The sequence below is a fragment of the Nicotiana tabacum genome, chromosome 5 (genome assembly GCF_000715075.1).
Source record: "Nicotiana tabacum cultivar K326 chromosome 5, ASM71507v2, whole genome shotgun sequence".
NCBI classification, from domain to species: Eukaryota; Viridiplantae; Streptophyta; class Magnoliopsida; order Solanales; family Solanaceae; genus Nicotiana; species Nicotiana tabacum.
The window spans coordinates 74,066,789-74,138,877 of NC_134084.1; the positions used below are offsets into that span (position 1 = coordinate 74,066,789).

At 35.5% G+C, this 72,089-nt stretch overlaps 3 protein-coding genes across 3 annotated transcripts; all 3 read left to right on the top strand.

Annotated features, from left to right (window-relative positions):
• The first annotated feature begins 9,426 nt into the window (after nt 1-9,426).
• On the top strand, nt 9,427-18,916 carry LOC107810488 (regulator of G-protein signaling 1). The gene is made up of 11 exons (XM_075253682.1): nt 9,427-9,715; nt 11,343-11,463; nt 11,581-11,644; nt 11,766-11,850; nt 12,306-12,379; nt 14,081-14,272; nt 16,942-17,030; nt 17,124-17,362; nt 17,670-17,794; nt 17,967-18,088; nt 18,241-18,916. The coding sequence occupies exons 1-11, from the start codon at nt 9,639-9,641 to the stop codon at nt 18,448-18,450; spliced, it is 1,398 nt and encodes a 465-aa protein (XP_075109783.1). The 5' UTR covers nt 9,427-9,638; the 3' UTR covers nt 18,451-18,916.
• A 15,634-nt stretch (nt 18,917-34,550) lies between these two features.
• On the top strand, nt 34,551-49,169 carry LOC107810489 (very-long-chain 3-oxoacyl-CoA reductase-like protein At1g24470). The gene is made up of 4 exons (XM_075253683.1): nt 34,551-35,174; nt 35,574-35,709; nt 47,604-47,673; nt 48,820-49,169. The coding sequence occupies exons 1-4, from the start codon at nt 34,673-34,675 to the stop codon at nt 49,069-49,071; spliced, it is 960 nt and encodes a 319-aa protein (XP_075109784.1). The 5' UTR covers nt 34,551-34,672; the 3' UTR covers nt 49,072-49,169.
• An 8,542-nt stretch (nt 49,170-57,711) lies between these two features.
• On the top strand, nt 57,712-59,001 carry LOC107810487 (uncharacterized). The gene is made up of 3 exons (XM_016635277.1): nt 57,712-58,278; nt 58,378-58,835; nt 58,932-59,001. The coding sequence occupies exons 1-3, from the start codon at nt 57,712-57,714 to the stop codon at nt 58,999-59,001; spliced, it is 1,095 nt and encodes a 364-aa protein (XP_016490763.1).
• Nucleotides 59,002-72,089: the final 13,088 nt, after the last annotated feature.

Below are 72,089 nucleotides of genomic sequence, written 5' to 3' on the forward strand. Positions count from 1 at the left end.
TCGTGTGTGACTGGTCCATTATTTTGGCCACTTGGTAGAGTCCTATGGGGGCAGGTTCTGTCTGAATGCCCCAATCTTCCACAAACTTTGCACAAAAAGCCTTCTCCTTCATAGTGTATGGGTTGTTTGTGGTGGTCAATCATAATGAAAGTTTGAATCTACTGGTCCAATGGCATTTCACCACAAAGTCTCGCATACCTCCCTCTCAATGTGGCTGATGTGCATGCATCCACTTTCAGTAATTTACCAATGCAGTTCCCAATTTTTGTTAGAATAATCCCATCATAAAATTTCGTGAGAAGTTGTGGTAATCTAATCCAAACGGCAGTGCAATTTTGAGATGCCTTTGTTGCTACAAAATTAGGGACCCATTTTTTCCCTGATAGGAAGTAACCATTGATGAACCATTGGCCATCATGTAGGATTCTAGTCATGCTTTCTACTTTCATCAGTTTAACCGTATGGTAATCTTCCCCTAAGTCTATTAGAGGGTAATTTTCATCTAACTTCCATATCTCTTGAGTTTTCCTGTTAAGGTAGAGATGAACTAACCTTTTGCCCGTGAGTTTGACGATGAATGAGTACTTCCAAGGATTGTACATTCTTTGTTTGTCATCCTCACTAAGTATGATTTGCTTTATGTTTTGGCACATATCTTCCATTGAAATATTTTCCAAGTCATAAGATTGAATGTCCATGGTAGTAGACGAGGGCCCTGGATTTGATTGGGAGTTAATGGAGAACATTTCCCTTAGAATTAATTTATCCTTATAAGAAGAAGTAGGATTGATTGTTGATGAATTTGTGTGGAATTTGATGTGGATTCCCTGTTTGGTTTGGTTAGTGAGAAGCTGCTCATTCTTTCTCTTTTCAAACTGCCGTTTTAAGATTCTTACTTAGCCGCTAATTCCATGTGCTTCTCATATTGCTGGCTACAAATCTTTCTGCAGGGTTTTCAATGTGATAGTGATAGTGTTAGGTCCCATTAATGAAAACTCTATTTCTTCAAAAGAAAAGTAAACAGATTTTTATATAAAAACAAGTGGCGCTTCTAGAAGGAATATAATAAGCCAGTGTGAAGCGCAATGAGTATAGAAAATGCAGTTCTTATTAAATTTTTAGGCCGTAGAGTAGTCATCCTTGATACGTACTCCCTCCATTCACTTTTACTTTTCACGCCCTTTGAGAAATAATAAATAAAGTGTATAATTTACTATGATACTCATATTAATTGATGCATATTTTTAATGATTTTGAAAAAAATAATTTGAAATGAGTAATTAATATTGTGGGTATAACAGAAAAAAAAAATTATCTTTTTTAAATATGCTAAAAGTGACAAGTAAAAGTGAACGGATGGAGTATATAACACTCTATGTTGGTTTTACATTTAGTCAAGAAATCAGTTCCAATGTTGTTTTCATTTTTTGAATTATCTTAACAAAGTAAAAATACAAACAAAGAGATTGCTGGTTTTTGCATAGCGCTTCGTATAGCGCAACTTATTGAAATGCCACAAATATCCTCCAATCAGCTCCTACAAGCTTAATTTTCATCTAGATAATGGATCTAAGTTATATAAGCTTACAATATACAAAGTTTTTATATCATTATTTTACTTTAACCGGATAGATTAGGTTGTTATCTATATCTATATTATATTAAAAGGAGAGTAGTGAAGCATGATATTAAGCCAAGTGGCAAGCTAAAAAAAGTCACTTGGCAATTTTAAGACAACATTAAAAATTGAATTATAAATGGAAACATAATTAACGGAAGTAGTAGTTCAATAAGAATTATTTTTTAATTATGATACAAATCTCTATTAGTAGTATAATCTATATTATATTAAAAGGAGAGTAGTGAAGCATGACATTAAGCCAAGTGGCAAGCTAAAAAAAAGTCACTTGCCAATTTTAAGACAACATTAAAAATTTGAATTATAAAAGTAGTAGTTCAATAAGAATTATTTTTTAATTATGATACAAATTTCTATTAGTAGTATAATTTAGTTAATATTTTTTTGTATAATTATGGTAGGGACGAATTTTAATTAATTGATCAAGCTTTGTAACTGACCTTATTTTGGTACAATATACATTACTGTAGGTATCTTTAATTAAAATTTTATACAATAAATATTTTATACATAAATAAATATTTCTTAAAATAATAGTGAAAATATTGTTGCAACAATTAGAGTTTTTACGATTAATATTTGAATTGAGTACTGCTAGGTTAATTTGAAAGTATAAGATGATTTTTGGAAATGTGGTCCAATGGAGAAAATAGAAGAATAAGATATATTTGAATTTGAGATGGGACTTTTTTTTTAATATGATAAGAAAAATCATATTTAAGAATATGAACAATAGAGTCAAAGTTACTATTGAAATAATTTTTATTTATTATTTGTATTATATTAAAATGAATGTGATAAAAGTGAATATTAAATTCAAGTAAACTAATAAAAAGCATATGACAACGTTAATAATATTAAGTATTGAATATACAATAGCAAAATAGAAACAAACAGAGAAAATCAAAATTTCTATCATAAAGAACAAAAAAGGATAAAACTTATTTAAATTTGATATAAAAAGTTTTTTTTAAGTATGATAAAAAATGGTCATGATGTGGATAAGGCCACATAACTGAAGTTTAATAGATTAAAAATTTTAAAAAATCAAAATATTAATACTAAGAAATAGAAGGGAAATAAAATAGTTTTAAAAAAATAAAGTAAATATATAATGCTTAAAAATAATATTAATAAATTTAAACAATTTGATAATTTTGGGTATTAATTTTAAATAAAATAAATATTTATTTCAAGATTAAAAAGTCATACATCGATTTATATAATAACATTAAAGATTATGATATTAAATAAAGAGGCATGTTAATGAAAGCCGCATAAGAAAATAAAATACTATATATTAGGTAACTTAATAGCAATAATCAAAAATTTAAAAATATTTAATATTAGAAATAGAAGGGAAAGACGATTGAACTTGAGATTTAGATTAAAATTATGATGAAATGCTCAAACTATGGATAGGACTACAAAATTAAAGTTTTACTAGATAAAAAACTAAAAATTGGATAACAAATTAAAACTAAGGAAATACAAAATAAATATCTCGTGTGAGTAATTTTATGAACGAAAATTAAATCTATTTATATCCTAACGTTAAAAGAGAAAGAAAATTTAATTACACATGATACAAAAAATAATTAAGAAAATTCAATAGATTTAAAATATAATAATAAAAAAATTATCTATTAATATTTTAAACTAATTCAAAGTTATAACTTAAAATAAAATGTGATATTATATATTTTGTTTATTGGTAAAATATTAATGTAAAAAACTAATTAAAAATTCATAGTAGGGAAGAGGATGTATAAAGAGGAAAATAGAGATAGTGTGAGAATATTTATACTTTGAACTAATTAAGTATAAGTATATTAAATAATACTCAAAAATATTATTGAAAGATTTAAATGAAAATAGAGTTCCAAGTAAGAGGATAAAAGTACAAAAATAAATTAAATTTTAGGAATAAAAAAATTTATATTTATATATGTTTATCAAAAGGGTAATAAGCAAGATATCAAGTCAATTTGTAAGCTAATAAAAGATCACATGAATATAACATTATTAAGTAATAGATAATGCAATAACTATAAGCAAAGATTAGAGAGAGTTGTTTTGGTGAAAATGTAGAAGGATAAGGCTTATTCGAATTTGCAGTGAAACATAAAGTGGTAGTAAGAATTTTATTAAACAATATGCTCAAACAAGACATATCACAAACGTGATATGTTTAGTATTATTTAATATTGACCACAAAATAAAATACAAGCACTAAATCAAGGAGTTAGATTGTTATAGATATAAAATAAAAATATAAATAAAAAGAAACATGTTATCTTGAAGTTTTAAATTTTAAGGTAATTCCAATAACTCAAATTATAATTTGATATTTGTGTCCGCACATCGCGCGGGTACTAATACTAGTTATATTAAAAGGAGAGTAGTATGCATTGTGGTTATGCCAAGTGGAAAGCTAAAATGAAGCCACTTGGCAATTTTAGGACAACATTAATAATTAAAAATTATATATAGAAACATAATTAATGGAGATAGTTTAATGAATCTTATACATAATCTAAATATATATATATTTAAATTTATATGTATATTTGAATCAGTATCTATATCTATATCTATATTTATATCTATATATTGATCCACTCATAGATTTTCTTCTATGTTAGCTAAAAATATGGAGGTGAAAAATTAATTAAAAACTATAATAGAAAAAAAAATATAAAGACGTAAAGTGAGATAACCTATGACTATTTATACTTTGGAGTAAGTTAAAATATAAAATAAAACTAAAAATTACTTAAGATATTAAGGATTTATTGAGTTTAAAAACTAAATAAATTCAAGCAGCAAAATAAGATCTTACAAAAAGTATACAAATTAATTATAAGGTAAGAGAAGAATTAAATAATCAGCAAAAGATATTTTATAACAAGAAAAATAAATTCATACTAATATTGATAAATCGTGCAAAATAATATTTTATCGTAAATATTACTACAACATTTAGATATAATGTGTTCAAACAATTAAGAAAATATTTTTATATGATTAATATTTGAATTGAGTTTAGTTAGTTTAAGTTTGAAAGCATACCATAATTTTTTGAAAATATGGTCCAATTAAGAAAATATAATGATAAAAATTATTTGAATTTGAGATGAGAAAGTATTTTAATTTTTATCTATATTATATTAGAATGAGTGTGGTAAAAACAGATATTAAATTCAAACAGGCTAATAAAAATTCACATGACAATGTAATAATATTAGGTATTGAATAATATAAAATCAATAATAAAGAATAAATAGAAAAAAAACTAAGATTTTTTTTCATAGGTAAAGGTGTAAAACTTATTTAAATTTGAGATGAGCAAGTTTTTTATATTATGATAAGAAAAGTTATAATATAAGTCCACATAACTCAAGTCTAATAGTAAAATAAAAAACTAAAAATATTGAACAATAAAAATAAATTAGAGATAATGTAAGGACATTTATAAATCATAAGTTTAGAAAATAATATAAAGTAAATATACAATACTTAAAAATATAATTAAATTTTTAAATAATTTAAACTTTTCGTGTAATATTTTTGAAACAAAATAAATATTTATTTTATAAATAATTTATAATTTAAAAATTATATATTTATCTTATATTATTAAAGAAAAGTAGTTGAGAATGATATTAAATAAAGTTACGAGTTAATGAAAAGCCACATAAAACATAATAAGACTATATATTAGATTAAAAAAAATAGGAAAATTATGTTAACTTATTAGAAATGAAAAGAAAAGACTATTTGAATTTAAGATTAGAAAGTTCTTAAAACTACGATGCGAATGCTCAAATTATGAATAATACCACGAAATTGAAATCTTATTTATGACAAATAAAATAATAATAAAAATAAAATTATAAATTATAAAATAAATTTCTAATATAGGTAATTTTAAAAAAATTAAATTTGTATCTTCAAACTAAAAAAGAAAAAAAATTATGTAAAGAAGTAAAATGACAGTGAAAATATTACTTCAATATTTAGATATAATATGTTTAAACAATTAAAAAAATATTTTTCTGTGATTAATATCTGAATCGAGTGAAGTTAGTTTAAGTTTGAATGCATAGCATAATTATTTGAAAATGCGGTCCAGTTTAGAAAATAAAATGATAAGAATTATTTGAGTTTGAGATGAGATTTTTTTTTGAAAATATTACGTAAAGAATTAAAATGATAGTAAAAATATTATTACAATATTTAGAAATAATATGATCAAAAAATAAAGAATTTTTTTTCTATGATTAAATAAATTTTTAAAAATACAAAATAAATTTTTAATATTGGTAATCTTAATAATGAAAATTAAAAATTAATTTTATCTTATAACTAAAAAAGAACAAAAATTTAACTGCATCTAATACAAAATTAATTATAAGAGAACTCAATACATTTGGAACATGATAATCAAATCACTTATGTATTAGTATTTTAGACTTATGATTAATATCTGAATCGAGTGCAGTTAGTTTAGGTTTGAATGCATAGCATAATTTTTTGAAAATGTGGTCCAGTTTAGAAAATAAAATTATATATATTTAGAAATAATGTGTTCATAAAATTAAGATTTTTTTTCTATGATTAAATAAATTTTTAAAAATACAAAATAAATTTTTAATATTTGTAATCTTAATAATGAAAATTAAAATTAAATTTTATCTTATAGTTAAAAAAGAAAAACAATTTAACTGCATCTAATACAAAATTAATTATAAGAGAACTCATGCATTTGGAACATGATAATCAAATAACTTATGTATTAATATTTTATACTAATTAAAAGTTACAATTTAAAACAAAACATGACATTATTTTGGTTATAGGTAAAATATTAATATAAAACTATTTAACATTTATAGTAGGAAAGAGAATGTATATTAAAAAGAAAATAGAGGTAGTGTGAGGATACTTATACTTTAAATTAATTTTAATATAGATATTATAAAATAATTAATTATATTTAAAAATATTACTGGCAAATTTATTAAAATGTTATGAATAAGAGGATAAAAGCATAAAAATATATCAAATTTCGAGAATAAAATATTTATTTTTATCACATACTATTAAAAGGATAATAAGCAAGACATTAATTTAATTATAAGCTAACAAAAAATTATATGATGGTATAATAATATGAAATATTAAATAATACAATAACTATAAAAAAAGAACAAAAAAAAAAGAATTTACGTAAAAATGATGTGATGAATAAGACATATTTGACATCCTGATAAAAATAAAGTGATTGTAAGAATTTTATTAAAATACTATGATCTAATGTGCTCGAACAAGACAAATCACAATATGACATGTTTAGTATTCTTTAATATCGACAACGGAACGAAATGTAAGTACTAAAATCAAGGGGTTAGGTTGCTACAAATACATGTTAAAAAGATTGGTTGTCTACTACGAGATTTGATAAATAATTTCATACCCTGCTTCGTAATTAAATTCTCATGTTATATAATTTTTATCCGAGATATATATATATTCTAAGGTTATTTGTACATGATTCAAACAACATACATTGCAATTTGAAATGATTTGTCTGCGCATCAAGCGAGTACTAATACTAGTTCTATTTTATAGGTTATTATTCTGATTTGTTATAACAGATTAATTGTTTTAGATCGAATTAATCTAACATTTCCTCTATCCTATTTTATCTGATGTATTTTAACTGAGCACGAAATGAAAGAAGTATTTTAGAAATTTGTGTCTAAAACAAGTACTAATACATACTTTGTATAGCTATAAATCAAACTCATTATGAGTAACTTGAAAGTTTAAAATTAAACTATTTCTAAATATAAACTACATAAATACTCCCTCCGTCTCATATTAACAGTCGTGGTTACCAAAAATAGTTGTCTCAAATTATTTGTCATTTTAGACTTTCAAGACAAAACTAATTACTTTTTTTCCTTTTTACCCATAATAATAAATTGTTCTTGAAAATGGAGATAACACATAAATAGAATAAATATTCAATAAAGAGAGATTATATCTTAAGATATAAATAAAGGCAGAATAGTCCAATCCCTTTCTTAATTATTATTTTTTAAGGATCGCGTAAAAGAGAAACACGATACATGAGACGGAGTAAATATATACTAATTCTTATTAGCAAAGATAAAAATGAAAAATACATTGCATAAATTTGCACAAAGAAAATAATACAGTGCGAACAACTTGGACTCTCGTCTAAATACTCGCAAAACAAGAAAGTCGAAGCAAATGCGCACATTATTTGTGATTTACGATTTCATTGCGTGTAAACGTCAAAGAGTTGGCTTTAGGACAAATAAACAAAGAGCAAATATCATTTATAGTCATTCTAGTGGCTAACCCAAAAGTACTGCTTTCTGCTCTTCCAATTGAAGCTCCAGCTCCCTTTCCTCTCTCTTTCCGCCATTTTTCGGAATTAGACCTACCTTGCCAGGTGGTTCAATTATATAAATTTGTCTGACAAAGAATGAATTAGACCTTTCTGTAATTTTCTATAACAAAATTAAATAAGATAATGTCTAAAACATCTTTGCTCAACTTTGTCTTAATGCTTCAAAGTCACAAAATTATTTTTCATGACAAAAATTTGTTTAGTTATTTTTTTATTGCAAAAAAATTATTTAATGCATTTCAATGTGATTCTTAGGTAAATTTATTATTTTTACATTATAAAAAATAATTTAATAATATATTTTAAAATTTTAATACGGTACTAAAAGACTTATTTTTGGGGTAATTTGATTAAAGGACCTTGCAAATTTACAAAGAAAGGATATGTTGACTGTAAATGGATGTTTAGGTGGTTGCATAAAAATGTATGTCTTAAGCTCACTTATTTTTTTTGGGTTAAAACTATAAAGTATTATCATAGACAACTAAAGAGCACTGTAGAGAATTTAACCACCTTCTAAGAAGGGTGTTAACATCTCCAAAGCCTCAAACGGGAAGAAACACATATTTCCAGGAATTCAAGGCTGTTGATTTCGTTTTAAAAGTGGAAAAGGAAAATCATTGGCTAAAGAAAGAGGGGCAACCACCCTTTGAATAAAAATCCCAAGTTCTCTGTTATTGCCTCATTTTTTTTCTGGATTAACTTTCTTTGCTAGGGAATCCTTTGGTTTTCACCAAATAAATTTACATTTTCACATATATGTCATTAGTTGATTTTGATGGGAATCATAATTTCAGGCCCACCGTTAGTATATATTTACATGGATATTTATGTATTTCTTTTGGTGAAAATAGATTTGAATATTGATATATTACAAAATATATACAAAATAGACTGTCACTATATAAAAATTATACAAAATAGACAGTCACTATACAAAAATAAGCTGTCATTATACAAAAAATATACTAAATAGAATCTCACTATACAAAATATATACAAAATAGACTATCACTATACAAAAATATACTATATAGACTGCCACTATACAATTTATATACAATAGACTGTCATTATACAAAATATATATAAAATAGACTGTCACTATACAAAATATATACTAAATAGACTGTTACTATATAAAAAATATACAAAATAGATTGTGGATATACAAAAAATATACAAAACTGACTGTCATTATACAAAAAACATACAAAATAAATATTTCGGGGCTATTAGATGCAATAAGTTTGGGTCGAAGGGCCATTTCGTGTCAGTAGTTTTCTCGTAAACAAATTCTTTGAAAATGCCATTGACAGAATTCTCGTTTTATTTCTATTTCATTCACTTTACCATAAACACAAATATCTCGCGTTTCTCAACAAGTTAAATGAAAAAAATATAAAGATTTATTGCAACTCCCCTAATCTCATCTTAATAGTCAGGAATTTAAAACACAATACTGAACACATATTGAGTTTTTTCTTCTGGTAGACATTTCTACAAACAATTGATGGGCATAACAGAGGCAGCAACCAAATAGGAGAATAAATTATGGCAGCTTGTGCTAGCAAAGGAGGGTGTCCAAGCGACTATGTGGCGCTTTCAATTGCCGTAGTGTCCATGATCTTGTAAGTTTTTAGCAAAAACATCAGGCTCTAAGTTTATGTGAGCACATATATACTAAAATATCTGCTTTTTTTCGTTAAATAGCTTAGTTAGTATATCGTAGTCCAGTTTGTCTCTTTTTTTGCTCATTTCAAATGGGTATTAGCTGGTTTTGGAAATTGTGAAGTTAAATACTTGTGGTTTGTTGTTTCCTTGGTGTATCTGACTGATAGGAATGCACGATTGGACAAATTGAAAGGTGGAGTAGTATTTTTTTTTTCCTTTAACGTTATGAAGATTCTGCTGAATTCAAGGAAAAATTGGGATTTTGTGGTGAACGTTTTTTTGGTTTACTCAATATGGGTTACAATGAGCCAGACAGAGAGATGGAAGAGATCAAACTCGGGAATAAGAAGCAAACTTGCTTTTTTCTTTTTGATCATTTTGATCGAGCAGGATGAAGAAAGGAGAATATGAATCTTGGGTGTTTACATAATCTATTGCTTCTGAATAGGTAGAAGAAATGGAAATGAAAGATAAATACAGCTTGCTATGGTCTTATTCTGCTTGCTTTCACCTGTCCTCTTTCGGATTTTAGTATGCCAATGGGGTGATGGACAAGAAGTCTTAGCAGGACAGGGATGGGGAAACTCTTACTAGTGGCGGGGCAAGACGGTGCTTAAAAAATATCAACTTTAAGGTTTTTGACTTTGGTTTTCCCAATTTGATTCCTTGTAACGTCCTCGATTCTTTTTGTTTATATATATTTGTGGATGTAATGCTAGTATCTGTTAATAGATTGAGATTTTGCTCTTCCCCCTTAAATGGTAGTGAATGTGTAATGGAAATGATGGTATTATTTAATGGTCATATACCAAAAGATATTTAACATAGTAAAATATTAATAATGATAAAAAAGTAAACAACAAAAGTAATGAAAGAAGAAAGTTTATTATGGGAAAAAGTGGAATATAGCATAATGAGAAGGGGTGAGGTGAGCTGTGGCCTGTGGCTGGTGAATTAATCCCCTGTCCCTCCTCATCGACATCCTGAACATTTTCTTTTCTTAACTTTCTCCCCTTTATAAGGACGGTTCTGCCTAAACTTTTCTAGTCTTCTCCCCTTCTTTACTTCATTATGGGGTGGTATGTGTTCAAAGATTGTTTGCATATCCAGAGGCGTGGTGACAATAGAGAGTAGGATGTAAGCTCAAGGGGTTGAGAAAAATAATAGGAAACCACTCCATCTTTTTGTACACTGTAAAGGGTGCGAGAAAAGGAGGCTTGGTAGATTTAGAGTGTCTAAACCAGGCTTAAAGTTCATTCCTTCTATTATTTAGCCGTATGTTTTAATGCTTTTTTGCATGAGAAGGTGTGTGATTGTGTTCTAGTATTAAGATTTAAGGTAACGTTTACTAGAAAACATGTGTGCCATCACCATATAAGATGCTCATGGAATGCTAGTCACCTTGTCGTATTTATTCTTGAAGTAAAGCCACTTTAGTTTTCCTTTTGCCGGAGCTTTTTATGATTAATGTTCTCAATCATTGTTTAAAGTTTCATTAGTATGTATATCCATCCAATGCTTTAGCTTTTATTTCCATTAGATTACTTAGGATGTTGGTATTAGCCACTTGAGTTTCCTCTGTAGACTTCTCCTGAAAGCGACATTACCATACCTGATTCACAAGATTCCGAGGCCCAAAGGCAGTAGCTTTTGGCTTGTGGCAATTCAAGTTCTAGCAAGCTTCAATCTGTTGTTGTCAATTGTGGTATCAACTTTTCATTTCTTCTTATGCGGTGTTATGCTTCAGACTCTGATTTAATATTCCAAAACACTAATGGGACTATATTTTAATTACCGTGTATTATTCATATGGCTTCTGCAGATAGCTCTCAATTTTCTAAAGTTCAGAAAGAGACATTGGTGGAGGTCTTGCTATCTTTGGGCAGGTTATTTACTCTTCAAACGGTGGCCGAATATGATTTAGTCTTCAAATATCTTGCTTTTGCCTTAATCTGGTGCTTACTTGATTGATTATTCTGCAAGACATTTGATCCTCCTTTCTTTCAGTCTGGATTGAAGGTCCACTCGGATTTGGTTTGCTGTTGAGCTGCCGTATTACACAGATATTCCAACTATATTATATATTTGTGAAGTAAGTTTGACCTCTTTAAGAAATAACCGGCAACCGCTATTCTTTGTGATTGATGTGATGATTATGTAACAAGTAGCCTCATCAATATCAATTGAAAACTGTAAATTGGTGCAGCCTCCTCAGTCCAAGTCTCCAACCCCACTTTACCTGAAAGAAAATTCAAATATTAACCACCTGCAGCTCTCCAGAGGAAAACAGAATAATGGATTATCTTGAACGTAACTCCTACTCTATAGAAATGAAAAGCTGTAGAAATGAATTGTTGCTCTAAATTAGTATACCAACTCTCTCTCTCTCTCTCTCTCTCTCTCTCCCTCCCTCCCTCCCTCCCTCTCTCTCTCTCTCTCTCTATATATATATATATATATATATATATATATATATATTGTTAATGCATGCCATGTGGAAAAACTCTTTCAATATTGTCTTAACTTTTTGTTTATATGATCTTTCAGGAGACGTCTGCCACCAATTAGATCCTATATTTTTCTTTCGCTGATTCTCTTGCCGTGGATAGCTAGTGCTGCCTGTAAGACTCGCCAAGTTGAACTTTATAAAGAAGTCTCCTTTAAAGTTTCTTTTCTTGAAATATTGATATATTTTTCTAGACTCTAGTTTTAAGGTATGCCCTTTGCGCGTATACCCTATATCAATGAATAAACAATTTTAAAAAATCACATAAATATTATTGAATAATATGTAGTTATACAACAAAAATTAAAGAAAAAAATGTAGATCCTGAAAATCATGTATGTTAATCTTTTTTAGCTTACTCAATAATGGAAGAAATCATGTCCACATAAGTCCTCATGGTACCTTATTGTGATTGCTTGGGACTTTATTCGGAATATCTTAAGAAGGTTGTTGTATGTGTGACCTAATATTGGAAACAAATAAATTTAACACAAAAATTTGTTTACCTCGATTCTTCAAAGATACAAACAATCAACTTATCTAAACTCGGATAATTTTATTTTTTGGCTCAGTTTAGCATGTTTTTCCAATCTAATTTTAAGGTTCTAAAGGTCAGTTTTATTTAATGATTCAGCTCTCATCTCGTAGTGAGCCTATTTGATTCCTATTAATATTCGTTCATATTTTTATTTCAAATTGCAGTTCTTTTCCAAGTACAATCAAGTTTCATTAATGACCTCCCTCTCATCGTCGCTATCTCTATTTTCTTTCTGATTTCCTATTAATAATATTGTATTATTATTATTATTATTATTATTATTATTATTATTATTATTATTATTATTTATTAAATACATGTTTACAACAATAGTGTCCCATAAAAAGTTAGTAACTAACTAAACATTAACACATCTAAGATTGAAAGATAGGAAAAAGAAAAGGGCAAAGTAAATCTTAAGGGTATCATTCACATGTTTAAATTCTTGTATCATGTGATAACATGCATATCCCATTCAATGAGAACAAAAACACAAGAAATATAAATCAGTAATTTGCTAACTATATACCAATATAAATTAAACACAAGATTCAATTTCTTACCTCTTCATGGCAGCATAAGCTTGCTTTTTAAAGGTTCTGACATACTTATATTGCATCTGCACGAGAAGCAAGGAAAGTGGCATCTATAATATCTTTGGTGCATGGAACATGTGCAATTATTGCAATTCTAAATATTCAAATATTTTGTAATTATGTTATTGTAATATAACATGCCGATCGTGCACATTACCAAACTCACACCTGAAACCTATACACATACAAAGCATGCAATAAATTTATAAAGTTAAATCAAAATCCATTCAATCATCAAGAGAAACAAACAACCAATTCGTGCAGCTCTTTCAATGAATTCAAACAGAAGACTTTATTTAGTCTGCTTCTAATAATGAGACCCGCGATGGTCATAGCTCTCTTTGAATTTGAAAAGGATATAATATAGATTATGATATCACATGGGAAGTATGCCTTGTCTTTTGCCTACACTTTCGCAGCTGTATTACTTTATGCATTTAATTTTGTGTTTTACTATTTGGTTATCTATCTTACAATTGAGTCATGCCAAAACTTTGCGCAAGTGTATGAACAAATTTTTTGACTTTTATTACCAAGTGAGAACTTGCTGATTTTAGCTCATTCAAACTGAATGTTGACAATCCGCTTAACATCCCTGCTATTGATATTATAAGCTTCATTTGCTACAGTTATTTATGTAAGAAAGCCTTTTTGAGATTAATACAGAGTTTCTTTAATGTAGTTATTCATATAAGAAAGCCTCTAAATTACCGATGTCACATGGGGACTGTGTGGATCATCCCTGTTATGGGCCTTCATGCATTATATGTTGTAGCTTTGATTGCTTTTACTGGGGCTGTGCGTCATGTGGAATTCAGATTTCATGAACTCAAAGACCTTTGGAGAGGAATTCTTGTATCTGCAGCTTCCATTGGTTTGTTTCTATCCATTTTTTTTTTGGCTTTCTTCCTGGCATGCTTCTTTTGTCTTACTTCATGTGCTCAGGTAGGTGAAAGTTGAAACAACATATTGAGGAATGAAGTTAAATTGAGTTATGTTGTCTCGAATAACCACTTTCCCAATATGGTCCAAGCATCTAAAGAGTAAAGATATTCTTACACCAATTGGAAGCACCAGCATAATGCTATATGAAGTATTTGTAATATCAGTCAAGGAAAAACCACAGGAGGAAAGTATCTAATTCTGGTGTACTGTTAGTTAAAGTGGCTGACTTTCTGTCGTCTACATGAATTTGACCGTCTTGACTGAAACAACAATCTACATTACTTCTCATGCATTTCCCTCAAGTTGGTGATAAGCCAAAACATGGATATCCAGTTGGTTACAGATAAAATCTTATCTAAAATCTCAGAAAAGATTTGTTAATAATTGTAGCTTGATATACAAGGTTCAGATAAGAGGTAGGAATCAGAGACCACAAAAGCTTCAACTGTAGGATCTGTCTGTTAACTGTTAGCCGCTTTATACCTCTTTTAATACAAAGGGGAGGTTATGAACCATTTGGTTAAAACCCACTTTACAGTTAGTATTATCTAAATAGAGAAATGATTTTAAATATTTTTTACGAAAGACTTTTATTTAAGTTTTTTATTTAGTCAAAATTAAAAACATAAAATAAGAATATATATTAAACCTTTTGTTCAATATAAATAGAGTTAAACCAAAAAAAGGGAAGAGGAAAAGAGAGTTCTGGTTATATTTGAGAGCTATATGGGCTATATGAGAGATAGTTTGATGAATATAATTTTTTGGTAAGGATATTTTGTCTTGTAAAAAATAAATTTTTGCTTATATGAGAGACAGTTTAATGAATATAATATTTTGGTAAGGATATTTTGTCTTGTAAAAAACAAATTTTTGCTTCTGCTTCTCGAAAGAAGCAGAAACTTGTAGCTTCTTTGCGACATCAGAAAAACTACTTATGTTGTTGCGCACATGCACTTTTTATTTTTGGCCAAACATGTTAAATTTTTTAAAAAGTTCTTTTGACTTCCCAGAAGCTTGGCTTGGCTAAACAGGCTATAAGTAGATGTGAACCAAAGTTCTGGATGCAAATGTCTCGGTCATGTAAATTCACACGAATTTTGTGTTATAGCTTTGAATACAAGACTTTGGGGCTTGGGCTTGGTTCTAAGGAAGCAGGTTATCTCTTGCTTATAGACAAGACTTTGTTTACTCCAAGAGCAAACAATGCCCCCTACACTGTTCTTTTAATATATTTTCTTCATTATGATGAAAATTGCAACTTATACGTTTATTGTAATTTTGGAATATCTAAATTTTAGTTTCAAAAAAATTAGAGCAACGAAAGTTGGTCAAATTGACCCTCATTAGGAAAAAATTGCGACCAAACTGGGACAGGGAACAGGGGCGTATAAAGAGATATTTTTTTGTTGGACTTGGATATCTTGCTCACAAACATGTATGTACTGTCCGTTCTATGTGACCAGATGCACACCTACAAAGGGCAGCCCGGTGCATTAAGCTCCCTCTATGCGCGGGGTCCGGGGAAGGGCCGGACCACAAGGGTGTATCGTATGCAGCCTTACCGTGCATTTTTGCAAGAGGCTGTTTCCACGGCTCGAACCCGTGACCTCCTGGTTACATGGCAACAACTTTACCAGTTATGCCAAGGCTCCCCTTCAGATGCACACCTACAATTTCTCAATATTTTCAATCACTGCATCTCTGACATTTATGACAGTCATCCAGTAACAATATATTATGGCAATGTTTTACTTGCTTTTTCAAACTACAGATTAGAATAGCGCATAGCATCCGACGCAAGGATGCTTAGATACTGCTTTCAACATTCAGCGAATGTTCAACTTCCTGGACTTGTTTTTAGGTAGTTGAAATGCAATCATACAGTTGCTTCATAGTTTCCTCTTTGTTAATAGTACCACGCAAAATGTATTTTCCATACTTTGAAAAAAGATGCAAAGAAAGACGATGATGCTACAGATGATGTCAACTTGGCTGCAAAGAACTACTCACTTTTCTAGCCTTATGCACGCCTGATCCTGACTAATCGCCTTCGAACTGAACACCCAACAAGTGCCAAGATAGCACTACTAGAGCATGGGACTTCTGAAGCATTTGTATAAAGGTTGGAGATAATTTTTCACAATATTCTAACGTCGTGAAGCATGGTATTGTCTCTAGCTACATATATCCCAGTAGATGTCCAGAGGTGCTTGCCCACTCTGCCCTTCTGTCATGTGATGGTGCTCAGTTACTAAATCTTATGGAAAGGAATCTGATTGGCCTCAAGTTCGTGATTATCGTTAAATAGTTCAGAGATTATTGCTATAAGGTTCTGTAGTTCTTTCTTTTTAAGTAATATATGAAGCCATAAAAAGTAAGCTCTGTAATATCATAACTTGTTTTTTAGTTTAAATATTCATGTGTTTGTTACATCATGCTTTATTCAAATACATATTTTATGGCTTTCATCTATGTCTGCTTCCACATTCACTTGTAGTTCAAAGCATAATAGATCAATAATGATTTTTCGTCTTAGACATTTCCCAAGATTTTTTTTTTTTTTTGCTGATATCACTGTCTGTTTTCTGTCTCAAGGAATTTGGGTGGCTGCTTATGTTATGAATGAAGTTCGCGAGGATATATCATGGCTAGAAATTGCCTCTAGATTTTTGCTATTGGTTATGGTACAATTTTCCTGATCTTGTGCTACTTTAATAATATGTGGGTGCCAGAATTATTTGTGGATTGCCCACAGCTTTCTCTTGTTATTTCAACAGACAAGTGTCCTTGTGCTGGCATTCTTCTCTTTCTCAATTTCTCAACCTCTTATCTCACTTATGAGCTTGAGGAAGAAGGATCATAAGGAGTACAAGACAATGAGCCAGGCATTAGGCATACATGATAGTGGGATTCATCTACAGAGGGAACCGATAAGCATTATAGATCCAGATGAACCTTTGGATAAGCTCCTGCTGAACCGAAGGTTCCGGCAGTCCTTCATGGAATTTGCAGACAGGTTTTATTCTTTCTCCTTTTGCGAAAATAGCATCATATCTTTGTGCTGTGTACATGGATCAGCTTATCATATTAAAGAGAGAAGATGCATGGTCCTGTCTTTTGTCCTTGATTTAACATAATTGATTATTAAAAAAAAGTAAAATGTTTGTGACATTCTTGGAAACAAGTAAAAGAAAATCACAGACGAAATCAGATCATCTTTTCTAATGATAAGCTCTGTCAGACAGGTAATCAACCCTGTGAGCGCTGAAACTTCTCCTCCACACAGTAACGGACCCATTTTTTAAACATTGTTCACATTGTAGTTGTTTGGCTGGGGAGAGTGTCCATTTCTATGATGAAGTGCAACAGTTTGATAAAATTCCTATTCAAGATCCAGTTAGGAGAATTTACATGGCACGCCACATAATAGAGAAGTATATAGCTGCAGGTATGGTCGATTCTTGTATGATTCAACTTTGATGGTCATTTCATCTTCTCTTCAGGGTTTTCGTGGTAAACTATACACTTTGATTCTCGTACTTAGTTCTGTTTCTGGAAATTATGCTTCTGCTTAAATTTGATGCTTTTTTGACTTGCATTTGCTCATTAAACACCTATAGGAGCACCAAGGGAGGTGAACATTTCTCATAGAATTCGGCAGGAAATTTTGAGTTCTAATGATCTCTCCCACGCTGATCTCTTCAAAAATACTCTAGGTGAACTGATGCAGCTGATGAAACTGGTTGGTCTTTTACCTTCTAAATTATTACTACTTGCTTGATTGCTATGGTACTGAGCATTACGTTAATTCTGCTCCTTCGATCCCTCCTTCCCTGTCTTACTCTTTTATTTCATCTACTCTTATTCAATCGTCTTTCTTGTGGACATAAAAAGAATTTAGCAAAGGATTACTGGTCATCGATGTACTTCATGAAGCTGAAAGAGGAGGTCAATATGAGAACAGTTGATCATGAGCTGGAACATGCTAGCGGTTGGAACTTTTCTCCAAGATTGAGTTCTGTCCACTGTAGTGATGACCCTTTTCAGCATGAACATAGCCCCAGGAATTCTGCTTGCCATAGCCATAATTCAAAACTGCAATGACAAAACATGTGAGGGGGTCATAGCGTTCCAACTTGATGGAGTCGCATATATTAGGCACTGAACAGGAAGGGGAGCGAGCCCAAGAAATCCTGCATATCCCAATCGATTGAGCAAAAGATACATGATATTCAAGCTCAAATGATGTGCCCCAGCAGCCTGATTCTCCTGTTCTTAGATAGCACGAGCCTTCAAAACCAAAATTTTCTCTGCACAGTGCAGTGGTGTGGCCCAGTCGTGCTGTATTGGCAAGTTCCTTGCATGTGAAAACACAGGGCGGCTGTTGGAAGATTGATAGTGGCTCCTAGTATCAAATAGCGGTGGCAATTTATGTTGGCTGGTAGATCAACAATGAATAGGACATATAGTTGTGGTTATGTAGCATATTTTTGTATCCGTTAAGAACTTGCAAGGTGTATCTTACCAGACTTGTTGTATAAATCAACGAGTGAAATACCTTTGATATCCATTGCTGTCTTAGTTGTGAAAACTAATGTGGCGTCCCGGAAGACAGCCGTAACAGGAACATGTAACTTACGGAAATGAACCAAGTAAATTGCAGATTAATCATGCTACTTGGATGAAACAGTGTTCTGTGCTAGAAACAAAAAATATTAGGTGATTTTTTCCTGTCTGTCTAAGATTTTGTGGAAAGAGTTCTCCGGTAGATAGAGAAATTGCCATAGAATTTCTCCGATATGTAATAAAATTGATAGGACACCACCGTTAGAGCTTCAATTTTAAGCATTAGTGTGCATTGTGCAGGGTCCTGAAATCCATCTGAGGAATCAAAAGCTCGTATTATCTAGAATTAATGCGCACAAAAAAGAAAACGAAAAAGAGAAAAACAAATAATGTTGTACTGAACGATTATGTTAAGGTATAAACTTTGAAGAATTTAGCGACTTATTTCGACCTATTAACATGCTATTTTTGCAATTACAAAAGAACATATTAGTGTTATATTGCCTATATGTTGTGGCTATTATTCTCGTGTCACTTTGATTACCTTGAACATGTTTCTATGTAAAAAAAAACGCTCAACATATATGCACTGATATTACACACCTAGTGCTAGAAGAAACTTTTGAACCTCTTTGCCGCTATACTCAATACTAGAATCTTAATTCCTTATTTATCAAACTATGAACCTCTGATTTTCTTTTCTAAAATTAGATTCAAGGGTCTTTGAATTTGATCTTGAATTTTATATTATTTTAATCCAAGTGTTTGAAGTTTGATTTGATTGTGACGTGTTTTAATCCAAGGAATTGCAGCTTGATCTCATATTTATGTATTTTGATCCAAGAGCTTGAAACTTGTTCTTGAACCTTCGTCTTGATCTTCTAATCCTTAGAACGCTTGAATACTTGTAGCTTCTAGAAAAATCTGCAGCGTTTGATCCATGAGTTCCCTCTTGTTTCTTGTTATGAATTGTGATCCCTTTTCTGAGTTATGAAAACTCCTATTTATAGTTATGGGAGACAAGAATGGCGATAAGAACAAACTCTTTCCGACCAATCAGGTTGAAGCATGACAAAATCATATTTGATTGGTATAAAATGTCACTTGTAGACGTGACACAATTTTGTAGGCTTTTTTATTTGACTTGGCATGCCATGTTATTTTGACGTATGACCTGATCCAATTGTCTCTTTCATTTGACTTGGTGTGTCATATCATTTAACAGGTGGCACGAGTTTGCAGAGGCGGATCCAAGATTTGAATATAGCGGATGCCACATTTCTTTTAATGTATACCTCACATTGACCATAAAGTTTGAGTGTGAGTATATATAGGTTGGATTCAATTCGGTTCGATCTATTTTGAGTTCATTCAGGCCGATTTAATAAATTTATCGATATTTTCAATAGAAAAATCAACTCAAACTTATAAAAAATAAATCAGCACTAGTAAAAATTAGCAATCTTCGTTTAATAAAGAATGAAGCCCTTTTTATTAAATTTTTTTGCTTCGCACTAATTTTATAGGAGCACAAGCAAAACAATGTTTTTCAGAAAGAAATTATACCTTGCAAGCAATAGGACACTTGCACGTTTTATATAAAATATACCAGCTAACAAAATTTTAAAAAGAATAATCCTGTAAACTTTTTATTTATATAAGTGCAGAATTTTGAATTAAGAGCCATGGTTTTTGATTATGGTACTTTGATAATTTTATGTTTTTTTTATATGTTCCCTTTTTAAAGTCATTGTCAAACAAACAAAAGAAGAAAAAGGTTGGAAAAGGAAAATTAAAGAGGGGGAAAAGATAGAAAGATGATAGGTTACAAGTACTTTGGTTATAAGTACTTTACTTTATGTTTTGATGATCTAACAAATTTACAATCCAGACACCAGATAAGGAATCTGTTACACATTTACAAGACCTCAAGATCACAAGGTCCTAGGTTGGGATTCAACGTGGAATATGATTCAACTCTTCAGAAATGGAAGGAACAGCTGAGGGACCAGGTGCCTACCAGTTCCCGATGAGACTGTACGAAGTCAACTTTCCAGTTGGAAAGTTGCTGTCTGCACACGCTACAGTGCAGGAACAGTACTGGAGTTAACTTTTCCGGGAAGACTTTTTACCTACCTTGCTTGCATTATTGCACATGTATATATGCATTCAAGGGAGGTAAAATAAAGCAACTTGAACACTTAGAGATCTCTCTCAAGCTCACCCACGTGACTATTCAGCTAGCGAGTTTCAAGTGCCTCAAAAACAAAGAACAAAGCAACTACGGACTAGTTCCCATATCGAGTTATTGTGTATCCTTAGTTGAGTTGTGACTTTGTAATAATTCTTCAAAATGGTAATTCCTATCTAGCTTGTTTAGAAGCATTCTGTAGGAAACCCTTGTAAACCTTTCTCCTAGTCTCATGCAGCAACAACAACACTCACAACAACCTGCCAACCATTCAAGTCCAAAGCAAGAAATTTCTAGGGACTCAGACCTAGTCACTTTGCCTTCTTCATCTATATGCTTTTAGCAACAAAAGCATACTCATGGCAACAATTTTTCCAGCAATCAGAAATTAGTTCCGGGCCAAAAGCTCTACTGGACAAATGAAGCAAGACAATGCTCATTCCCTTTTGTCAACAGTAACAAGCAACAACTACTCAACCCAGTTCTCTGGGTCTTTTTGATAACTATCATCAACCTAGCTTTCTTCAATGTCAAAGTAGAGTTGAAGATAGACCCCTCCATTTTCACTTGTTTTTTGCCTCAATCAATAGGGAATTTCTACACTATTATTAGATGTAGAATTATTTGTACATGGAAGATGATAATCCATTTTAATACTTTGGTAGATTTAGGATCACTTGTGCAATTTTGTATAATTGACCTAGGCTTACTTCAGCTTGTTTTTGGATATCCAATTATCTATCATTTACGGGTAATCATTATAGGTCTAACCTATCATAGCATTCAGGATCCATTTGGTTGTCAAGTGTGGACAACCAAGTGTTCTTTCATCATATGTTTGGAGGTCAAGTTTATTCCCCCCTCCCTTGTTGTACCTTATGTTATATATATGGAAAAGTGATTACAATTAAAAAAAAAGTCTTGGCTAGAGTTAGTTAAGTTTCAAAATCTTTGTAATAGAGTTATTGCAAAGTGGCTTGTAATAGGCATGTTACAAGTTAGTGAGGGATTAAGAGTTTAATTCCTAGGTTGCATAGGTTGTAATCTGAAAGTTGATCAATAGTAAAGTTGAAATCCTACAAGGGTAGGTCGTGATTTTTAATCCCGTTGAGTTGGAAATTTTCCACATAAAATTCCTCATGTCATTTAATTTCTGCTTTGTGTGTGTGTATTGTCGAACCTGATGGAGAACTTGATTCTCTATAGAAGTTGGCGGACCCATATGTTCTATCATTTGATATCAGAGCAGGTTCTTTCTATCAGGTTAACACCTAGAAAGTATCCCCATGGCTGCTCCTCCAAACTTTAAAAAAGGCCAGTCTACGTACAGACCTCCTAGGTTCAACGGTCAATATTATGGATGGTGGAAAACTAGGATGCATGAATTCATCATGGTTGAAGACTCTGAGTTATGGGATGTAATATGTGACGGGCCTTTTGTCCCTACAAAGAACCTTGGCGATCCAGCTATAGCCATTCCCAAGACGAAGAAAGAATTCAATGACACTGATAGAAAGGTCATAAAAAAGAATTTTCGAGCAAAGAAAATTCTTGTGTGTGGTATTGGCCTTGATGAATATAATAGATATCGGCTTGTCAATCAGCAAAAGAGATATGGGAGGCTCTTCAGACAGCTCACGAGGGAACAACTCAGATGAAGCAATCCAAGATTGATATGCTCACAACAGAATATGAGCTCTTCAGAATGAAAGATGATGAATTCATCCAAGATATGCATACTCTATTTACCTCCATCATCAATGACCTTGACTCTCTTGGTGAAAGTATTTCAAGAAACAAGCTTGTCAGAAAAATCCTTAGTGTACTGCCCAGTTCATGGGAAAGCAAAGTTAATGCCATTACAGAGGCTAAGGACTTGCAGACACTGACCATGGATGAACTTGTTGGGAACTTGAAAACCTATTGAAGAAGAAGAAGAAGAAGAAGAAGAAGAAGAAGAAGAAGAAGAAGAAGAAGAAGAAGAAGAAGAAGAAGAAGAAGAAGAAGAAGAAGGACAATGAAAGAAGAGAGACCAAGAAGGAGAAAAACCTAGTCCTCAAGACGGATAGCAATGACTCAAGTGGTGAAGACAGGGACATGGCTTACTTGATAAAAAGGTTCCAGAAGATAGTTCACAAGAATGGAGGCATTCCAAAAAGGGGAAGCTCTAGCAAGCCCAGAAATTATGACCTTTGTCATAAATGTGGAAAGCCAGGACACTTCATCAAGGATTGCCCCCTCCTAAATCAAGATCAATATAATAACAACTTTGACAAAGCAGCCAAGAGGAACTAGGTTCCTGACAAACTCCTCAAGAGGAAGAATGATACTGACAACGTTGTAAAGCAAGCTCTTGCTGCATGAGGAGACTCTTCCAGCTAATCTGAAAAAGAAGACGACCATGGTGGTAGTTCAATGATGGCAGCGGAAAATGAAACAACTGAGTATGATTCAATCTTTGCTCTAATGGCTCAATCTGATGACAATGAAGATGGCGACGACGATGAGGTCAACTTTTTGGATGTTCAAAAAAATCTGAAATCTTACTCTTCTAAAAAGCTCATGTCATTAGCAAATGTGCTAATTGATGCTTACCATAGTCTTATCAATGATAAAGATGCTTTAACTATGGAACTAGGGGAAGCTGAACAAACCAGAGATGACTTAGTAGTTGTTGTAGTTGATTTGAAAGAAATAATAGAGAACCTGAAAAGAGAAAAGAATGCCTTAGAAGAGAAAATTGTTAGTATAGTACATGAATGAGATGATGTAATGGTGGTTGTGGTGGACTTAAAAGAAACCATTGAGTGTGCAAGTAAAGAAAATGAAACCTTGACTGAGAGAGTTGTTATCATTGAGCAAGAAAGAGATGACCTAGTAGTGGTGGTAGTAGACTTGAAAGAACCAATTGAGGAATTTAAAACAGTAAATACGCCTAGAAACTCTAAAAAGGGAAAGGAAGTTGCAAGTGAAGCACGCATTAAGCTTGAAAATGAGTTAAACTTGGCGAAGACTGGTCTGTGTGTTGAACTTGAGAAAAACAAACAGCTTCAAGAAGAACTAGGGAAAATGAAGAGTGATCTTGAGAAATCACTTAAGTGGACCTGGTTCTCGGATGTTATCACTGCCATGTACACCAACTCTGGGGAAAACATGCAGGGGATTAGGTTTTAAAGGGAAAAGATTTTCTACAACCCTCAAAGCAAGTATGTTACTGTACCTAACAATTGGCTATGTACCCACTGTGGCAACAATAGGCACCTCAAGGAAAATTGCATGGCCAGGGTTCAATCTTATCAGAGAAATAAAGTCTTTGCTGAGAGAGAAACTACTACAAGAGGACCTGGTCCGTCAAATAGGAAACGCATTTTACCTGTTTGGACTAAGAGAGCACTCATTCATCCTTTTTCTCATAACAAGGGACTCAAACTTGTTTGGATTCCTAAAAACTTGTTTGGGTTCCTAAATCTAACCCTTGATTTCCATGTGCAGGGAGCAGTGAAGGGAAGCAACCAACAATGACACATGAACAACGGCTGCTTAAAGGACAAGACTGGAAATACAATCAATTCTTCACTAAAAACATTGCAAGGAAAGAGTGTACCCTTTTTAAAATGGCAAGAAAGGGTACACTCTAGGAGTTGGAAGATTTGTGTCAAAGGAAATAAGGTGGAATGTTTGTCCAGGATATGCACAATCTCAAATCCTGTGACTGGTGAGGTGATGTTGTAGCCAAAAGACACAAGAGTACTTATGTTGCTGCGATTGAGCTTCTGCAGAGTGGAGATATAAGTTGGTTGGAAGCTGTTGAAGACAATGCTAAACCATGGAACAAAAGACTGGAGAATTGCACGCTGTCTATCTCTAAACAAACTGGATATGAAGAACCTGGTTCCTGGTCTGATCAAGTTGAGTAACAAGTAACATGAAGTGTGCAATGCATGTGTAAAAGGAAAGCGTGTCAGATCGTCATTCAAGCCCAAAAGGGGCAGACAACACTTCAGAACCAAGGATGAGATCTTTCAAGAAACTATGGCTTTTGTCAAGAAAATCCAGGTACCGATAAAAATAAACGTGGCTTGCATCAGATTAATTCATGAAACAAGTTTGGATAATGCCATAAGTGGATGAATGTTATATTCAAAGAAGAACTACTTAACCACTTAGCTCAAAGAACACCACCTCACATGGAGTTGTTGAAAAAAAGAAAAGGACTCTTGACAATTGGGCACAGTCAATATTAATTGATGAAGGGTTTGCAAACATCTTGACCAAAGCTGCTGACTCAATTAAGGATATCTGGGTATAACTGTTATGTTCTCAACAATGGGAAGGTTCAGCCTTGAAAATCTAATGGTAGAAGAGATGGAGGAATCTTCCCGACATACTCGTCTCAAAAGAGAACAGAAATACTGATCGAGGTAGAGAACGCCCATTGATTCCAGCAAGGAACCGGGCCCCACGTCTACAACAACAGAAACTGAAAAACAAGCTGTTGGAAAGAGGGTTTTTGCATAGAGACATCATTGAATCACTCATGTATATCATTTTAAGTAAACTAGACATCATGGTCAGAGTTGGGTTCTGTGCAAAGTCTTAGTCAAATCTAAAGGATTCTCATCTGAAGGGTGGTGTAAAAATTTTGAGATATCTTAGAAGAACACAGAACCTGGTTCTTTACTATCCTCCAAGTAATGGATAGGAAAATATTGCCTGAATTGGGACAGTCTCTGAGTTCATGTCTTGTCTCAAGAGGCTCAAGGAAGCAAAATTCAAGGGCACTCTCAACAACTGAAGCAGAATACGCTTAATCAGCATCTTGCTGTGGTCAAGTGTTGTGGACCAAGCAACAAAGTGTTGTGGACCAAGCAACAAATTGGAAGAACTTGAGTCCAACTCAAGAGGGCCAAATACAGTGACTGCTGAAGATCAAGTTGCAAACATCTTCACCAAAATCCCTGGGAAGAAAGCATTCTGAGAATGATCGCCTTGCACTAGGGGATGATAAACCCCAACTGAGAACCTGGTTCCTCATGATTGGTTATGAAAGTCATAGTCACGTAAAAGCTAGCTAAAGTATTTTTTGGCTAAGTCTAACTTACCTATATACCGTTACAGGTAGACACGCATGATAACTACAAAAGCAGATGCTGCAGTGCATGATGAATAAGGGGATGAAAACTCACTTGCCAAACCTATTAGGGAACCTAGTTCTCTAACGCAGGTTAGTAGCTTTTTTGTTATTTCATACATAATTTAAAATGGACAAAAAACAATGTCACGTCATCATCAGCATGACAGTATCTTTAAAGTCATGGCTCTTCAGCCAAAACGTCACAGCCCAAAAGGGTGCTGCCATTTCAGAATGGGTCCCTCATCATAATTAAATCAACATCACAAGCCTTTCTCTTCCAAACTCAAAATTCCTATTTGTCTTCTCTCTTCTTAAATCCACAGTCCTTTGAGAATAATCTCATCATGTCTGAAAATCAAGCAACCTTTAGTGTGGCAAACAACACTATGATTGAGTCCTCACTGGTCAGTAGTTTAGTGGTGAACCTCTCTCCCAACACAGTCACTAATCCAAACCTTAAAGAAGAGTCTCTTCCACACTTCACTCCCTCTCCTACCCACTCCGAGTCCACTTTTCATCTAAGCAAGTTTGAGAATGTCTGTCCTCCTCCAGTCTCACCAGTCAAACAGAGTCAACAGGGTAAACAAGGGAACCTCATTCAGGAACTTTCAACTCTATCCATGGCTGAGCACTTGAGTGAAGATCTGGTGATTAGTCATGAAGAAACTGAGACTATCATGACAAGTTGTGACTCTGTAGGTATCACTCATTCGTCTGTTGAAATCACCATGGAACCACAAGAAAATAAGGGAATAGAGAATACGTTTTCCATTGCATCATAAGGGGTCATCATAGAGGAATGTGCAAGAGGGTCTGAGCCTCAAAGGGAAGAGACAGAAGAAGAGGGAGCAATTTTGCAATTTGAACAACCGGCACAAGATAATGCTACTAGGGTCCCAAATAATGAACCTAATCCCTTTATGGAGGATCCAGGTCAAGAGTCATCTCCCCAGACCAGTATTGATCCTGCTCCCTCTCCCCGCTTCGATGCTGAGCCTTTAAATATGGTGGTGCTTGAGACGAATCTTGAGAAAGAAGATGACGCATATAATTTGGTTTATGCTAGTTTTATCAAGGCTAGGACTAAAGTTGTAGCAAAAGGAGGCTCTAGAGTTTGCCCTAAAAAAAGAGTAAAAGGAGTCGGAGAAGGAGAAAGTTGGTCAAAGATGGAAAAGTTGTACAAACAGAAGATGTTCCTGTAGTGGATGTGGATGAGGAAACCAAAGAGAAACCTAGTTCCCTGAACCACAAGTCTTCGAGGAAGAAGCACTCTCACTCTCAATTTGAAAGGCACACCTCTAAGGGTGCTGAGAGTTCTTCCAAGAGTGTTGTTGCTGGTTCCAGTAAAAAGTTGGTAAAGAATTCTGGTGACAAGACAGTGAAGGAGCATGGTGACAAGTCTGGTGAGAAAGAAGTGGAGAAATCTAGTGAACATAGACAGAACAAGTTAGTGGAGAAGGAAAAGTATGTTGGCAAGTCAATGAAAAGAAAGAGGGATGATGATGATGAGGAACCTAGTTCCGTCAAGAAAGGAAAAGTGAGTGGACTTTAAGGTCTGAGAAAAGGAAGTTGGGGAATCAGAAAGTGATGTGGGGCCACACATTTGTCTATGACATTCTAGAGAGTGTTGGGATGAGACAATTAGTGGATATTTGTGATTCTCAATATTGGACCAATTTGCTTACAATTGAGGATCTTATAGTGTATGAGGACGAGGTGCGGAGTTTCTACACCAGCCTCTTTACATTAGATGATGATCAAATCTGTGTGTTGGTAAATTGGGTGTACATAGTGATGGACTCTACCTTATTGGGGTAAATTTTGGGTGTTCCTACCGAAGGAGTGTCATCTTTTCAAGGTGCCTGCATACCAAACTTTAGAAATGCCATTGTTAAGGACAAGGCAGTACATCATAGGGAACAGGTGCATAAGAAGGCACTCCTTCCAGTTTATCAACTGCTCTTTGAGATGCTTAACAAAGTATTGCTTCCCGCGCTGAAAGAAGATCTGTTGCATCCAAAGCTGACTTATTCCTTATAGAAACCTTGGATAGTTTCTCCCCCATCAATTTGCCTGACATAATGATTGAGCATATGCAGAAGGTAGAGAACCTTAAAAATGGGAATCCTAGGCTACCTTTTGGGTTCCTTCTCACAAAGGTCTTTGAGTTTTTCAAAGTACCTCTGGGACAAGCTAAAGTGGGCAGCAAAAAGTAATCATTTTCAAAAACTACTCAAGAGGAGTGTGAGTGTATTGACAAAGTCGGAGGAGTTGGAAGCACTTTCACAATCTCTCTACTGATAAATGCTCAGAATAGTGCCACAGAGGAGATCCAAAAGTTGAAGTCTAGGAACACGATTCTTGAGAGTCAGCTCAGTCAGTTGTAAGAGGTACCTGGTTCTAGTGGTTGTCACAGCGTAGAGGTTGCACGCCTAACAAAGGAGAATGTTGAACTAAGGAAACTGGTGGAAGACTTGAAAGAAAGACTGCTCAATGAGCAAATGTCCGCAAATGCTCGCATGGATCTTGTCCTCCAGATTCTTGCTTCCTCTTCCAAGCCCCATTCATCTAGTGTTCCTTAAAGAATGTCCCATTAGTGTCCAATTTCCAGTGTCTATCTTCTTAAGTTGTTTTTGGTGATGTTTTGTTATTTCTGGCACTTGTTATTTGTTTGTTCTAGACTTTGGATGAAAATAATGATTATGCTCCTGCCTGTAAAAGTCCAATTTTGGTTATTGAAAGTGATTTCCTTTTTGCTATCTATACTGCTGCTCTTTTGCTTCTGTCTTTTATCATGTTGTGAGCATATAAGTGGCATGACTTAGCTATGCTAGACTTCTTTATGCTGCTAACCTGTTCTGTGTTTTTTATGATGCCAAAAGGGGAAAGATTTAATTGAATAATACACAGTATGAATGCATGAATGAATAAGAGCATGAATGAATAATAATCTGAAAACAAAATACAGATTCAAGGGGAACTCACAAAAGTTTAGATTCAGGGGGAACTCACAAAAGTTAGGGTACTGAGTAAGGAAGAATACAGAGCTTTAGGGGGAACTTAAGGTCTTTTTAGTTCACAATCTGGTTACTTTGTGGCTCCTTCTAGGATTTTCAATTATAAATTTATCATCATCAAAAAGGGAGAAATTTATAGGTTACAAGTACTTTGGTTATAAGTACTTTACTTTATGTTTTGATGATCTAACAAACTTACTATCCAGAACCAAATAAGGAGCGTATACATTTACGAGACCTCAAGATCACAAGGTCTCGGGTTGGGATTCAGCGTCGAATATGATTCAACTTTTTAGAAGTGGAAAGAACAACTGAGGGACCAGGTCCCTACCAGTTCCCGAGGAGATTGTACGTAGTCAACTTTCCAGTTGGAAAGTTGCTGCCCGTACACGTTACAGTGCAGGAACAGTACTGGAGTCAACTTTTCAGGGAAATGTTTTTACCTACCTTGCTTGCATCATTATAGGTGATGTCACACATGTATATATGCATTCAAGGGAGGTAAAACAAAACAACTTGAATACTTAGAGATCTCTTTCAAGCTCACTCGCGTGACTATTCAGCTAGCGAGTTTCAAGTGCCTCAAGAACAAAGAACAAAGCAACTACGGACCAGTTCCCACATCAAGTTATTATGTGTCCTTAGTTGAGTTGTGAATTTGTAATAGTTCTTCAAATTGTAATTCCTATCTAGCTTGTTTAGAAGTATTCTGTAGGAAACCTTTGTAAACCTTAAACCTGCATGTTTAAGTTTTGGCTAGAGTTAGTCAAGTTTCAAAGTCTTTGTAATAGAGTTATTGCAAAGTAGCTTGTAATAGGTGTGTTACAAGTTAGTGCGGAATTAAGAGTTTAATTCCTAGGTTGCATAGGTTGTAATCTGAAAGTTGCTCAGTAGTGAAGTTGAAATCCTACAAGGGTAGGTCGTGGTTTTTAATCCCGTTGAGCTGGAAATTTACCACGTAAAATTCCTCCTGTCATTTAATTTCTGCTTTGTATGTGTACTATCGTCGAACCTGATTCTCTATAGAAGTTGGTGGACCCATATATTCTATCTAAAGATAAAGGAAGTAGAAAAAACAAAGAGAAAAGAAAAAAAATAAAAGAAAAGGGAAACTGAGCAAACGAAAAATTAATTTCCTCATTAGAATCAGTCTCAAACCTAAGCCTAAACATAAGAATAACTTTAATAAATTAATTTCCAACAAGAGCACGCGTATACATTTAGTCAATATTGTAAAAAATTTCAACATGGATTGTAAAAATTCTTGCCTAACTTGTGGTTGGCGTGGCACCCCCACCTCTCAAGGTGAATCTAGAATAAGATCCACCTATCATCGGGTCCTATAGAATAAGATGACATCTTGGTCTTAACACGGTGAACTCATTATTTGTAATCCAATTTAAAAAGCTAGCCCGTTGCGTTTGAACCTATTTATTAAATTCATATCTATAGGAGTTAAATAATTAATTCAACTATTATTAGCCCCCGATATTACTAGGATTGATATATCTTGAAATTAATATAGTCCAAATTATTTTTAAAATTTAAATCCAATAAAATTCGAATAGCTACCATTATTACATCCCTATTTTCTACCTAACATAATAATTTGCCCATGGCTATTTCTTAACTTTTTACACTTCACGATCCTACGATATTCCACAATCCACATATGTCTTCTGTAAACTAAAACTACCGGTCTTTACTAAAGGTATTAAACAGGTGGGCCGGGACGGGTCACTATTTTTTGGACCCGTACGAGTTACAGTCCGGGCCAGTTCCGAATTGGTTCCGGGTTGGTTCTTAATGGGTTCGGGTTCATCCGGGTAAAAATTGAACCGTAAGGGTTATGGGTTGAGGGGGCCGGGCCGGACCAGGTTTAGTGTATTTTTAACTTTTTTTTGGAATTTTGTATAACTATTGTAGGTTATATTAGTACAAAGTATTAACATAAAGAATACAAGGAAGATGGGAAAAAATGCACTTGTTGCAAGTGCTACATTTATTTCATAATTCAAACTTACAAATTAAAAGATTTACATTTTTAACAACAAGTAAATTCAAAGGTTTTGCATTGCCTTAGTAAGTTCTTCATAATCAATATGAACTGATTGACCTTCTTCTGGAGTGTTAAATTCGGATGGGTTACCATGTGTTAATATATCTCCAAGTTCCTCGTCTTCTAGGCTATCAGCATCTTCACATCCTTGATTTCTTCATTCCGATCTAATCCAATCTCTGAAACATACTAAAACTTCCAAAACATTGCTTCTCAATAAGTGACGGGTGTCTCCAAGTTGTTGTCTTGCTTGGCTAAATGCACTCTCCGATGCAACAGTAGAAATTGGCACATTCAGCACGTCCCGAACCATAGCGAAAAGAACAGGAAATTGCTTTCCATTCTCATGCCACCATCCCAACGGTGAAAATTCCTTTGTGCGGAGCTCTTTTTGCTTCTGCAAGTAGAATTGAAGTTCATCAATGTTTCTGCTACTGGTTTGAGTGTTAGAAAATGTAGAAAAAATATTAAAACTATCAAGGCCTTCTTCATCATCCACAATATCAGAAGTGGTACAGTGCATAGTGGGATTAACATTGCCTATAACACGAGCATCATCATCAATTACATTTGCATAATAATTATATAATTGTTGTAAATAATCATTTAGCTTGTTCATAAAGACATATAAATCTGGAGTTTCAGTTGGTCCAATCTCCATATAAGTATATAAAGCATTCATTATTGGTGACAATCAGACATCTTAATAGAAGGATTTAAAACTGCACCAATTAAGTAAATCGGAGGAATTGGAAAGAAATATTTTTCGAATTTTGCTTGCATTTTTTCAACAACATCCTTATATTTTTCTTTCTTCTTAAATTCAGAGAGTAGAAAAGAAATTTCAGCTATATGTACTAAAGTCATAGTAACAGTAGGGTAATATGCTCCAGAAAACTCAACAGTAGCTGTATAAAATTTATGTAAAAATTTAACAACATCACTAATGACCTCCCAAGTACTAGTTGTTAACATACAGTTTGGATCAGTACAATGCGCATTAGCAACTTCAGTTATTGGGAATCTATATTTGTAGCAACATTTTAAAAATATATATTTATAATTCATCTAGTAACAATTTCGTCTGGCATGAATCTGGGTTTAAGGTTATACTGGACACACTTATTCTTAAATTCCTTTATTCTAGATTGTCTATTATTTCTTTGAATAACACCAACTGCTCTTCTAACATGAGTAATCTCAGTTGAAAATAAATCAAGGCCACTTTTAACAATTAAATTATAAACATGACATGCATACCTAACATGAAAAATTTCATCAAGAGGTGGTTGCAAATGCAGTTTTAATATTGAAATTGCGGCATTATTGGTAGAAGCATTATCAAAAGACATACACAATACTTTTTACTTTAGATTATAAAATTCAACAACTTCACAAATAGTACTACTTATAAACGCAGCAATATGACTCTGATCTTCATCATATCTAAAAGCGATAATACGTTTTTGCATACAAGTAGTATCATCTATCCAATGACATGTAATTGTCAAATAATCATTTCCATTAACAGCATGGCCAATATCAGAAGTTAGAGAAACTCTACAAGGAAGGTGGCTAAACAAATAACGTATGTATATTTGATATTGTCCATGAAATCTAAAGATATCAGCTCTACAAGTACTTCTAGGGATATCTTTAAATAAAGGATTGTAAATTCTTTGAATATACATAATAAGATATGATGAAGAAGCAAAAGAAAAAGGTAGACAACCCAAAGCAATCATTTTTGCTAACTCCTCACGATCCTTCATTTTATCATATTTCACTAGACCTCCAGTAGTAGGGTTAATAGTTGTTTGATTTCCATCACCATCAGCGCCCCATTCTATGGGATGCTCAGTTCTCATATGTCTACTAAGCGTCCCAGTCCCCCCTAAATTTCCTCCAGTCAAATGTTTAAAATCACCTTTACAAAGTTTGCATTTAACTCTATCAGTACCTTCTATTATTTCAAAAAAATTCCAAACCTTACTTCTTTTTCTACGATTAGTAGTCGGAGCCAAAGGTGGTCTACTACTAGTGTCACGACCACCACCCCTTGTAGCAACTCCAACACTACCAGCTCCAGCACTAGTAGGTGTAGCTGGTGTCTCATCTTCCATTCCTATTTCATTATCTTCTATTCCAAAATCTTCTTGTAATTGTTCATAATCTATATCTATATTATCATTAGGCGATGTTTCGGAAACATGTGAAAATGATAATGGGTTATTACTATTACTACCAGATGCTGAAGGACTACCTCTTTTTTTATTTTCCCTACCAGTAACTCTTTTACACGCTCTTTTAGCAGCGTTAAACATATTGCAAAAATTAAAGTATAAGCTAAAATTAAATATGCAATTAAAATAGTAAATAAGAGAAAGAGTTGGAGGGAGTGCACCGAATTCGACAATAAATTGAGCACTTGATTACGCAATTCCGATGTTACCACGAACAAACGTCAAGCAAGTATTTCAATTTTGAACTTCAATTGTTCAAACTTCAAATTTCGAATGATAAAACACGATAAATTAAATTCAAGAAAAGAGAGCCAAATAAAATTAGAAGATGAATTGAAGACTTGAAGTCTTGCAAATTGGAGAATGAGAGAATGAGAGAAATTGAGATTGAGAAATGAAGAAGAGGGAGGGGTGTATTTATGGTTTTAGAGAAGGTTAGTTTTGTAAATTTAAAAAGGGTTAAAAATTAAAAAAAAAGGCTATTTGTGCAATTTTTCCATTGGCCAACGGACCAATTCAAGGTCTGACCGTTGCCAACGGTCAGTGGGGCCCACTTATTTCGAAAATTAAAAAAAAACAAAAAAAAAATTCTAGCCGTTGTACCGGGCCGGTTTGGTTAACCCGATAAGGGTAACTGTTCATTGGACTGGGTTCAACCGGTCCGAATACCCGTTTTAAAATTCTAAACGGACCTACCCAGTCCATCAGCCCATGACCCTTTCTTAACTGTTTACACTTGACGATCACATCTCTGTCCTCTGTTTCTCCACGTAAACTAAACCTACCAGTCTTTACTCATAACTCATAGCAATAGGGATCGGACAAAGTCAATGCACTTCCATTAATTCAATCACTCATTCATTTATTTTCTTGTTTTCTGTTGTAAAAATAAATCAAAGTGTAAATAAAAAGCAATAAATGTTTGATAGGACATAGCAATCCCTGCCCGAAGGAATAGACAAGCTATTTCCGAATATTTACTTGTTTTCAATTGTAAAAATAAATTAAAGTCTAAATAAAAGCAATAAATGTTTGATATGGTAACACACTCAAAAAACATATAGGAGATAGCAATTTGAGAAACATTCCGATCTTCTTCTCCAACTACTCAAGAAGATGCTTTCAACTGCCATGGATCACCTCAAATCTCAACCTTTCTTAGTTCTTCTTCTCTCCTTTATTGGATTCATCTCCTTCTTCAAAAACTCCTTTATTTTTCTCAAATGGATCTTCAACACATTTTTCAGAAATTCAAAGAATCTTAAATCTTATGGCTCATGGGCACTCATCACTGGCTCAACTGACGGAATTGGAAAAGCTTTTGCTTTTCAACTGGCCCAAAAAGATCTTAACCTAATATTAGTAGCTAGAAATTTAAGCAAACTACAACAAGTCTCTGCCGAAATCAAAGCTCAAAATCCAAATACCCAAATCAAGATTGTTGTTCTAGACTTCTCTGGTGATCTTTCTACAGGAATTCAAGAAATGAAAAAGGCCGTTGAACGGTTAGATATTGGTGTTTTAATTAACAACGTTGGTGTCACATATCCAGGAGCCATGTTTTTTCATGAGGTGGATGAGAACATATGGAAAAATATAGTGAAAGTGAACTTGGAAGGTATCGTTGAGTTGTATTTTATTTAAAAACTTAAAATGTTAGTGTCTTCGACACGTTCCTCCTCTGCAAGTTTATTTCTTTTCTATTAACCTAACACGTGTAATTTTTTTTATTAATGATTGGCCTTTGAAAGTCTCTGCTTTTATATTGAAATTGTGTGATGATTTAAAAAAATTTATTAGAAAAATATTTTTTTAAAATTAATTAATTATGTCTTTAACATGGTACGACTTAGATTCTTTTTCATGAGCCTAGCATGCGTAAATTAATTTTGATAATGGATGGAAGCCTAGTGGTGCCTACTTCGATACTATACAGTATTAAATTGTGTGATTATTTTATTTAAAAATATACTTTAAGTTAAATATATTTTTATTTATTTAATTATATTTTAAACAGGTACTACCTTGGTGACAATGGCTGTGTTACCAGGAATGATACATAGAAGAAAGGGTGCTATCGTGAATATCGGTTCTGGTGCTTCAATAGTTGTACCTTCTCACCCTTTCTTTGCCATCTATGCTGCAACTAAAGCGTGAGTCTTTCTTCTTCTAGCCATTTATTTTCTTTTCATCATTTTATGTGAACTAAAGTTTTTTTGGTTCCTGTTAATTTTCATGTGAAAATTGAAACAGGAATTCCTTTATAGTAAAATTATTACAGAAATTTGCTTATTGTGCAAAGAGTTAATCAATATGTTGAGTCCTCTTTTCTCAGAGAATACATAATACCTACATACTGTTACAATTTCAAGTCTTAAAATACTTACCTTTTCTCTTTGACCTTTACGAAATTAGAATTTATGTGACCAGTTAGTACAATTGACCTTAGCTGCGGATTTATGTTACTCCATTAGTTATGAGTCCAGCAGGACTCAGAAGTTTTAGCTCAGGTAAAAATTTATTTGAAGTAACTCATTAAATTGTCTATTCCTAAAATCTAATAAACTAACACCCATAATTAAATTCTGAATACGCCTTTGGTTGAAGTCCTTTAGTTCTATGTGGTGTATGTATCAACATATATAGTTCTTCCCTTCTACCAGTGAAGGAGTTACATTTAACCAACTAACATCTCTTCGCCGAAAAATTATACTGTATTGTTAGATAATTTTTTTATTTTATGTATATTTACTATATATTGACTCCCCTTAATTTTACGGTATATTTAAATTCTTATATTTTGATACTCCTTAATGAAATTCTGGTTCCGTCGCTGCCTTCTACTAGTTTTGTTCCGTTATTAATTTCACAAATTTTTATTAAAAAGAACATGCTATTATTTAATACATGTTTGGCTAGAGATTTTATCCACATTTTGGTAAATTCCCAAAATCCAAATCCCGTTTGTAACAATGTTACTTCGTCTTCTTGGCTATCTGATAGTGTGTTATGTAGTTCATTATAAAAATGATAATTTTGTACCAAATTTATTTATGTTCAGGACTATGATTTGCAACAATATAATAAATGTTATTTATAAAGGCACTATTGCGTATTTATGATAGTTTTTAGAACATGTGAGTATAAGTCATGTTTCATGTTTTTTCAAAAAAAAAAAAAGTTAAGTATATTTTGAAAACTTATGTTCAAATACATTTTCATCTTCAAACCAAACTTTACCCAAATCAGATTTTTCAAAACAAATTTGAGAATTTATGGTCAAACGCTAGCTTAGTGAGCGGTCTTAGGGTACTGTACGTTTTTGCTGGGGTCTACTTTTTGGTTAATAAGGAATGCCTCTGCTTGGTGTTATATGGATAAAAATTGTGATATTTACCAAAATCCAGTTAAAACTTGATGAAGTATTAGTACTCCTCTTCTTCTCTTTTCTTTCTGTGCCAGTCTTCGAGGACCACAGCTCAAATTTCAAAGTAGTGGTCTGGAGCCACTCTGTCACATTTAAACCAGAAAACGATAGTCTTGTGTACTTGTGTCTTTGATTTCATATTGAACCATCTTCTAATGACTGTGAATAAAGTGTTACCTCCACGAGGTTTATTGATTAGTGTTACCATGTACATGAATAAAAAAGAGAATCACTTGACTACCTACTAATCTCTATTTTAATCCAAAAAACAAAATGAATCAAACACCTGATGAAAGATGTCTAATTGTACCAAAAATGAAGATGGGAACGGTCCAGGGGTTGGGGAACAGGGAGGGGACGGCCTGGGTTTGGTGAAAGTCTAATTGTTTATTTTCCTTCCCTTTTTACTTAATTACTGTATTTTTATATTTTTAAACTTTTAGTTACACTTAATCACACATGTGATTCAATAGTTGGATCACTTGTGTAAGTATATTTCATGCATTTGGATTTTGGTCTTATGAACACGAGTATTCGTAAGACACATTTCTGTCAAATAGAAGGGTCTAACTTGTCACTAGGTAAGTTAGAATATCTAACTTACAAGATATGCCAAGTTTAAGGGGCTGTCTAGAATTTAATCAAATTAACTCTTGATTAGTACTAGTAGTAGTATATTAAATGCAAGTACACTCAAGAGAGGTGGGAGGGGTGGTCGTGGCCAAATAAGGACCAACTAAAAGCTATGGCATCTGTTGCTGATGCATTCTTTTCCATCGCTGTCGTCCTGCCAGACATGACTTTATGAGCTTAATTCTAGCTTTACCTTCATCAAGAAATTTTTTATTCCGTGCCTCACACCGAGCGAGACTTTTTTCTTATCTTACTCTTTCCGTTTCATATTAGACGATGTAGTTTGACTTGACACGAAGTTCCAGTATCATCATCTTTCACAGAGGTGAAAGCAAAAGTACTTATCTACCCATCATAGGAAGCGAAACTACTCCTGATGATGCTTGCCTCATGGCAACATATGGAAAGGAGAGTACGAGACAACAAGAGGGTCTGTCAGAAAAAAAAAAGACTTTTAAAACTTACGGTCTTAAAAGTTTAAAGGGTAAAAGATTTGTGGGACCATGATATTTGTGTGGCTATAAAAGCATCTCATTAAGGGTAAATGAGTAAAATGAAAGAGTTTAAAATTGAATTATTTCCAAATTTAGAAATGTATCATTTGTTTTGGAACAAACTAAAAAGGAAAGTACTTCATCTAATATGAAACGGAGGGAGTACAATTTTTGTGAATTCAAAATTTTGTAAACCCAAAAGTGTAACATATGGATCCAAAAATTTGTGAGATAAATTAAGGCCCCACACAAGTTGTGCAAGGCAATCCATAAAACATCTCATCCTTTACTTTATTGCATGCATGGGAGGGCTGTGGTTAGACTTCTAAGAGGTCGTTTGGTAGAGTGTTAGAGAAAATAATGCATGCATTAGCTTTGTGTATTAGTAATGCTTTGTTTGATATACTTTTTCAACATATGTATAACTAATACAAATATTAGTTATACACTCTATTTGGTATTATCCTATGTATAGCTAATGCATAGAAAACCATGACATTAGCTATACAAAGGCTATTAATGCATGCATTATCATGGTTAAAGACAAAATTATCCTTAAAGTCCCTTAAGTTAAAGAATATGGAGGACATTTTTGTAAACAATTAAATTTTTAAAAATTATGCAATGCATTTTAATTTTTAATACACCACACCAAACAATGCATAAGAAATAATCTCTGTATTACTAACTCATGCATTACTAATACACCTTATTTAGTATTATTCTTATACTCCCTACCAAAAGACTCCTAAGTATTCCCTTTCTAGGGCTGTACCTTTTTCTTGATCAGTCTCTTCTGGTGTTAGCAATTCTTAAATTCTTTCCAAGATATAACAATTGGAGGTCCGCTGCACTTTTGCATTTAACTAATAGTAGGACACTTATTAATACAAACTCGTTAGTCACTAGGAATTAGTATGAAGACGAGCTATTAACATTAAACTGTGGGAAACTAATTCCCTAGCAAAAGAACAAATAAACAAAATAGAAGAAAGAAACGCAAAAAAATAAATAAAAAATGATTGGCTAAAGTTGGGCTGTGGACAAGTTGCAACACCAATTTGCAAGATTGCAAAACGGCAAATTGGGAGTCAGAAACAACTTTGAATGGTTATGGTGAGCAACCATTCATCTATAAATAGAGACGTTATTTTCCTCATTTTAAGTACACCAAATCAAGAGAAGCAACTGAGAGGTAGGGAGAGTAATCCATAGATTGTAGTCTGTGTGATAAATAATGAGTGAGAGTAATATTGTAGTGAAGTATTTAAAATAAAGAGTGTTATTTCTTTCGAAGTTGTAGTAGTCTCTTGACATTACCAAATTATAATATTATAGTGGTATAATATTGCTCCGCTCGAGAATCGTATTTTACCCCGTTAAAAATTTAATTTCGTTGTTACTCTCTTGTATTATTGTTATTTATTGTAGATATTATTTCTGGCGGGATATTATTTTTTCCAACAATATGGTATCAGAGCCACGGTGAATAATGGTCCGTTGTCTTTTCAGTATCCCTGTCTCACAAAAGATAATTATAAGAAATGATGTCTATGTATAAAAGTCATTCATGGCTCCCAGGATGTGTGGGAAATCGTAGATAGAGGGTATGCAAAATCCGGTAATAAGGAAGTTTTGCCTCAGTAAAGATGTCTTAACAAAGACAAGGAAGAAGGATCAACAAATCCTCACGCTCATCCGCCAATGTTTGGATGATGCCATGTTTGAGAAAGTGGCAGATGCTACCACCTCAAAGGAAGCTTGAGAGATTTTACAAAATTCTCTCCAAGGAGTTGACAAGGCGAGGAAGGTAAAACTTCAAACTCTAAGAGCTGATTTTAAAGTTTAAAAAATGAAGGAATCCGAAGACATAGAAGATGTCTGTGTTATAGAAAAGGTCCTTCGCGCATTAACAACTAAATTTGATTTTGTGGTATGTGCTGTGAGAAAGCACAGGAGAAAAATATTATTGATTATTATTCTATATTACTATAAGCCATATTTATATGTATACATAACACGTAACTTACTCCTATTACATAAAGGGCTAATACTAATTACATATATTCACATAACTATTCTAACATTCCCCCTCAAGGTGGTACATATAAATCATATGTACCGAACTTGTTATATATATAGCTGATACGGTGACCAGTAAGGGACTTGATGACAATATCTACTAGTTGATCATTCAACTTTACAAACTTTGTAGCAATATCTCCCGAGAGTATCTTTTATCTGACAAAGTGACAGCCAATCTCTATGTGTTTAGTTCTCTCATGGAATATTAGATTTGATGCAATATGAAGAGTAACTTGATTATCACACACAAGTCTTATCTGGCTGATATTACCAAAATTTCAACTCCTTGAGCAACTTTTTGATCCAAATTAGCTCACATGTCGCCATAGCCATTGCTCGATATTCTGCTTCTGCACTAGACCGAGCAACCACATTCTGTTTCTTGCTCTTCTAAGACACCAAATTACCTCATACTAAGATACAATATTCAGATGTAGAATGTCTATCAGAGGAGACCCTACCCAATCATCATCTGAGTATCCAACGATCTACTTATGGCCTCGATTCTCAAACAATAAACCTTTGCCTGGAGCTGATTTTATATACCGAAGAATGCTGACAACTGCATCACAATGACTATCACAGAGAGAATTCATAAACTGGCTCACAATACTCACAAAAAAGGAAATGTCAGGTCTAGTCACTGTGAGGTAATTTAATTTACCAACCAGCCTCCTATATCTTGTAGGATCATTAAGTGGCTCTCCCTGTCTTGGCAGAAGTTTAGAATTCAGATCTTCGGAGTGTCAACAGGTTTACAACCTGTCATTCCCGTCTCCTCAAGAATGTCTAAGGCATACTTCCGTTGTGAGATCACAATATCTGAGCTAGACTATGTGACCTTAATACCCAGAAAATACTTTATTCTGCCCATATCCTTGGTCTGAAACTGCTGAAAGAGATATTGCTTAAACTTAGTAATACCATCCCGATCATTGCCAGTAATAACAATATTGTCAACATAAACGACAAGATAAATACACAAATTTGAAGCATAATGCCGATAAAACACACAGTGATCAGCTTCATTACGAGTCATGCCAAACTCCTGGATAAATGTGATGAACTTACCAAATCACGCTCGAGGAGACTACTTTAGACTATAGAGGGACTGGCACAACCGACATACAAGGCCACTATGCTCTTCCTGATCAACAAAATCAGGTGATTGCTCCTTATAAACCTCATCCTCAAGATCAATGTGAAGAAAAATATTCTTAATGTCCAACTGATAGAGAGGCCAATGACGAACAATAGCCATAGATAGAAAAGGCGGACTGATGTTATTTTATCCACAGGAGAAAAAGTATCACTGTAATCGAGCCCAAACATCTTATTATACCCTTTGGCAACAAGACGGGCCTTAAGTCGATCATCTTAGACATCTGGACCAACTTTGACTGCATACACCTAACAACAACCAACAATCCATTTACTAGAGGGAAAAGGATCAAGCTCCCAAGTACCACTCTTATGTAATGCAGACATCTCGTCAATCATAGTTTGTCGCCATCCTGGATGAGATAATGCTTCACCTTTAGACTTAGGTATAGAAACAAAGGACAAAGATGATACAAATGCACAATAGGGTGATTGCAGATGATGGTAACTTAAACCGATATAATAGGATTAGGATTAAGTGTGGATCGTATACCTTTCTGTAGTGCAATCAGTTGACTAAGAAGAGACAAGTTCGAAGTATAAGCAAGGCCAAGTGCAGGATGTGAATCAGGTGGGCCTGATGCTGGACGCGGACGATGATAATAAATTGGGAGTGGTGGAGCTGCAGAAGGTTAAACTGGATTAGGTGGTGGAACTGGAGCTATAGGTGGTAAAAATAGAGCTATAGGTGGTGGAACTGGAGCTATAGGTGGTTGAGCTTCAACTAGAGTTGTAGGTGGTGGAGGTGGAGTAGTATACGAAAATAAATGGGAGATAGTGACTGAATCTTCAAAAGATGAAACTGGTAGCACCTTCGAAATATCTAAGTAATTACTTGGACCTGTGAATTATGATTGGGTTTTAAAGAAGGTAACATCAACGGACATAAAGTATCGATGTAGGTTATGATAATAACATCGATACCCCTTTTGCGTTCCCGAGTAACCCAGAAATACGTACTTAAGAGCATGGGGAGCTAACTTATCTTTTCCTGGAGCAAGGTTATGAACAACACACGTGCTTCCAAAGACACAGGGTGGAAGAGAGCACAAAGGTAAGTGGGGAAACAGGATAGAGAATGGAACTTGATACTAGATAGCTAAAGATGGAATACGATTATTAAGATAGCAAGATGAAAAAACTATATCCCCCAAAAAACGCAACGGATATGATATTGTATGAGTAGGGTATGAGCAGTTTCAATAGATGTCTATTCTTTCTTTCAGTTGCCGCATTCTGTTGAGATGTGTACGTACAAGATATTTGATGAATAATCCTATGAGATTTCATAAACTACTGAAAATGGGGAAGACAAATACTCTAGGGCATTACTACTATGAAATGTGCGGATAGAAGGTCTTGGAAATAGAAAACAACTCAAATCGATTTTTCATCAAAAATATTCAAGTGCACCTGGAATAATCATCAATAAAACTAACAAAGTAGCGGAATCCCAAGGTAGAACTGACCCGACTAGGACCCCAAACATCTGAATGGACTAAAGTAAAAGGTGACTCTGCTCGATTATCAAGATGTCGAGGAAAATAGGAGTGGGTATGCTTACCGAGCTGACATGACTCACACTCTAGAGTGGACAAGTGAGATAAACCAGGTACCATTTTCTGAAGTTTTGACTAATTGGGATGTCTTAACTGTTTCTGTAATAAATCTGATGAATCAGTAACAAGACAAGTTGTTGAAGGAAGACAAGATATGAGTCCATGTGATTTAGCAAGGATAAGGTAATAAAGTCCATTTGATTCACGCTTGGAACCAATGATCTACCCCATATTGCGTTCCTCTATAAAAATAAGGTCATCAAGAAATAAAATAACCCATTTAAGTGATTAACGACTATGAGATTAAAAGTATTACTAGGAACATAAAGAACTAAATCTAAAGGTAAGGAAGGAAGTGGTATTTCTTGACCTATTGCAGTTGCCATGGTTTAAGACTCATTGGCCATTGTGACTGTTGGAAGAGATTCAGAATACGAAATACTAGTGAAAAGGGATTTGTTACTAGAAATATGATCAGATGCACCTGAATCAATGATCCAAGAATCGGAGGATGAAGATTGGGAGACACAAGTCACGTTATTACATGTTTTAACAATGGAATCTATCTCGTGAGATGTCTGTTTACATGCTTTGTACTAAAGGAACTCAATATAATCTAATAGAGAAACCATCCAATTAATCATAGTATTGGATCACATGTCGCTACAATTAATTTCTCAAATTCTTGACTAAAAGGTGTAGGGTTAACTTGAAATAGTGAAAATAAGTAACTCCTAGAAAACTGAAGAAATGTCTGGGAAAACACTGTTCACAACATAGAAAAAGAACACAATTTTGGACCGGGAAACACTATTCACACTGGAAAACACTGTAGCTCGCCGGTAAATTCCAAAGTTATTGAAATTTGTCAGAAATAGTACTAGTGAACTCAGAATTGCTGTGCGAACAGGATGTCCTGAAGAAACTCGGCCAAAAATGGCTGGAGAAGCACGCATGCGGCAACGCGTGGGACAGACAAGCCGGCAGAATCGCAGATCTAGATGGCACGTGGAGGCGCATGGGGCGTCTGTTGCTGGAGAATCTAAGTTAATGGCGGTGTTGGTTTGTGCACAACACTTAGCAAACGTGAGATGACGCAAATCAGTCACTTAGATCACCGAAAAATTGCACGGTGACTGAGTTCCTTTTTCCCGGATGTCGTTGGAATGACGCATAACGATCTTTTCTTATTCATGCTCTGATACCATGTGAGAAAATATGGGAGAAAAATATTATTAATTATTATTTTATATTACAATGAGCCGTATTTACGTGTATACATAACACATAACCTACTCTTATTATATAAGGGACTAAGACTAATTACATATATTCATATAACTATTCTAACATGTGCTATTGTGGAGTCTAAAGATTTAGACTCAATGACGGTAGAGCAACTGGAGGGTTCTTTACAGACCCATGAAGAAAATATCAAGAGGAGACAAGAAGTGTCACTGGAGTAACTTCTTAAAACTTAGTCATCCTTTAAGGATTATGAAGGTGAAAAAGATATCAAGGGAATGGACGAGGACGATGCCGTGGCAGTAATAGAAGAGGAAGAAGTAATGGTAACAACTTTAACAATGAAGTCAAAATCCACCAAATATTTAGAGATTGTGGTTGTAGATAAAGATAAGGAAGAGTACATGGATACTATCAAGAAAATAATGGATAAAGGTATGATAAGTCAAAAATTGAGTGTTATAATTGTCATAAAGTTGACCATTACTCTTGGGAATGTCATAGCAATATTGAAGAGAAAACTAACCTTGTTGATGACAAGAAAGAAGAAGATGAGCCAACATTATTGTTGGCACTCACGGAAGAAGACAAGAGTTAGTGTAGCTCGTGGTATTTAAATAATGGAGCAAGCAATCATATGTGTGGATGCAAGGACAAGTTTGTGGAGATAAATAAAATGGTGAGAGGTAATGTGTCCTTTGGAGATGGGGATAGGTACAATTCTGATCTCCTCTATAAATAGTGGACACAAGTTAATTCAAGATGTTTATTATGTGCCAAAATTAGAAAGTAATATTTTGAGTTTGGGCCAACTTCTTGAATGGGATATTATATCCACGTTAAAAATATGCATACTTGGCTTAGAGATTCAGGTGGAGTTCTAATTGCTAAAGTGCATATGGCAAAAAATAGATTATATTCTTTGAATCTTAAGACAATTGATGCAAAGTGTTTGAAGGCTAATGTGCAAGATGAATCATAGTGTTGGCACATGCGATTTGGGAACTTGAATTTTGAAGCGCTCAAATCAATGGAAGAAAAGAACATGGTGCATGACATACCATCAATCAACCATCCCAATCAATTGTGTGAAGCTTGTCTTCTTGGAAAATATGCAAGGAGGAGTTTTCCGCAGGAGTCCATGTCAAGAGCAACCAAGCGACTCCAACTTGTTTACACTGATATGTCTGGGCCAATAAATCTACCTTCATTTGGTAAAAGTAAATACTTTCTATTATTCTTTGATGACTTTAGTAGAAAGACTTTGGTTTATTTCTTGAACCAAAAATCTGAAGCGTTTGTTGCTTGTAAAAATTTCAAAGCGCTTGTTAAAAAAGATAGTGGTTATGAAACAAAAGATTTAAGGCCTGATAGAGGAGGCGAATTTTCTTCAAAAGAATTTATTTCATCGTCCTCTAGTGGTACCTTATTCACCCCCAACAAAATGGAGTTGCAGAGAGAAATAATCGAACAATTCTTAATATGACTAGATGTATATTGAAAGCTAAAAGTATGCTTAAGGAATTTTGGGTCGAAGATATTTCTTGTGCAGTTTATTTGAAACACATGTCTTTAACAAGAAATATTAGAGATTAAACCCCTCAAGAAGCATGCAGTGGAAGAAATTCAAGTGTCAAGCACTTGAAAATCTTTGGGAGTATAGCCTATGCTCATGTGCCACAGTAAGGGAGAGCGAAGCTTGACGATCGACGTGTCAAGCATGTGCTTGTTGGCTATGATACAAGTTCAAAGGCTACAAGCTATATAACCCAAGCAGCGGTAAGGTGATGGTGAGTCATGATGTTGAATTTGGTGAAGAATTGGAATGGAATTGGGAGGCTCAGGAAGAAACTTCATATGATTTTCTTCCATACTTTGGTGATGAAAAAGAACTAGAGACCTTAGAACCTGTGCAAGATACAACTCCACCTCCTTCACCAACTAATGTTGCATCTCCTTCTTCTCGAGAAAGTTCAAATGAACAGCCGCAAAGGACGAGGAGTATTCAAGAGCTCTATGATGGCATATAAGAAGTTACTAATTTTGATTTTCTATATTGTTTCTTTGCTGATAGTGAAGCAAAGAGCTTTGATGAAGATGTTACAGACAAAAGGTGGAGAACAACCACGAAGGAGGAGATCGAGTCAGTAGAGAAGAACAACACTTGGAAGTTAACAACTCTTCCCAAAGGCCATCGAGTAATTGGAGTGAAATAAATATACAAGGCAAAGAAGAATGTTAATGGAGAGGTGAAGAGACACAAGGCAAGACTTGTGGCTAATGGCTACAAGCAAAGACAATGTGTTTCCAATAAGAAAGTAGAGCTCAAATATGTGAAATCTCATGATCAAGTTGTAACTATCTTTACAATACTTCTCAAGTTTAAAGATTTTCAGAGAGTGAGATCAAGATTTGAAATGAAGAAGAAAATCAAAATTGAGAGGGAGATTTGTGGGAACTAATTCCCTACCAAAAGAACAAACAAAGAAAATAAAAGAAAGAAATGAAAAAAAAGATGATTGGCCAAACTTACGGCTTGGGGGTGGACAAGTTGCAAAACCAATTTGCAAGATTGCAAATCGGCATATTTGGAGTCAGAACCAACTTCAAATGGTTATGGTGAGCAACTATTCATCTATATATAGAGACGTTACTTTCCTCGTTTCAAATACACCAAATCGAGAGAAACAACTACGAGTTAGAGAGAATAATCTATAGACTGTTGTCTATGAGATAAATAGTGAGTGTGAGTAATATCGTAGTGATGTATTTAAGATAAAGAATATTATTTCTTTCGAAATTGTAATAGTCTCTTGACACTACCAAATTGTAATATTATAATGGTGTAATATTTTTCCGCTCGGGTATTGTATTTTATCCCGTTAAAAATTTGGTGTCGTTGTTACTCTTTTGTGTTATTGTTATTTACCGTGGATATTATTCCTGGTTGGGATATTATTTTTTCCAACATAAACCACTATTTACGACAATGGATACAAAATCACAAAGCATGCCAATTAGACCACAAAAGCATGATCACAAGAACTTAGTAAAAAGGGAAGCCCGGTGCACTAAACTCCCGCTATGCGCGGGGTCCGGAGAAGGGCCGGACCACAAGGGTCTATTGTACGCAGCCTTACCCTGCATTTCTACAAGAGGTTGTTTCCACGGCTTGAACCCGTGACCTCCTAGTCACATGACAGCAACTTTACCAGTTATGCCAAGGCTCCCCTTCTCATATATATATATATATATATATATATATATATATATATATATATGTATATATTCTTGTTCAATTGGTTAATTTCCAAACAAAAAATAATTGATCTCCAGAGATGGATCTTATCTAATGCTATAATTAATGCTATTATATGGACTACTGGAATTGGATTTCTGGTGTATTCATATATATTAATAAAAATTGAAATAAACATGCTCAGGTATATCGATCAGTTGTCGAGATGTTTGTACGTGGAATACGAACACCACGGTATAGATGTTCAGTGTCAGGTACGTACTACTAACTCATTATGTCTCCATTGTTTATAAGTTGCAATATAAATTGTGATCTTAAGACATTCCAAATGCATTCAAAATATAGCACTTTAAATCATGTTACAAATTAACTTGACTGTATGTCGGTCTGCAATAATATATTATACATGATAGAACTGTCAATTTTCTCCATGAACAAACAACTTTCCGATCATTACTTTAATAATGAACTCTTTGTACTTTTTATAATTATGAGTATGAATTTAATACTGTCATTTATTGGGCTTTTAGTGATTCTTATATGTGTTAGTAATACTGTATTCGAAACCAGAAAATCAGAAGACATTAGTTTAAGAAAACAAAAATAAAAAATAATTCCAAGCCCACAAGTTACTTGTGTGCCCTTAAGGAATTTAATTCCCTTATTGTTGCCCAAGGTTATGGATTACTTCCTCCCAGGATAGAACGGAACAACTATTCTGTAATACTGACAATCGAAATTACAGAACTTCAACGAACTCAAAAAACGGAACAAATCACACTTGACACTTTATTTATTTGAAAAAATAATGAAACAATGTAAAAAATAGGGAATAAGTTTTCAGATTTTCCATATCTAAAAAATGAGGCTAAGCCTCTAAATTTATAGACAATAAAAGGGTGAGATGAAGAGGTGCAATTCAAAAGGTGCTCTTCCATTTCCCATTCACTCATTCAAAAACCTAACAATATGTATGCTACCAATGCCTATGGTTATCTGTCTACAACTAGGGCGGATTTGTAGGAGAGATTGTGGGGTACGTGAATCCATGGTCTTTCCGTAAAATTTAATATTTTATGTACATATTTATTCAAATTCGTATAATATTAACTGTTGATACTCATACTTTAAGAAGGGTAAATGGTGCATTTGATTGAATGTTGAGTTATTTACTAGGAGAAATATGGATCAATTCCCACTTAATACCATAACTTTTTCTTCTTCTTTTTAGTAGTACACCATTTACTAGAAATCCTAAACCCGCGACTGATGCAAAAATTCTTTACACTGCCAGGGTATATAAGTTGAATCTTAATTTAAATACATATATATGGAGTGAGAAATGGAAAAATGTAATCATGAATTTAAGATCGAGTTCATGGTTTGTTTGTTTTAATTAGGTACCATTATATGTTAAAACGAAGATGACTTCAAGAGTTGCAAGCATAGAGAGATCTACATTGTTCAGTCCATCAGCGGAAAAGTATGCGAAAGCAGCTGTCGGACAAATAGGATATGGAGGAAGGAGAATGCCTTACTGGCCACATTCACTTCAATGGTGGTTTGCTTCTTTGTTGCCTGAACCTCTTCTTGATGCTTGGCGCCTCTCCATCGGCCTCAGCCGGAGGAATAATAAGCACAATATTTACTAAGCTTTCATTATTGTTTACAGAGTAATTTCATTAGCTTTGTTTTATACTGTATAAATTTTTTACACCATTATGTCAAGTATGATACGTTTGACCAAAAATATAGCTCTCGGTTCAACCAATTAGATTTAAATAAAAAAAGCTATTCTTAATTAAAAATAATATCCCAAAGATAAAGCTATTGATATCATGACAAATAAATAGTAGATATGTCCGGATGGCGACAAGTATTAGCGATAATAACAGTATGCAATGATCCAAGTGGAATATGACATTAAATATTAATAAATGACAATAAATGACATTTAAGCAAATAAAACGTGAGAGTCATCCGAAAAGAGATGAGATCAGTGGATATTCTTTCTGATAATAATGAATGATTGATAAGCATTTAAACACTTAGGTTGTTCTTGGATCCGGTGAAAAACGCTAGACAAGAATCTTAGTAAAAAGGTTATTTTTGTACGCTTGCAATATGACCAGATTCTCTCTATAAAGTCAGACTGTATTTTTACAAATGAATATCTCCCCTTTGCTATCATTGTGTCTCTTTCTATTTATAGGGAACATGTTTCTAGAAACCCTAATAGCACATGTGCAGAGAATATCTACTAGAATATTCTCTTTTATGTCTTATTTTAGAACTAGCAGTTATAACTCTATCTAAGATGCTCGACCTCGACCTCGATCTTGAACCGCGGTGACTTCACGACCTTGATCTTTGTTGACTCTTCAACCGCACCCTTCATCTTTTCGAGGCTACTTCGCCCGAGTCAGATCTTTGTGGGGACCTTACTGATAGCACGTGGTGGTCGACAAAGGCTATAATGGTGCTGACATGGCTTGCCTATATCAAAGATATTTTTTGGCTAATACAGTTAGTCCCTCGGCTTATCGAGATCGTCCTCGCGGGCGAGGTCGATGAGTGGATAATGTTGTTTGTGGTCGAGCTTTACAGAGCTGGCTATGCAAGTTGTGGTCGTGATGGTCAGGCAACGTGGCTTTCTGAAGGCCGCACATTTTGAATTCTTTGAAATTTCCCAGGAAGTCCGTTGGAATTATCTGGTCCAAGAGCAGGAGTGATGCCATGATGTCATGCGTCATGATGATGTCGTTTCTCGATGTGCTGCGTCGATCCACGTGTGACCCTTGATTAGTTATATTATTTCAATTTTCGTGCTAATCATGGCCCGCCGTTTCGATTCTGGTGCCCCCTAGTCTTATAGATATGGGTGGTTTGTTGATTTTGAAACTTTTCCAAAGCCCCTCTACTCGATAAACATAGCTTCTTCTTCTTTGCAGAACCCTTGTATCTCTCTGTTGTTTTCTTTACTTCCCTATCTCTTTTTCACACAATGTCGGACCTACCATCAGATATCCATATGGAAGATTACTCTATTCCTCTTGACGGCGTTTTCCCTGACCTGGGGGAGGATGGCGGAGCTGCAGTTAAGGAGGAAACCCTACCTACTGTAGAGGAAATCGTATCTTGAAGTCCTGATGCTAAAATCGACTTAAAAAATGTATCAGAAGTGGTGGTAGAGAGGTTTAAATCTACGATGATGGTTAAGCGGTTTATTGAACTCAAGGTTAGACTTGGCCTACCTGTTTGCGTGGACTTGGTTCCTGCGGGCGATGATGAGGTATGGGTTCATCGTCCCAGCTTCTGCGCCCTTTACGCATATTCATTCTTAATTGGATATCTGTTCCCGTTGCCGCCGTTGATAGAAGAATTATATCGCTAAAATGTATGCCCGATGCAGCTTGCCTCTTATATCTTTAAAGTGGTCATGATGTTGGCAAAATTCGTTGAATTGGTCGATGTCTACATAAGACGCCACCGGATCCATCTTTTCGCCCCTCATTTCAATCGAGGAACTTTGCTAAATCTTCGCCACCGCAGAGGAAAATATTTGGTGGTGAGAATGGATAACAAGGCTAGTCGGTATTACTGGCTTGACTATTTTTTTGTCAAAATCGAGGACGTAGTGTCCGTTGTTGCAGGCTTCCCTGCGACTTGGAACCGTACTTGTAAGTGCTCGTATCTGTTTATATACCTTTTTGTTTCCCATGTTTTCCTTGTTGTGGGTTGGTTAATCGTCTTCTCCCTTTTTGCAGCTACTGCTCGACCTCTCTAGACGGTGGCCTACATCGCTGATTGGGTTAGACAGATTCTTCCTCATACGGCGGGGATACGTAATTGGTCAAGCTTTTCTCATAGATTTAGGTCGTCTTTTTCCTTGGCTGTTAATCTACTCCCTACCATCGACACCGTGGTTTCTTCGCCCATGTCTGTTATCTTTGCTGATTTTTCCCTTTCTTGTTTTTCTTTAGCTTCGGTCAGGGGGTCTACAAGGAGGCCGAGAGCTCCCATGCCCTCATTTAGGAAGAGGAGGGCCACTACACCTTTAGTCACCACCCATGCTTCGACTACGGCCAATCCTATCTTTGTTCTAATTTCATCCGTCGCCATCCGCCTTCATTTCTGCTCCGGTCGTTGAGACTTATGCTCTTCCTCTATGTTCTCTCATAGACGAGGACGATGAGAATTTGCCTAGTGATAGAGATCTTCAACCTCAAAAGAGGAAGTTTGTAGATGCGGGTGATGGAGTTACTCTGGCCGTTGATGAGGCAGAAGGGGGCTTTTTGTTGCGTGAGACAACGATGATTTTTATGAGCGATGATGTTGAATCGAGTGTTGAGGCTCCAAGTTCAGTGGAAGCCAGTGTAGGCTTATCTCTTCATTCTGAGGGAATGGAGACCGATGGGGCGATTGTTGATGCTCTTGACCCATCGCGGCGAGAGAATGCTCCAACCTCTCAGACAACCATGGATGCTTCTTTGCCTGCCGATGATATGGGTAAAAGCATTGTTGAGGAGGGTGATGAGTGAGGTTTTAATGTCGATGCGGATGACCTGAGAATGAGTGAAGAGGGGCTTACTCAGCTCGAGGTATGGTTAGAGTAGTCTATGAGGACTATTGCTATCCTTATGGATCATGACTTGTTGGTGGACACTAAGGAGGTAGTCCTTGCCCTCGGTCCTCTCTATTCCAAAGTTGAAGGTAAGACCCTTGAGGAAATAAATGACGGTGCCTTGTCGAAGAGCATTGATGGCCTCGCTCTTAGGGTGAGATTTTGTGATACAAAATTTTTCTTATTTTTCAGGGCATTCGAAGTTCTGACCTTTTTCTTCTCTTTTTTGGTTTGCAGGCAGTGATTTTAGAAATTAAGAGCTCCCGAAGGGAGAAAGAGAAAGTGATCTTCGTGAAACTGAAGGATAAATACCTTGAGTATTGCGGCAAGTACCGGGATCTCCGCAGTCGGTTTCGCGAGGGTGGAGACATGCAAGACTTGAGGGAAGATATGAAGAAGAGGGACGAGGAGCTGGTGCAGGCCAAAGAGAAGTGTAGCATCCTCAAAGGGACGTTGAGAAGTAGGGAAAAGGAGCTTGAGGTTAGCAGGGGCTTAGAGGCCCAATGCAGTGATCTTCAAGCTCAAGTGGTTGAATTGCGAGGGCAACTTGAAGAGTGCTGGTTTTAGTAAGAGGCCCTTAGCGGCGAGGTTTCCGAGAAACAGAAGGAACTTGAGAAGGCGAAATCCTATAGTTTGGACGCTCAGAGGAAGGTTGAGATGCTCGAGTTGGCGAATAGGACTCTTCGAGCCGAGCGGGAAAATGATCAATCGACAGCAAGAGCTAAGGAAAATTGGCTCGAGGAGAGCATCGGAGACATGGAGAGAGACAAATTCATCCTTCATGATTGAGCGACCGCTTTATAGGCCGAGAAGGCTTAACTTCTTGTATGGCTGTCCTCATCCAACACTTCTGATTTTCCCAATATACCTCGGGAGTTATACGAAGAATGGATCTATGCTGAGGCCCGGTTAGATGTGTTTCGGGACTTGTATGCAGTGAGCTCCATTCCCGAGGTTGCTCTTGAGGATGCCCAGGTTAAGGCTCGAGTCGCTTGTGGATATGATATCACTATGCCTCAACCTGAAGAGGATGATGGGGAATAGGGTGTAGACCGGCTAGAGGAGGATGCTTGGTATGATACTGCTTATCCTCAGGGCGAAGGTGGCGAGGGTGTCAGTGGATGAGGTAGTGAGGTTGTAGAGGACTGCGATGGCGAGCGCCACTAGTCTTTCTCTTAGACCTTTTTTGTGTATTTTTGTTGGCGTCTCTAAGAGCCCCGGTAATGAACTTTTTTTTGTATATGGATGTTTAAGTTGTTTTTCGCGCCTTCTTCCATATCTGTTACTTGTTTCTGCACTCGTGTACTTTGATTTTGTTGTTTGCTTGTTGTTATTTTTGCTCTTTTTATCGTCGTTGTCTTCTAGTTAGTCATAGTCTTGTTGACGAATATTTATGGGCCATATCTGCCCTTTGTTTATATAGGTCGGGTGTGCCTCTTTATTTTGATTAGGCTGATAGGTGTTGTTTGAACTTGGTTAATTTTGGTCTTTTTCCAAGTCGTGGCCGAAAGGTGTTGTTCGGGTTGGGTCGAACTTTACCCTTTATTAAAACGCGGCCGAGGGCCGATAGGTGTTGTTCGCACTTGGTCGAACTTAACATTTTATTAAAACGTGACCGAGGGACGATAGGTGTTGTTCGTGCTAGGTTAAACTTAGCCTTTTGTTGAATTGCAATCGAGGGCCGATAGGTATCGTTTGAGCTGGGTCGAACTTAACCTTTTATTAAATCGCGACCGAGGGCCGGTAGGTGTCATTCGAACTTTGGTCGAATTATAACCTTTTTAAATTGCGGTCGGGGATCGGTAGGTGTTATTACCTCTTTAAATTGCGGCCAAGGGCCGATAGGTGTTATTTGAACTTTGGTCGAATTATAATCTTTTTAAATTGCGATCGAGGACCGGTAGGTGTTATTACCAATTTAAACCGCGGTCGAGGGCCAATATGTGTTATTCGAACTTTGGTCAAATTATAACCTTTTTAAATTGCTGTCGAGGACCGGTGGGTGTTATTCTAACTTGGTCAAATTTTAACCTTTTTAAATTTTGGCCAGGGGCCGATAGGTGTTTTTCGAGCTTGTCGAATTTTGACCTCTTGAAATCGCGGTCGAGGGATGATAAATGTTTCTGATAATTATTAGTCTCTTATTACTTTAATGTTGTTGTTCTGATTACATGATTGGAGAAAGTTACAACTTTTGGGTACTGGTTGACATTACAGTCATAGTCTATCTAGTCTCTTTATTGCTTATATTGGAGAGAATTGAGGAGTCAAGCAATGAAGTAGAAAAAATAGTCCCTCCCTCGCATACTTTGACTCGAAGTGTCCCCTTTGTTTCCTCGTTAAAAACTTCTTTGAGAAAACCCTAATGGGATTAAACTCAAGTGAGAGAAAAAAAGTACGACTTGGGGATACTTCTTCCCTTAAAAGTTGAAGTATTTGAGGTGGCTGACATTCCAATTATTCGGTAATTGCTTTCCTTCCATCGTCTCTAATTGGAAAGAACCCATGTTTGCCTTGGGTATTGATAGTAGGCTAGAAACCCGTGTTTTAGTTGTTATATTGCACTCTAGTTACTGCATTTTACGTGTGTTTCAGGTAAAATGATAGTGAATTATACTTATTACGTGTTTTATGCCTTGTAGGAAATGATTCTGAGTTATTTAGGTAATTTGGAGCGAAATTGAACAAGTTGGAGCTTTGAAATCTGAGTAGAAGCCCTAGGAAATTAAGTCGGGATCACTTTCGAGGGTCGAGGACCAAGTCCGGATGTCAAAAAGGGAACAAACAAATTTACTCAGAGAAAAAGCCAATACCGTGCCGCATGGGGTGGCCTAAGGCGCGGCGCGGCAGTGCAAAAGTGGTTTGAGAAGCATAGTGCAAGCTTTCTGGATTTCCTCACTAGCGTGCCGCATGGGGCGGCACAACTATGCAAAATCGTCAGAGTGATTTCCAAGTTCGGCTAAGAAAGGGTAGTTTCGTCCGAGCTTGTTTATACACGGTATAAATACACCAAAAACACAATTTATAAGAGACTTTTGACCTACGAAAGATTGGAGAACCAACCAAGGAAAGAAGACTCAAGAACTTATCAATATTTCAACCTGCAATCGGTGCAATACGGGAGTTTGTATTGAATAATTAGAATTGATGTTTTCTTTGTTTTTGAACCTTATTGAGATGTCATACTCCATTTTTATGGAGTAATTTCATTTAGGATGTTGATAGATACAATGTTTTGATAACTTGATTAGGAATTCAATTATTGATAATTGTTAGAATTAATTGATGGAGTTTTAATTCATATGTGGAGATATTTCTTATTTTGCTTAATCGATAAAGGAGCTTTATATTGAATTGCTTTACATCTTATGATCTAGTTTAAATTTATGATTCAATTAGGTAATAGAAAGAGCCTCATGAATTGTTAATCGGACAAGAAAATAGGAAATATTAGTGAGAAGTTTCCATTTAGATCATAACCATCATTTTATTGTTGCAATTGTTTATTGTGCTTCAATTGCTTTAATTACTGAAATTAACATTTAATCAAAAGAGGAACATTAACTTCAAGTGTAATCTGATTATCGGTTGAATTCGTGAGAATTAACCGTATTATAGAGTGAATTAACTCAAGAATTGGATCCCGAGTCAGTTATCTTGCATCTATCTGGTCAAATACCCTTATTTCTCTCATTGATATTTCTTTGTTGCTCATCTGTTGTCTTTTGTGATTAACTGTTAAGTGCTTAATTTTTAGTAATTAATCGTAGTAATAGCCATTTCATCAAGTGTTAATTTTCCTGGATAGTAATCAACTGAAGATTATTCAAATACTGTTTAAATCCAATTCCTGCAGAGACGATAATTAAACTATACTATCTTTGACTAGCGTGCAATAATTTTATGTTGTATTTTGTGTTCGTCAAATTTTGGCACCGTTGAAGTGAGCCTTGCCATAACTGGAAAAGTTGCTACCATGTGACCAAAAGGTCACGGGTTCGAGCCGTGAAAACAACCTCTTGCAGAAATGTAGGGTAAGGCTGCGTACAATAGACCCTTGCGGTCCGACCCTTCCCCGGACCCTGCGCATAGCGGGAGCTTAGTGCACGGGGCAGCCCTTTTTTTTGCCAGGGATGAGTAATTAATAGTGTTAAAAATAGTTTTTAGTACTAATTCAAGAACCAATTTTTACTTTAGTTATTCATGTTTTCTTACTTGTGTGCAGGATATAGCTTTTTATTTGTCTGGTGCATGACTCAATCTTCTTCAAAGTAAGTGATACTTTACGAACCAGAGTAGAAGAAACACCTGCGAATCTGAGAAAAGAAAGAGAATTAAAAAAAAAATCTTGGGGCAAACTTCGACTCAAGATTTCATGGAAAACGAAGAGAGAGACGGAGTAGACTTAACTACAAGAGAGCTAGCACAACAAGAAGCTGCATGGAGAATTGCTGAAGAGACCATCAAAGATAATGGGGGTCAAAGATTCAATCTAAACTGACCCTTGGTTGAAGACCAGTTCGAGAATGCAGCACCCAGGCTGGTAGATCATTGGGTGGTTATGCTAGGCCAGTCTACAATCAAGGAATGTCAAGTGTAAGACCTCCACCCATAGCCGCAAACAACTTCGAATTGAAGCAAGGCTTGCTTCAAACTATCCAAAACAACTGCACTTTTTGAGGAAAGGTGAACGAAGATCCCAACAGTCACTGGATGGAATTTAAAGAAATCATTAACACCTTCCACTACAATGGAGTATCAAAGCATGCCGTCTACTTAAGGGCATTCCCCTTTTTATTGAAAGATGATGCGAAGCAATGGCTTCGTATCTTACCCACAGGTTCGATTAGGACATGGGACAATATGACTAGGAAGTTTCTCGACAAGTGCTTTTCAATTGCAAAAATAGGGAGGTTTAGAAGGGAAATCCACAATTTCTGCCTGAAGGAGATAGAACGTTTTTGAAGCTTGGGAAAGATTCAAGGAGGTAGTCAGAAAGTGTCAGCACAATGGAATTGAATTGTGGATGCAACTCAGGATTTTTGGGATGGGCTGGCACCGTTATGACAAACTCTGAATACTACATGTGGAGGTCCATTAATGAAGAAAACTCCATAGGAGGTTGTCTTAATCCTTGATAAATTATCTGAGTATGCTAATCAGTGGTCGACTGAGAGTAATGATAGAAGAAAATCCGTGGGGGTTCACTAGATGAACTCTAACACATCCACGCAAATCCAACTAGACACCATGTCTAAGGAGGTAAGAATGCCGACGTTGGCCAAGATACAGAGTGAGCCATAAGTAACATGTGATTTTTGTGGATTGGGACACCCTACATATGAGTATCAAGCTACAGCTGAGGAAGTCAACGCTGTGGGGAACTTTAATAGAGAAAATTACCAAGGTGGGAACAACTATAATGTGATGGGTCAAAGACATCCATGTTTTTCGTGGAGTTCACCTAATGGGAGCTTGAACTTATGGAAGAAAATAATCTTAGACCCTAGGGTCAAGGACCACCAGGTTTTAGAACCAGTAGAGGCAGCAATACCAGCCACCACAGCCAAATCAGTCAAGTGTGGAAGATCTCATGAAGGCATTCATCAATAAAATAGATGAAAAATTCGAGACTTAGGGCACGTCTATCCGAAATTTAAAAAGACAAATGGGACAGATTACAAATTTGTTATCTGAAAGGGCTCCTAGGACTTTTCCCTCTGACACTAAAAAGAACCCAAAGGAAACAATCAAAGTTGTATCTCTAAGAAGTGGCAAAGCATTGACTGACCCAGTGGTGAAGGTTAAACCTGAGGTGGTTAACAAGGAGACTGAGACACCAACAGAGAAAACGAGTGAAGAGCAAAATGGCCAGAGTAGTGGGGTACAAAAGGAGATTGAAGAAAGTAGACATATGCCAGCTCTACCATTGCCTCAAAAGATGAAGCGTGAGAAACTTGACAAATGTTTTGGGCGATTATTGGAGATGCTCAAACAACTTTATGTTAACATTCCCTTTACAGATTTACTTACTCAGATGCCTGCTTATGTAAAGCTCTTGAAGGAAATCCTGTCTAGCAAGAGAAATTTAGAGAAAACAACAGTGATCAAGCTGAATGCCCACTACAGTGCCATACTGCAAAACAAAATTCCCCAAAGTATGGGGACCCAGGAAGCTTCACCATACCATGCTCGTTGGGGAGTGAGAAATTTGACAAGGCCCTCTGCGAGTCTGGTGAGTCTATAAATCTAAGTTCTTTCTGTATTCAAGAAACTGGAAGGTGAGCTTGGAGTGATCAAATCAATACCAGTGTCCCTATAACTGGCTGATCAGACCAGCATTTTGCGTGAGGGAATCGTTGAGGATATTATAGTGCGGGTGGACAAATTTGTGTTCCCCGTAGACTTTATTGTGGTTGATATGGAAGTGAACAAGGAGGTGCCTCTATTTCTAAGGAGGCCATTTTTATGTACATGTAGATCTATCCTTGATATCTACGAAGGGAAGCTTATGCTCAGAGTGGGCAATGAAAAAGTGGTATTCCAGATGAAGAGGATGATGAAATACCCCAGTGGTGAGGCATCTGCCTACTCGTGTTTCAAGCTAGATGTTGTTGGGGAATTGGCTAAAAAATACAAGTTTGACAAGCTTGTGGGGGATACTCTAGAGAGATGTATTAGCCAGTCTAGCATAGTGGAGGATGAAGATCCTGAAATAAAGAAAGAGATTGAAGCTCTTGAAACTAAGGATCAAGTGGTTGATGAGGAGGATTTAAAAGAGGAGGCTTCTAAGTCTAATGTGGAATTGAAAGTCCTCCCCACTCACTTAAAATATGCTTTTCTTGAAACTAAAAATTTTTCCTGTGATTATTTTTGCTGACTTTACAGGTACACAGGAGCAAAAACTGGTGGAGCTGCTGAAAAAGCACAAAAAAGCCATTGGCTAGAGTATAGCTGATATTCAAGGAATCGGTCCAGCCATTTGTATGCACAAAATTCTATTGGAAGAAAATAGCAAGCCAGTGGTGCAGCCCAACGCAAGTTGAACAAAAATTTGGAGGAGGTAGTGCACAAGGAGATCATCAAATTGCTAGATGCGGGAGTGATTTTTCCAATCTCTGATAGCTAGTAGATTAGTCCAGTGCAAGTTGTACCTAAGAAGGGTGGCATGACAGTGGTAAAAAATGAAGACAATGAATTAATCCCCACAAGAACAGTCACTGGGTGGAGAATTTGCATTGATTATAGAAGGATAAATGATGCAACATGGAAGGATCACTTTCCACTCCCCTTTATTGATCAAATACTCGAGAAAGTGGATGGACATAGAGGCTACTACTTTTTGGATGGGTACTCAGGATACAGTCAGATACCCATTGCCCCAGAAGATGTTGAGAAGACCAACATTCACTTGCCCGTTAGGTATTTTTGCTTACAGGAGGATGTCGTTTGGGTTGTGTAATGCACCTACCACTTTTCAGAGGTGCATGATGTCTATATTCTCCGATTTGAAGGGAAAGTATCTAGAAGTATTCATGAATGGTTTCACCCTCTTTGGTGATGCCTTTGAGGATTGCTTAAAGAATTTGGAGCTCGTGCTTGGATGTTGTGAAGTCACTCAGTTGGTTCTTAACTGGGAGAAGTGTCACTTCATGGTGAAAGAGGGAATTGTCATGGGTCACAAAGTAACTGCACATGGAATTGAAGTTGATAGATCTAAGGTTGATGTAATTGCTAGTCTCCCTATACTGACTTCTGTGAAGAGCATACAGAGTTTCTTGAGACATGCTTGGTTTTATAGGAGGTTCATCACAAAAAAATCCAGCATTACTAAGTCATTAATTGCTTTGCTAGCGAAAGATGTCAAGTTTGTTTTCAATGTAGAGTGCCTAAGAGCATTCAAATTGATAAAAGAAAAGCTTGTGAGTGCTCATATTATGGTGACACCTGATTGGATCCAGCCATTTGAGATAATGTATGATGCTAGTGATGTAGTTGTAGGAGCAGTTCTGGGGAAAATAAACGATAAAATGGTTAGGCCCATCTACTATGCAAGTAGGACATTTAATGATGCTCAAGTTAACTATGCCACTACTGAAAAATAGTTCTTTGTTGTGGTCTTTGATTTTGACAAGTTTAGATCATACCTAGTGGGGAGTAAAGTGATTGTACACATTGATCACTCAGCCTTGAAATATCTGTTGAGTAAGAAGGAGTCCAAGCCGCATCTGATGTGGTGGGTGTTGTTGCTCCAAGAGTTTGACTTGGAGATCAAAGATAGGAAGCACACAGAAAATCAAGTCGCAGATCATCTATCTCGACTTGAGAAACCTCTGGTCAAAATAGTTGAAATAAGGGAAGAGTTCCCTGATGAGCAGATTTTCTCCATTGCTACGGTCTCCGAAAGGCCGCCTTGGTATGCTGATGTAGCCCACTTTTTGGCTAGTGGATGGTTACCTCGCAACCTCTCTCGTGATCAAAGAAAGAAGCTTCAATGTGAGGTAAAATGTTATTTTTGGAATAACCCCTTCTTCTTTAAACTATGTGCATATGGTGTGATTCAAAGATGTGTGCATGAAGGAGAGATGACAAGCATTCTTTCTCATTGCCATGACGGAGCAGCTAGAAATCGCATTGCAACAAAGGTCATAGAAGTTGGTTTCTATTGGCCTACTTTGTACAAAGACGCACGGGCGTATGTAGCTGCATGTGACAAGTGTCAAAGGGAAGGTAACATTAGCAAGAGGGATGAGATGCCACTCAACTCCATTCTGGTATGTGAAACTTTTGATATTTAAGGCATTAACTTCATTGGCCCATTCCCATCATCTTATTCATATGAGTATATCCTAGTAGCCATCTCTAAATGGGTCGAAGCAATCTCTACTAGGACCAATGATGCTCGGGTAGTGTGTGAGTTCTTACGAAAGAATATCTTTACCCGATATTGGACACCTCGAGTGATTATCAGTGATAATGGGTCACACTTTATGAACAAGTAGTTTGTTGCACTGTTGTCCAAGTATGGGGTCACACACAAAATAGAAACCTCGTACCATGCCCAAACTAGTGGGAAAGTTGAAGTGGCTAACCGGGAACTTAAACAAATCCTTGAAAAGATGGTTAGTACTTCTTGTAAGGATTGGTCTGTAAAGTTGGATGAAGCTCTATGGGTGTACAGAACTGCGTTCAAAACAACCATAAGGACTTCAGTATTCAAATTAGTGTATGGGAAATCGTGTATCTACCTGTTGTGATAGAATATAAAGTTTATTGGATAATTAAGATGCTTAATCTTGATCTTAGTCTTGCAGGTGAATACAAGTTGGCACAGATGAATGAATTGGAGGAGTTTAGACTGGACACGTATGAAAATGTGTGAATCTTTAAGGAAAAGACAAAGAGATGGCATGATCATCTGATTAAGCCAAAAGAGTTTTATGAAGCGAACAGAGTCTTACTATACAATGGTAGACTTAAGTTGTTCCCAAAAATATTCAAATCAAGATGGACAGGTCCGTATATGTGAAACACGTCTCACCGTATGACGCCATTGAAATACATAATGAAGGGAATGAAAGTTTTAAGGTGAATGGACACAGGTTGAAACAATACCATGTTGGAAGATTTTACAAGCAATCCTCTAGCATCATGATCAAATGAGCCTATGTGACGGAGTCAAGCTAACGACTATAACTCAAAACTACTTCTAACCCTTTTTATTGTTTTTGTAGACTAGTTAGTTAATAGTAGTATAGGATTATTAGAGTTTAGGAGTTTTGATAATTGTTTGAATAGGTATAAGTATGAATCGAATACAAAATAAGTACAAAATTGAGTCGGGGTGTGACCCATAGGCTAAAACGTGAAAAAAATTGGGACTCTAATAAAACTGGCCTACCGCGCTGTATGGGCGCCGCGCTAGGCCAAACGGGCAAAATCTGTCACGATCGACTCTCTAGAAAACCCCACAGTCGCATTGCTAGTGGCGCAACTGTCGCGCCCCCTTTCTTCCCTTTTTGCGGGGAGTTCTGGGTTTTGACATTCATCGGGGAACAACTCATCTCCTTTTGGGAATTGGGTATTTGAAAAGTCGCTATCTAACGGATTAAGGTGTGTTAGGTCACCTAGAGAAATTAACTCATGCAACTAGTTTGCATTACCAGAGATTAGGATAAGGGCTCGAAATAACCTTGGGGGGAAGGTATTAGGCACCCCTCGTTGTCCACAACGGTGGGTCTCGGCCAAACTTAAACTATGTGAATTAGTCAATTAACAAGTAAGCAGTCTTCGCAAATATTTGCAAATAAAGGTAGTTTTCACAGTCTAAATATATATATGATCAAAGAAGCTGAGATGGTCCAATGCACACTTATGAAAGAAGTTTAGATAATTTAAACACATATAGGAGTTAGGAAAGGGAAGTCCTAAGTTGATTATCCAACAGGATCAATCTGTGCAATGCCCAGTAATCGTCCTCAACTAGAGGGGCTACACGTGACATTAGCGCGCAGGTCATCATATCCTTTTACTACCCATTACCCCCCTTAATGGTTATATAAGCGAGTTTGATTAACGACCTCTAAACGTGCTGCTACCCGTCCCTTCCTTGTGGCCCCGTAGGAATTTAGGACCTCTAGACTTAAGCAGTTCTAGACAATCCTAAGGTGTTTAAAAGGGAAAAGTCTAGGCGACAACGAATAACATATAGGACTGTCAATTAAGGAAGAAAGTAAAAGGCTCATGTTTGCCTCCATATATACATATGCAAATAAACAGCATGTCTCAAACAACTGATTTTGAAGAAGTTCAGAAAGCCTAAGAACATAATATCTAGGTGAATGTTATAGATACAGGATATGCAGTATTTGTTTTAAGGGAAGTGGAAAAATCCTAACCAGTTTGCCTACTGGTTTTATAGCCTGTTAAGCCTGGATAATTTCTCACATAAACAGAACTGGTTTCACAATTATTTAACGGCCTAAGGCTTGACTAGGTATGTATATGTAGTCACAAATCTGGGAAATTCTTAAATAGTTTGAAGTTCTTTCATCCTATAGGCATGCTTATCTAAGTGATACAGATTATAACAGGCGATTTATCAATTTGTGTTTAGATACATGATACCTATGCGTGAGTCTGTTTTAAACTTTTTCATGGGAAGCTATTGATTTAATCGAAATAGACGTGGTTCAAACAGATGCAAATAGAGTTCCTAAGAATATGTTATCTAATGCATACAGGAATGACAGTTTTTTAAGATTATTTAATAGCAGGATGTCTATGTGACATTGCTTGCGAAGAACCAGAAATTGAGCATGCAATATGCTGAAGCAATAAATGTGAAGGCCCTAAAAGCAGGATATATAATGCACCGGTTTAACATGGTTTAAATGTAAATGAACACATCAATCCTAGAACATGGCTTCTAATGTAGATTTGCGGAATATAAAGCCTATAACATGTTTTTCTACCCAGTTTTACCTACAGTATCATACAACTCCCTCCCTTTTTATTAGTTACCCCAATATCTGTTTACAAATAATTAGTACAGACCAGAATTGTATAAATTACACAGATAAAATGTAAATCAATATTGTAGAGAGCCTGAAGCAGGCCCAAAATAAACCTAGGAGTACCAGGCCTTTAATGTAGTCTCAAATGCTCAGAAATCTCATAGCCAACAAATGTCTAGGTGTGTCAGAGTTCCCTAAGAACCTCACGGATCCCGGGCAGTGCTCATACCAAGATTTTTCTCAAGTAGGGACTGGTTATGTGCAGTGTGGAAGAGCCAGCCCTAATATGCCAGAGTTCAGAGAGATCTCAAGGATCCCTAAGCAGTACACATACTAAAGGGGCAGAACTAAATAACCTAAGAGTAAGTGAAAGTGTTTGATATAGTTTGAAAGGCTTAGTGAAAACAGTGTGGAGATAATTTCTTAGGAGTGAAAAAGGTTTTCTGGAACAGACCAGTTTTAGGAAAATGCTAGGAATGAAAACCAATTTTTTAGAAGAATACTGATAATATTTTTTGAAAACAGTTCAGAAGAGAGCAAACTCAGTAGGCATCCAATCAATCATAGAAGGTTCAGATTCACAAGCACTTTAGCAAGCATGTTTGCACACAGGGGTGAAAGGGATTGGGAACATATAGGAATCTCATTGACGGTACATGAATAGGGTGCAGGGAGGCATGTAAATAACAATATGCATAGAACACTTAAGAGCTTCATAGCCTTAACATATAACCAGGATAGTAGGCAATTAAGACATGGAGCAAAGATGTAGAGGACAGAATCAGACACACAAGTAGGATCAACCATATGTATAACATGATCACATAGCTAAAGGATTATTCATAAATCAACAAACATGCTGGTCAAGCATAAGATAAACATGTAAAGTGTAGACATACTAGTTGTATATTGAATCGGGCAGAACTTAGGCACGCTTAAATAAAGAAGTGAATAAAAGGATAGGTCAAATTCATAATGAACTAATACAGGAATGAAACACATAGTGTTTGGGTTTCAATTTTAACGAGAGACATACCAGTTGAGGAAAAAGAATGCAGAATATAGAGCATGTATAGTCTCACTATCTAGTCTTGGCTTTCAGCCGGCTAGAACCACAATAACACAAGTAGCAAAGAAGGAGAAGAGTTTGAGTGTATGTGTGTATTGTGAACTGATGTTCTTCCCCTTATAGAATGAGAATGCACACATATATATAGGAGTCGAATTATATAGGTAAGTAAGGCAAGGCAGATTGTCATTTCAAAATAAGGCAAGAAAATAATCAAACAATCAATCAAATAAAGTCAATCTTGAACAAATTAGCAGTAAAGTCAGGCTAGTACTACTTGATTTAAGGAAAATTGTATATGGAATCAATCAGTAATTAAGGGATACGTTAAATAAGGCAAGAACTAACTCTGAAATCAATTAGGAGTTGGGTTCTAATAATCAAAGCATAAAATCAGGCCAGTAGCACCAATTAGTAATTGCACATAAGGTAAGAACACGTAAAATCTAATAAGAAAGCACCGGTACTAAAGGAAAGCCCAATTTCGAACCCTAATTTAGGTAACTGAAATTAATTAACAATTAGTCGACAGAGTTTAAGGCAAATGAGCAAAAATAGTATAAGGAATGGTTAAATAATTATAACTATAGGAGATTAGGCAGAAATACAGAAACATATAGTAAACAAAAGGAAACCCTTCTACTCTATAAATAAGGAAACCCTAATAGATACTCATAGATGAAAACGTTTAAAGGTTAAATATTTTGTAGAAAAATACGTTGAAATCAAGACCCTAATTCTAGGGTAAACCAAAATAAGTCAGGAATAATAATAATAGGGAAGGATCAGAAAATATCGAGGTAGAAGTACTGAAAATTTAAAGAAGAAATGCCAAAATAAACATGAAATTGTTTCATATTTGAGAAGATCTAAACAGATTCAACCAAAAATTAGCCAGATTCATAAAATAAACAGAGGTTGAACCAAATCTAGTTTGAACCGGAGATTTGAAACCCTAAAAATACGAAGATATTCGTACTCACAGGTATTGGGATGAACATAGACGGAAATAGTCAAGACATGAAAGATTTTGAACCAGATCTGGCTCGAGTTTGGCCAGATTTGCTTTGCCATGTTAAAAAGCAACTAAATAAGGTCATAGGCGAGTAACCAGCGGTGAATAGAGACCAATAATGTAAGGGAATCCATGGCTGATTCCCTTTTGGGTCGGAATCGGAAGGGATAACAGGTGATGGAGCTAGGGTTAGAGAGGGGTGAGAGACGAGAGCATATGAGGGTGGCAGGTTTGGAGGAATGGGTAGGGTCAGGGTTTTTTGATATATTAAAAGGGGTCGATTGATTTAGGGTCGTTGATCTCCTATGATCAACGGTCATGATTAGATGTTTCGGTGGGGAGGGTTTAATTAGACGGGTATTTGGGTTTGGGTTTGGGTTGGACAGGTATGGGTATTGGGCTAGGCTAGGTCCGAAATCGGGTATTTTCTAGGGGCTAGATTTTAAATGCCCAATTAATTTAGTAAAATAGTTTTATAAAATAATTTATAAATGATAAAAATGTGATTTGTACATGAAAATGCTTTAAAATACTTACTTAATATTTTTAAAATATGAAAAGTCGTTTTCTATATAGATAATATAATTATGCATATATATAGGCTATTGTTGCAAAAATATGCAATTCTAGCCTAAAAATGCAAATGTGATTGTAAAAAATGCAATTGAAATATTTAAACATTATATGAGCATAAATGATGAATTTAGATGATTAAATCATCATAAAAAATAATATGAGGGATAATTATTGTATATTTGGATAAATAAAAATACATAAATAAATTGATTTAAGGCCTTTAAAATTATAGAAAAATTATAAAAATATTGGTGCATATTTGTAAATGTGTATACAATATTTTGAAAGTATGTATGCATATTTAAGAATAAATATGAAGGAAAAATTGGGTATCAACAGTGGTTGTGCAATTTTGAAAAACCCAGAGACACCCATTAACACCCTCCCCCTACCCTTCTTTTCCCCAATTCTTTCACCTCCTCATCTCTAACTCTTCTCTCACTCATTTCAAATACCTCCTTCCTCACATCCTTCATTTATTCAACTTCCTCTCATCTCCATCACTCATCAAGGTAAGTTCTTCTTCTTTTCTTTTAATTGTATTTTTCTTACCCTTTAGTTGTTGAATTAGATAGTTTTAGTTTGATTTTTTTAACCCTAGGCAGTTGATTTTTGCTAATCCTGTAGTTTTTTTTTACTTTGGTGGCAAATTGTTCTTAACCTTGTGGGTTTTTCATTATTATTATGCTTGGGGATGATTTGTGGTGTGTCTTGATGGTGTTGTGATTGTTTTGTGATGAAGCTTGAAAAGGATGCCCCTATGGCCAAAAATTAGTAAAGTTTTTTGCAAAATTTGTGCACTTGGTGCTATTGTGAAGATGTGGTTGTGGTGATGGTGTATTTGATATGGTTGTATGGTGATTCTAACCCACTTTGAATCGAAATAGGATGGTGCAAGATATGCCCACAATGTGTTTGTTGAAATGCCTTAGTGACATAAAATTGTGTAGTGTTGCTAATTTAGAAGGGAAGTATTGCGGGATGTGATGCTTAATGATAAGTGCAGGGTGGAAGATCATGTTCTTATGTTGTGAAACTTTAACTTGTTAGCCACGTGTGCTAATTGATTGACACCTCATGTTATTGTGCTTGTGTGGTATTGTATTGTATATTAATTTTGTTAGTAGTGAATTAGACTAACTTCTTATTCTTCTTTTCCTAATTACTAGTTTAGCTTCTTAATTTTGTCTTTTGCACTAGTGTAGTCCATGGCTATGTTGTTGTAATGTTATATTGGTGGTCGGTTGGGTTGTTGATTACTCGTGGTGTGCTTTGAATGGGATAGCCTGAGTCCCCGATATACAATGTACTTGTGAACATTCCAATAACATAAGTGTAGGGTGATTATCCTGTTTGGTTTGTTTTAAGTGTTGTGGCTAATGTTGTTCGTCTTGTGTAGGTACAATGTCTTGTCGTCCTAGCAAACATTCTAACACAGGTACCTCGGTTGCCTCTATCAGCCGTCGAGGAGGTAGGCAGGCACCTCCCCTGCCCCAGTAGAGGAGGAAGAGGAGCGCATTGATCCCGATGCGGATGTAGTGCCAGGCTGCAAGTATGGAATTTGGGATGTGCCAGCTCATGCTAGGATATGGTACCGGACCTTTGTTCCGGTGGTGAGTCCTAGCCCGGAAGTGGGCATTGATGATGGTAAGCTATCCAGGAAATAGTCAGATATTTACAACAACATCATATACATGGGTTTTGAAAGCTTGTTTCGTCCGATGAACCGGTGAACGTGAACATGGTTAAGGAATTCTACGCTAACTGACAACCTGAGGCCAATATAGATGTAGTGTATGAAGTGGAGGTGCGAGTCAAGATGATTCCATTTTCTTCCCTGGTAATAAATCAAATCATGGGATTCACGGAGCATTCACATAAGTTGTTCCTGAGGTTTCTGCGTTGGCCCCCTATCCTGATATTAAACGCCAGCTGGGTGGCACGGGGTCTCTCTACACATGGACGTGAGATGCTAATGAGTTCCACAAGGACATGAAGAAGTGCAATTTCTAGCATCCCACCAGAGTCATTCTCCGGTTGATTAATGCAAAGATCATGCCTACCCAGAATGACACTGATGTCTCCCAATTGAAGGTGTGTCTCATTTATGCTATCTTGACTCAGATGAAGTTTGATCTGGGTAAGATTATGCTTGAGCACATGTCTCGAGTATGACCATTTGGGGCCCTACGCCTGTATTTCTCGAGTATGATCACTGTCACACCTCCTTTTTGCGCGTCCCGCCCCGAAGGGTAAAAATGCGCGAGGTTTTTTTTCCAATTTAAGTGACAATATTCTAAATGAGATTATTTATTTAATTCAGAGTCGCCACTTGGGAAAGGTTTGGCTTTTGGTGTCCCAAGTCACCGGTTTATCTTGAATCCTAAATCGAGGAAATTTTCGACTTTTCCAAATGAAGTCTGCGAACCAGAAATTCTAAGTAAGGAATTCTGTTGAACCGAGGGAAGGTGTTAGGCACCCTCGAATCCCGTGGTTCTAGCACGGTCGCTTAAATTGTTATGATGGCTAAATATTTGATTTAAATACATGTTGTGACTCATGTGCTTTTATTAAGTTTAAGACCGCTTTTATTATTATCATTTATTTTTATAGAATTGCAACGTCGTGAAAATGCATATCGAACCACGTTACAGTCAATGCACCCGTAGTTGTTAACACATTTCGGCTCCGTTGAGATTGGGATTTGGGTCACATCAATGTGCACCCGAATTTAAAAATGTAATTTAATTAAACCGCGCCTAAAGAGTCTAACGTGTTATTGTCTTTGGAGAAGGCGGGGAAATTCACTAGACAGCCCATCCCAAATTCTAAATATTTATTATGATTAATTATTGAGGGCCCCGCAATGTATATCTTTATTTGAACGAAGCTCATCTCATTATTTTAAAAGGGATATCCTAAAGTGGCTACATTTCTATTATGTTTGTCTCTACAAATAGAAAAGAAAAGGTACGTGCTAATTCAATTGCATGCTTTTAGCCCAAATCCGGATTTCCTGTTAATCATCTGATTAGTTGTTTACAAGATGAAGAATGCCATACCTCGTGGAACCTGCTTTTAATTTGATAAAAATTACATACAAGCTGATGAAGCGCTACACTTACATCCAAACATTTCTTGAATTGAATTTAACTGAACTTATTTAGACTAGATTAAGAGAATTAACTACTAGGCATTGTTACTAATGGAGATTCGAACGTGATCCTATATACTGCCTAATGGGACCCGATAAAAGAACTAGAATAAAACAGAACAACATTGTGTAAAGTTGAAGTATTCTATCCTATGCATATCATTATAGCTAAAAAGGAATCTGGTCAGTCACTATGTCAATTATCCGTGCATTCTGTGTACTGTATAATTACATACCTCGTACCAACAAACAATTATAAACTAAAACACAAGAGACTAAAACTCAGTTAAGTATCAATTAACTATCCTTTCATGCTATTGAATTACAAACTAATCAATTATACGAGCCCATCAATATACCATGAGTATTACAACAAATACTTAAACTTCTTCAACATCTTTCATTTCATGCTTTCAAACTGTTTCAGTTACACCAATATGGGACTCGAAATGTGTACCTGGAATGTTGAAAATGCAGAGGAGAAGAAGAAAGAGATAGGAAAATCACCGGCAGCAGAAAACAAAGTGACAACAGCAGACAAAGTAGCAGCGGCAAACAAAACAACACAGCAGAACATGCCTGAGTGCAAGAATGCAACTATAGCCGATAGAAAAGGTAGCCAAATGACAGCAGCACACAGTGCAGTAGAAACAATGCTCCAAGACAAGACCAAGTCCAGGAGAAACAATGCAAACCAAACAATAGACTTAGTCAAGACTTGGAAGAAATCAGGATTGATTGAACAGGTTGAACAAATGAAACTCAAACAACAGTAGGAAGAAACAGTTTCTGATTTTTTGTATGTTTTCCTCTATTGTGTATGTGTCTGTATATGCCTATTCTTTGATCTCTCTCTCACTGTATCTAAAAAATCAATCTCCTGGCACAATCTAAGTTTTTTCAGTCTAAAATCTGTCTGTGTTTTTCTTTTCCAAAATTTAGTCCCCCTCTAATGGAAGTTCTGCCTGTTTTTTATAGCCTAGCAATCAACTTTCACAGCTTGTTTAAACAACTCAGAACCTATTCCTTTTCAGCTGTTTTTCCCACTCAAACACTTAAAATTAGGAACCCCCCATCATATTCCCTGACAGTCCCCCTTATCTTCTTATTAAACTAAAAGTAGACATGGGCATCAAGAATATAACCTGACAGCATATGCTGTCAAACTATTTTAAACTTTAAAAAAGGCCTTAATGCACATGTTGTGCACAAATGCACATGCCCCCATTTCAGACTGCAACTAAACAAAACAAATCCTCAAATTTCTGATTCAAATACATCAATTATAAGTAGCTAAACTCAATTCCTAATTGATTCAGACAATGCTTAACAGAAACAGATCAAATTGTTATTATTCAGACAGCTGAAGCTATTCGACGATACGTATCGAATCGACCATACTAATTATAACATTTACAATCGAAAACCATGATCAGACATCTAACATTATCAAACACATGATTAGAATTGTACTGACAAAGCCAAAATTGTACTGGGGAATCAATTAATCAGTCAAATTTAAAGTTCAATTGATTGCACAACTCATACACATATACACATTATCAGTGAATAGAAGAAAAACTCGATCAAACACAGAGGTTCAGGCAAGGCGGACAGGACACAGTCGACAAACAATTCAAAAATAAAATCAACTAAACATTTTGGGGCAATAAACAAACGTTTAACTACAGCAAAACTCATGAACTGATAAAAAGGAAAACACAAATACCTGAAATCTTGAAAAATCAGCAAACCCTAGTTCGGATTTGAATCGATCTTTCTTGGGGCTGAATAGACTTTAATCGAAGTGTTCTCTACTGAGAAAACTTCGATTAAGGTCCATTAGACCCTAATCATTTAGTTCAAATGGCCACAGACCAGGCATCAGGACTTCTAGGGTTCCTAAGGGTAGATTTGGGATCTAAGTTTCCCTGGTTAGATTCGGACCAAACCAAGCATGGTTTGGTCACAAGGGAGGTCCGGGGACTGTCTGGTGTGAAACTGGGGTAGATCGGGGTAAGTCGAGGTCCGACTCGAACCTTCAAATGAAGATTCGAGAAGGTGGGAGGGGATTCGAGACCAAAGGACAACAGATCTATGTTCGGGGTGGTGAGGCGGTCCTAGGGTGTTAAGGTGGAGGTCACCGGCGTCCATGCCGCCGGGATTAATGGTGAGGGGAAAGGGGGCGGCTAGGGTTCTAAAGGGTCTGTGGTGAGGACGATGAAAGGTAAGGGGTGTTTGGATGGGGCGTGGGGTATGGTTATAGGCTTATATAGTTAGTGGGTGAATAGATCCTGGCCGTCGGATGAGGCGACATGAAGGGCCAGGATCTTTCAGCTAGTGGGAAACGGTGTCGTTTCAAGTGCAAGGGGTTGGGTTGGTCCGGGGTTGAACGGGTCGGGTTTGTTCGTGGGTATGGGGAGTGTGATCTTGGTCGTTGATCATTCTGAGATCAACGGCCCAGATCAGACCAGATCAAAACTACGTCGTTTGGACGCTCCTAAGGTCAGCTGGTCTGGACCGGGGCAAGCACACATTTTGGGCTCGATTTGGGCCTCAGATTTTAAATGGGAACAAACCCAAACTTGATTTCAGGCCAATTTTGCACTCTTTTTCTTTTATTTTTTTTTATTTTAAAACAAAACCTAATTAAACAAAATTAAACTCCATTAATTAAACACTTAATACAATTATTTACACACACATCAAAAAATAC

What these genes read in the sequence shown, in the direction of transcription:
- LOC107810488 (XM_075253682.1), top strand. Translation starts at nt 9,639, where the DNA reads ATGGCAGCTTGTGCTAGCAAAGGAGGGTGTCCAAGCGACTATGTGGCG. An exon ending in GTCTTGCTATCTTTGGGCAG is followed by an intron (nt 11,645 to 11,765) that starts GTTATTTACTCT and finishes CCTTTCTTTCAG; the next exon opens with TCTGGATTGAAGGTCCACTC. An exon ending in TTCATGGAATTTGCAGACAG is followed by an intron (nt 17,363 to 17,669) that starts GTTTTATTCTTT and finishes TTCACATTGTAG; the next exon opens with TTGTTTGGCTGGGGAGAGTG.
- LOC107810489 (XM_075253683.1), top strand. Translation starts at nt 34,673, where the DNA reads ATGCTTTCAACTGCCATGGATCACCTCAAATCTCAACCTTTCTTAGTT. An exon ending in AGTGAAAGTGAACTTGGAAG is followed by an intron (nt 35,175 to 35,573) that starts GTATCGTTGAGT and finishes TATTTTAAACAG; the next exon opens with GTACTACCTTGGTGACAATG. An exon ending in GTATAGATGTTCAGTGTCAG is followed by an intron (nt 47,674 to 48,819) that starts GTACGTACTACT and finishes TGTTTTAATTAG; the next exon opens with GTACCATTATATGTTAAAAC.
- LOC107810487 (XM_016635277.1), top strand. Translation starts at nt 57,712, where the DNA reads ATGGGACAGATTACAAATTTGTTATCTGAAAGGGCTCCTAGGACTTTT. An exon ending in CAAGGCCCTCTGCGAGTCTG is followed by an intron (nt 58,279 to 58,377) that starts GTGAGTCTATAA and finishes CTGGCTGATCAG; the next exon opens with ACCAGCATTTTGCGTGAGGG. An exon ending in TTAAAAGAGGAGGCTTCTAA is followed by an intron (nt 58,836 to 58,931) that starts GTCTAATGTGGA and finishes CTGACTTTACAG; the next exon opens with GTACACAGGAGCAAAAACTG.